At 36.9% G+C, this 71,379-nt stretch overlaps 5 protein-coding genes, 1 long non-coding RNA gene and 1 pseudogene across 8 annotated transcripts in view; 3 read left to right on the top strand and 4 right to left on the bottom strand.

The window, feature by feature from the left end:
- LOC147568224 (uncharacterized) overlaps positions 1-339 on the top strand; it is a 607-nt gene extending 268 nt beyond the window's left edge. Inside the window, exons 1-2 of the long non-coding RNA XR_015238153.1 lie at positions 1-151; positions 253-339. The exon at positions 1-151 is cut by the window's left edge and continues 268 nt beyond it. This is a non-coding gene — a long non-coding RNA (uncharacterized LOC147568224). The remainder of the gene's footprint in view (positions 152-252) is intronic.
- A 9,210-nt stretch (positions 340-9,549) lies between these two features.
- LOC147568225 (serine/threonine-protein kinase GRIK1-like) lies at positions 9,550-17,117 on the bottom strand. The gene is made up of 13 exons (XM_086654649.1): positions 16,787-17,117; positions 16,392-16,605; positions 15,732-16,107; positions 15,049-15,123; positions 14,919-14,963; positions 14,024-14,098; positions 12,058-12,145; positions 11,746-11,870; positions 11,529-11,624; positions 10,715-10,781; positions 10,457-10,572; positions 10,262-10,340; positions 9,550-10,160 (listed from the first exon to the last, which is right to left on the bottom strand). Exons 3-13 carry the CDS (start codon positions 16,050-16,052, stop codon positions 10,048-10,050), a joined length of 1,200 nt encoding a protein of 399 aa, XP_086510775.1. The 5' UTR covers positions 16,053-16,107; positions 16,392-16,605; positions 16,787-17,117; the 3' UTR covers positions 9,550-10,047.
- A 9,513-nt stretch (positions 17,118-26,630) lies between these two features.
- On the bottom strand, positions 26,631-27,818 carry LOC147568226 (chlorophyll a-b binding protein 6, chloroplastic-like). Its single transcript, XM_086654654.1, has 4 exons — positions 27,567-27,818; positions 27,358-27,460; positions 26,984-27,272; positions 26,631-26,886 (listed from the first exon to the last, which is right to left on the bottom strand). The coding sequence occupies exons 1-4, from the start codon at positions 27,758-27,760 to the stop codon at positions 26,750-26,752; spliced, it is 723 nt and encodes a 240-aa protein (XP_086510780.1). The 5' UTR covers positions 27,761-27,818; the 3' UTR covers positions 26,631-26,749.
- PDX2 (pyridoxine biosynthesis 2) lies at positions 27,571-31,522 on the top strand. Its single transcript, XM_086654655.1, has 7 exons — positions 27,571-29,016; positions 29,128-29,255; positions 29,543-29,630; positions 29,721-29,794; positions 29,946-30,137; positions 30,997-31,094; positions 31,200-31,522. Exons 1-7 carry the CDS (start codon positions 28,965-28,967, stop codon positions 31,324-31,326), a joined length of 759 nt encoding a protein of 252 aa, XP_086510781.1. The 5' UTR covers positions 27,571-28,964; the 3' UTR covers positions 31,327-31,522.
- Positions 31,523-32,312: 790 nt separating this feature from the next.
- LOC147568228 (fasciclin-like arabinogalactan protein 11 pseudogene) lies at positions 32,313-36,138 on the top strand (annotated as a pseudogene). 2 transcript variants are annotated; one of them, XR_015230988.1, is made up of 6 exons: positions 32,313-32,971; positions 33,039-33,933; positions 34,038-34,155; positions 34,314-34,471; positions 34,664-34,724; positions 34,822-36,138. The product of XR_015230988.1 is annotated as a fasciclin-like arabinogalactan protein 11 pseudogene, transcript variant X2 (transcript). The 2 variants fall into 2 exon arrangements; XR_015230987.1 differs by having other exon boundaries at positions 32,489-32,971; positions 33,039-34,155.
- A 1,707-nt stretch (positions 36,139-37,845) lies between these two features.
- Positions 37,846-41,258, bottom strand: LOC147568229 (zinc finger protein JACKDAW-like). Its single transcript, XM_086654653.1, has 3 exons — positions 40,120-41,258; positions 39,642-40,038; positions 37,846-39,344 (listed from the first exon to the last, which is right to left on the bottom strand). Exons 1-3 carry the CDS (start codon positions 40,289-40,291, stop codon positions 38,234-38,236), a joined length of 1,680 nt encoding a protein of 559 aa, XP_086510779.1. The 5' UTR covers positions 40,292-41,258; the 3' UTR covers positions 37,846-38,233.
- Positions 41,259-65,901: 24,643 nt separating this feature from the next.
- LOC147568230 (uncharacterized) lies at positions 65,902-66,853 on the bottom strand. Its single transcript, XM_086654656.1, has one exon. It carries the CDS (start codon positions 66,836-66,838, stop codon positions 65,990-65,992), a length of 849 nt encoding a protein of 282 aa, XP_086510782.1. The 5' UTR covers positions 66,839-66,853; the 3' UTR covers positions 65,902-65,989.
- Positions 66,854-71,379: the final 4,526 nt, after the last annotated feature.

Genomic DNA, 71,379 nt, shown 5'->3' on the forward strand with positions numbered 1-71,379 from the left:
GAACCAGACGATCATCTCTTCGCTCAACATCATCATCCATCTTTCATCTTCATCTTCTGAATTTCTTTTAGTGACAGAGAGAAATTAAGAGAGGTTGAAGAGAGATTAGACAGAAATCACGGGTTTAGCAGAGAAAAACAGAGAAGGAGAGGTTAGAGAGAGAAAACCGATCATCATCATCATCTTCTATCTTTCTTATTCTTCTTTTGATTGTAACTTTTTAGTGAGAGAAGAGATTACAGAGAAAGAGAGAAAGTTAGAGAGAGAGACCGAGGGATATTGTAGAGAGAGAGAGAAACAGATTCTCGGTTTTTAAGAAAGTAATTTGATTTTTCGTGATCTTTTGATTTCTCTTGTTAATTTATACTTCTTAGTGAGAGAGAGGAAGATTACAGAGAAAGAGAGAGAGAGATTACAGAAAGATTGAAAAAGAAACAGAAAGAAAGAAGACGAGAAAATAATTTTCTCTCAGAGAATTCATTTCCGGGAAGACGAGAAAATCGTTTTCCCGGAGGGTGCGTTTGGCAGAATCTCGGAAAATCAGAAGGAAATCACTTCCTTAGGCTCTGTTTGGCTGGAAAATTAGTAAGAAATTCAACTTTTCTACTTTTCTTTTCTTTTTCTATATAGTTAAGCTTCCATCCTTTATCATGAAGAACTAATTTTCTATCTAGGGTTTAGATGAAGTCGTAATAATCATTTTCTCGACAATTTATTAAAGTTTTTACCATTTTGACGATAAAATCTTCCGGGTTTTTAGACCGTTCATGGACTGAAAACCTGAGTTATATAAAGAACTATCTAATCAGACCAAAATAAATTGTCGTTAGAATTGTTAGGAGAACGGATTCAGAAAACCCTAGGCTCTCCCCCATTTGAGTTCCTTGTATCATTTGTAATTATTTTATTTCCATAATTTTATTTTAATATTTTATTCAAAACCAAAATCGAATCATTACAAAAACCGTCTTACTTCCAAGTCTTAGAATAGGTTTCACTTAGTCTCTGAGGAACGAACCGGACTTACCGGACTTACCGGAATTATCACTTGACGCCCGTATACTTGCGGGTGGTGACCTATTTAGGAAACTTTTTAGGCCCATCACTAGACCTACTTCAGACCTAAATAGGAATCAACCTGTCCATTAAGAGAGTGAAAAAGTCCGTCAAGAGAAAGAAAGAGTTGGCCGGGAAATGAGGATCGTTTATTTTGTGTAGGTCTGAGGTAGACTTTGACTTGTAGCCTTTTCTAGCATTGCTCATTAAATAATTAATTATTTATTTACAAAAATAACTATGTCACATAAGTAAATAAGACAAGTTTAGAGTTTTGAATTGGAGACACACACAAATTGAGGATCTCTATTTTCGCCACATATGAGTAGGGGTGGGAATCGATTCAGATCGGTCGGTACCAGTATCTAACTTCATCGGATCAGTCGGTTTCGGACATAAAATGTTAGTGACCACTTATTTAATCGGGCGGTCTCGGGCGGTCATTTTCAAGAATTATTTGTCCATTGACCGTCCAAGACCGTTTATTTTGTAGGACCAGTCGGACATCTGGTGGCCTCGGTCCGGACTTTCCCATTAAAAGTTTGCAGAAATTTATAAATCATTTTCGTTACCAAACAAAAATATATTAATAATTTGTGATGGATTGTTGTTTAAAATAAGTATATCTACATAGGTGACTATATGTTATAGTCGACTTTACACGAAATATTATTTGTCCAACTAGTTACATAAGCCGGCCAATGATAATAATCCTAAAGACTTGTTAACTTTTATTTATATTACTTGTCTACTGTAGATAATTCTGTATAGAATTATAGCATAAGTTTTCTTAAAATAATTCGGTCGGTCATTCGGTCATTTGAAACGGTCGGTCAGCAGACGGTCAGCCGACATAAAATTTTGATCGTGACCGGCCCACCTAGTTCTTCGGGTCGGTCGGGTAGTGACCGTCGGGAGCCCACGGGCCTTTTTTTCCTCGAAACGAACGGATCGGGTAGCGGTCTTCCGGGTCCTTTTCCCACCCCTACATATGAGTGAGATTCTCAATTAGACTTTGACACATAGGATAAATAAATAATTTTTTAGTTTTGCATTGGAGATGCTCTTACCTTCTTTATTTTCTTCCAACATTTCCAATGCAACATTCAATCTTAGAAACTACGAGTGTCACGTATGATTTTTAGAGTTTTTTCTTAAAAACTCTCTCCAATGCAACACTTTATTTGGATCTCTAAGATGACGTGTCGAGGGTGGAATAGAGAGATCTCAAGAGGACTACACTCTAGAAATAGTGTCATCATCCTTTTGAGATTCTCTAATTGTCCATCAATATTTGACTTTCAACTAATTGAAATCGAGTCTTTTATATTTTCTAATTAACTAATTATTTATTTACAAAAATAACTATGTCACATAAGTAAATAAGATAAGTTTAGAGTTTTGTATCGAAGACACAAAAAATTGAGGATCTCTATTTTCTCCACCTAAGAACATCTCCAATGCAAAACTCAAAAAAAACTCAAATAGTCCTATGTGTCAAGGCTCAATTGAGTTTCTTTTTCCTAGATGTCAATGTTGAGATCCTCAATTCAAAAGACATCTCCAATGCAACACTCTAAAAACCTAAAAATAACTTAGGTGTCATTTCCTAGATGGTTAGATTTGCTTTTAATGTTGAGTGACCAATTGAGATCTTCAAAAGAAATCTCAAATATTGAGTTTCTTCTTGAGATATCTCAATATTAAATGATGCCACATCATTTTGAGATCCAAATTGAGTGTTGCATTGGAGAGAGTTTTTTACAAAAAACTCAAAAAGTCCTAAGTGGCACTCTAAGTTTTTCCATTTGAGTGTTGCATTGGAGATGCTCTAAGAGTGAGAATCTCAATTAAAACTTGACACATAGAGTAAATAGAGATTTTTTTGAGTTTTGCATTGGAGATGCGGAAGTCTAGTTTCTCTAAAATCAGAAACAAAGTTAAAGAGATAAAAAAGGAAAAAACATTTAAAACCCTATAAATCACCAAACAAAATCTCTCGAAATTCTTAATACATCTTACATGGAACGTCCAAAGCAAGTTTCTTCATCCATTAATCATCCCCAAGAGAGGTAAACACATCCTAAACCCTAAAAATCAGTTAATTTTGAGCCCTAAAACATATTTTTCATCAATTCTAAACATATTAGGTTAATTCTCCATGTTTTTAGGATGTAGTAATTAGAAGAAAACAAAGCTTTGGAGAAGAAGATGAAGAAAAGAAGAAACACCTAGAAGGAAGTTAGTGTTTAGTTTTGTAGAAGGATTTTGGTTAAGTTTATAAAAGTTCTTTCTAAATTCTTTTATAAAATCTTCTAAAAGTTTATTTTCTTTTAACTCCCAAAATTAGAACTCTTATAGCACCAAGTAGAAATTAAAAAGTCAATCTCAGTTGACCAATTTTGTAGAAATTTTTTATTTTCTGGAGATTTTTCTTCGTTCCTCAAAGTTGCGACCAACTAAAATGACCGCATAAAGATCACCATCTCACCAAAATGACTGTATAAAGATGACCAACTCACCAAAATTTGTGTTGATTAGGAACTCAAATATTTATGTTTTGTTTGTTTAAAAATCAAACATTTTTTGCAATTCTCTTACCAATTGTTGTAGAACTTTTATAAGTTGTTGCAACTTCTTGCAAATTGAGACAAATTACAAACATGCCTAGAGAGTTGGAGTCTAAAAGGAGTGTTTTATTTTTTTCAGTACTTAGGTGCCATGACGTTTGTTTTCCATCACTCCTAAGTACTTTTTTTTTTTTTGTTGAGGTACAACCGAAAAAACTAAAAAAGCTTATACAATTCCTGCGGAAGATCTAATAAGAAAGCCACATCCATGTTCCTTTATTTCTTCTACTCCATTTTGCCAAATGATCCGCTTTATAGTTGCCCTCTCTGGGAATATGAGTATATAGCACCTTTGTGAAATTGGCCTCCAGCTGTTGCACTTTCTCTATAATCTTTTCCGACTGCCAAGATATGTCTATAGATTCCTTGTTGAGTTTTTGAACTATATTTAAGTTATCACTTTCAATATGTAGGTAAACAATCTTCTTTTTAAGAGCCCATTGAAAAGCTTTGAAGATCGCTCCGCATTCACACTCTTCAGCGTTTTGACCCCGAAAAGTGAAAGCTGCTGCTGCGAGGAAATTCGCCTGGTCATCGTGCATAATGCACCCTATCCCCGCCTCATCCTGTACTGCTATAAAGGAAGCGTCCACGTTAATTTTAACAAAAGGATTAACAGGTGGAGACCAACCAATAACCTTTTCAATTTGCTGATGAGTATTCTGAGTATTCTGAAGATTAGTACTACTTTTGATAGCATCTATGATCATCATCGAGACAGGATCTTTAAACTCAAAACATTTATCGCATCTCGCTTTCCATATATGCCACAGAATAATCGCAAAAAAACTACTAATGTGATCTTCTATATCTTTCCATGAGATGATCCAGTCTACAATGTTACCGATATTACTCGAAATAACGTTAAAGTGCAGCTAAATAACCTTAGCTAAATCGCAATGTAAAAATACATGAATCATAGTTTCTTGCTCTTGACAGAATTCACAGTGATAAATATGACCAATATATTTTCCAATTCTGTCTCTAACAGATAAACTGTTGGTACAACATTTCCAGAGGAATAGTTTGATTTTGGGCAAAATTGGCAAATGCCAAATAAATGCCCATTCTTTCATATCATAAGGATAGTGTTCTGTACGTAAATAGTAGTACATGGATTTTATTGTGAACTTACCCGATTTCGTTAGAGACCATCTCGCAATGTCATCCTGCTGATCCTGTATATTAATACTTAAAATAGCATTGCAATTATCACGATTAAAGCATTGGTATAAAGTATTCGTATCCCATTGATTATTCCTGATAAGTTGCGAAACAGTCGTAAGATTACTATTATTTCTATTGGTCAGAGGAGGAGGGTAATTAGGTATCCAGAAGTCCTGCCAAATATTAATATTCGTACCTTTATTAATATCCCAAAAGGTCAAATTGGACACTTTGTCAACATAATTGGAGATGGATTTCCAAAGCCAAGAGTGATGATTTTTAGCCGATTTAGGTTTATGATCTTTAGTGAAATACTTGGCTTTGAGAATAGAACCCCAAGGAGAATTAGGATTCTTATTGAGACGCCAGACAAGTTTACACAAAAAAGCTTGATTATCAAGAATTGGGTAACGAAAACCAAGACCTCCCAGTTTTTTTGGAAGACATATGGCGGACCAATTAATAGTATGGATGGATTTGGGTTTTCCCCACCAGAAAGCTCTTTGAAGAGCTTCAATGCGATTACTTATACCTTTAGGAATGGCAAAGCATTGCATTTGGTATCGGGGAACAACCGCAGCTATTGTGTTAATAACAATAGAACGACCAGCTTGGGAGAGAAGAGAAGTTTGCCACTTGGACAACTTATTCTGGATTTGGTTAACGAGGGAAGAAAAGACTCTCTGTTTATTAGCTCCTATGAATAGATGAGTGCCAAGATATTTATCAAGATTAGAGGATTGGTGCACTTTCAAATTCCGGATAATAATACGCTTGAATTTAGGATGAGTGTTTTTCGAGAAGAAGATAGTAGATTTGTCAAAATTAATCATTTGGCCCGAAGAAGAACAGAAAGTATCCAGAATGTGCTGAAGCGAAGAAATGTTCTCCAGAGAATTTTGCCCAAAGATGATGCAATCGTCGGCAAAGAGGAGATGCTTGAGATTAATGTTGGTACGCGGGATAGGGAAGCCTTTGAATGGAACAGGCAACCTATTAGTTTCTAGAAGACGACTAAGGCCTTCCATGACTAAGGCGAACACGAAGGGAGAAAGAGGATCACCTTGTCTAATCCCTCTGCTAACATTAAAAGTCGGACCAGGACGTCCATTAATCAGAACCGCCATGGTGGAAGTAGAGATACAGGTGTGAATGAGATTGATCCAGTGAGTAGAAAATCCCAGACGACTCATAATAGAATCAAGAAAATGCCACTCTATACGATCGAAGGCTTTAGACATATCAAGCTTAAGAGCGAAAAAACTTTTCGAACCCTTAGTTCGCTTGAAAGAGTGGGTAATCTCCTGACTGATAATAACATTATCGGTAATTTGCCTACCTGGAACATAGGCCGACTGAAAAGGAGAAATGATATCCGAAGAATCATTTTGAGACGATTAGCCAGAATTTTTGTAATGATTTTATAAGTAGTGTTCATAAGGCTAATAGGTCTATAGTCCGACGTTGTCTGGGGAGATTTGGTTTTGGGAAGGAGGCAAATATGGGTATGATTAACCTGCTCAGGAAGAGTATTATGAAGAAAAAATTCCGACACTAAAGCTATTATATCATCTTTGACCGTGTCCCAGTTTGTCTTATAGAAGTGAGGAGGGAAACCATCAGGACCCGGAGCCGAATCAGATTTAAGCGACGTGACAGAATTGTGGATCTCAATTTCAGACGGCTTGTTGCTAAGAATTGTATTCTGATCGTTAGTAATTTGACCAACAAAGAGATCAAGTAATTCTTCAGAGATCTCGGAACCATTAGAAGTGGAGATAGCTTGAAGATTAAGAGAGAAGAGATTAGCAATCTCAGAGGCTTCTTGCAACCATGAGCCATGGTTGTCTTTAATGGTCGTAATTCGATTTTTCCGATTACGATGAATGGCTTTAGCATGGAAAAATTTAGTATTTCTGTCACCTAATTGGATATTCTCATTACGGGATTTTTCTTTCCAAAGACTCTCCTGTTGATTATAAGCCTCCTCCAATTGATTATTAATATCATGATAACAGTCCGAATTATCCGTATTCTGGAGAGCCTCTGTAAGAACACGAATCCTGTGATCCAAGTGACCAAATACAGTTTTATTCCACCTGGCCAGATTAACCGCTAGTTGGTTGAGCTTCGGTTGGATAGGAATGGAGTTGCTGGGCCAATGATCACGAATGAAATTACCACAATCTGGGTGAGACATCCAAGTCCGAATAAATTTAAAAGGTCTCTTACCCAAATTTGAAGTGGTAGCAGTAGTCAGGATGATGGGAATGTGGTCAGATCCGACTCCAGGCAGGTGAGAAACGAGAGTGGAGGGGAAATCCATGAGCCAATTATGATTCCTGAGAGCTCTGTCCAATCTTTCCTTGATAAGGGTGCCCCTAAAATGCTTGTTGGTCCAAGTAAAAGTATTGCCGCGAAAGCCCGCATCTCTTAGACCTAACCGATTAATAATAATTTTAATTTTATTAACATAAGAATGCATCTCCTCTTTGCCCCCTTCCTTCTCCGAAGGGTGAAGGATGGTGTTCAAGTCACCTATGAGCACCCAAGGGTCCATAGACTCCGTAGTCTGACTAATAAGGTTATCCCAAGGAACCATTCTATTCTTGCTATATGGGCTTCCGTAGAAGCCCGTAAGAATAAAGCTGCTCCTAGCGCTATTGTGAGTGCATTTAGCATGAATAATATGGTCGTCCTCATATAAGATCTTAACAGTGTACTCATTAGTCCAATACAAAACGAGCCCACCAGCTTTATTTTTTGGCTCCATTAAGAAATGGTTGTATTCAGCATGCAAAGGAAGTAATTTGTTAAGTTGGGTTTTGGTACTTTTGGTTTCAGACAGGAAGAGGAATTCGGGCTTATGTGAAGAGATAAGCCTATAGAGGTGTTTACGATTTAAGAATTACCCACAACCTCTAATATTCCAGGCCAAGATGGACAAGTCTGGTCTCGGTTAGTCCATACTAAACTCTAAAGGCACCACAAAACAAAAACCCAGCACACAACCCACAACAGCTAATAGAAAAAACTAAGAACTACTAATAAGCAAGAAAACAGATAAACAACAATCTAAGAGAACAGAAGACCAGAGTTACAAAGCAAGAAGAAAAAAAATAAGAACTCAGACCAACTCAAACATAGATGAAAATAGGTAGATACTCATAATAAAATTAGTTAATATGCGTAATAAATTGAAAGGATAAAGGTACTCCCCTTTGCATGTGGGTGACTGCTTGCTGCTGGAAGCCTCTCCTTTGTGAGCTTGGATGATAATGGAGGACATGGAAGAAACCCTCAATCAGCAACTAGGTTAAAGAGACTTGAAGCCAAAACCTAGATCTAGGTGGTATGTAGTAGTTTGAAGTGGGTAGGTTACTATTATTTGGTATGTTTAAATAGCTGCTCCTGGTGATGATTCGTGGATGAGAATCTTTTACTAGGTGGGTGTTGAAATTGGTTGTGGAAGTTAGGGTTACTTGGCTGAATTCAAATACTAGATCTACATGGTTTGTTAGTGTTGGAAGAGGGGATTACTTGTAGTACTTAGGTATGGATAATAGATGATCTTAGAGTTGTGATTTGGGTGAGAGAGAAAGATTGATTCTGTGATTGGATTGTGATTTTGGGTGTTTAGGTTAAGGTTTGGGTGAAAAGAGGAGAGAGCAAAATCGCCAAGACGATGACGTCACGCGAGAGCTTCTCTCTCCTAAAAAAAACCCCTATATCACTTATCCTGCCTTCTAAAACCTTCTCCTAAGTACTTGATTTTTTGTTTTTATATTAATCCTAAATGTCATACAAATGAGAAATTATCTATTTTGAACTTAAAGTATCTATATATTAACCTTCCATACTAATACATTATGCTCGCGAGTTTGGGTACAAGAGAATTTCGATTTATAATACTTTGTGTTGATAATATTAACCTCAAATAATTAAAAATTATGAAGGAGAAAGAACTTACGTTCCCCTGATCAACGAAGGAAGATATGTGAAAAGAGTTTAGGAGAAAAACTTAAGGATGACTGAAGAAGGAAAATAGTCATCACTAAAATCATGAAAAAGATTTTTTACTTGTCAATTGTTTAAGATTTTCTTTTTAGTTATAATTATATTGGGAGAAAGAAAAACGTTGTATCTTTTTAGTACTTATAAAATAAGTGCAAGAAAATAAACTCGAGCTTACTTTTTTGCACTTACTTTTTCAGAAGTGATTTTCACTTATTAAGTGAGAAAACAAACAACCTAAAATTACCGGCCCACACTTAATAAGTGCAAAAATCCGACACCCTCTAAGTCCTCTATAAAAAATTTATTTTGGCAAGAAAAAATTACTCAATTCCCCGAGTCTTCAACTCCCTAGGTATTTTCGTAACTTGTAACAACTTGAAGGAGGTTTTGCAATCACTTGCAAAAAATTTGCGACAACTTGCAAGAAGTTTGGACCGATTAGTTTCTGCCGAGTCCGTCTAAGAACTCGACCTAATTGAATGGATGGTAAGCTACAACAATTGCCTCAGTTGCCAACAACTCTTTACAAGCCCTCTAAATTTGTTGATATTTGAGAGTCCATGATTTCGCATTTATAACCACCAATAACAACTGTAACAGGATCCTCAACTATTTGTTGCATTTTAAGAGAATCAAGAACAAAGAAACCCAAATGGCAGTAAAAAAGAAAAGATTAGTGTGACACAAACAAAAGTTGATTTAATCACAAAATCAAAACTTTCCGACCTCCTATCAGAGTTTGACTGGTACAACAGGCTGGAGAAGCTCATATAAACTATAGAGTATATGATACAAGATGCAATACCAACAAATACAACGACAGATACCACTATAATCGAAGAAAGAAAGACCAGCCTGATGTCTTTCTAGGAAACCTTCTACAATCTTTACATTATACATCTAAATGGCAAGAAAAAAAGAGAAAAGGGCAAATCGAGACACTCAAGCACAAACGGAAAGAGTTAGAAAAGATTGTGGCACACAGTTCCACAAAGCAATGATCTAGAGTGTTTTCTCTACAATCTTGAAGTTTGTCTGTCTTATGGTTCGGTATTTGTTTGTTCTAACCCTAAATCATAAACTTGATGTCCTATGTAAAAATCCATACCTCAACTCTACAGAAACCATCCAAGCCTCGAATTTGGTCAGCATATGTTAGATAAAAACATTTCTCTGTTCACCGGGAACTCTTACGCTTGCAAAGGCACAAATATTGAGGGATCGGCCCTTCTTCTCCAACAATCCATGGATGTTCCGCAACAGCATTTAAGGTCAATCTGTATTTTGGATCTGCAGCAAATAGTTCAGAGGAAGACTAAATGTCTTATAACAGGAGAAGAAGAAGCAACAAATGAGGAAGATCGTGAAAAAGTACTATAAATATTACTGACCCTTGCAAAGAATTCCTTCTAGCAAGTTCTTAAGCTGTGAATTAATTCCATCAGGGATCAATATAGGGTTGTTAACAATCTGGAGCAAATGGGAAACCTCATTAATAAACCGATAGTTAGGAGTTGACCGGCAAGGAAATCCTAAAAACCGAGAATACAAGGTAATGTGATTAACCAAAAGAGAAATAGGCGTACCCTGTCATATGTATCCTGTAATGTATCTCCCAGAAACGGGTATTCCCCAAGAACTACGCGGTATAAGGTAATACCTAGAGCCCATGTGTCTGCAGCTTTACCATGATAGGTAAGACCTGCCCATAAGAAGGAAGATCTCAGTGAAGGAGTAAAAAAGAAATTCACTGTTTTTGATAAAGATACTGAATCGTGATAAAATCAAGCTTAAGGTCTTTAGCTTATTGTTCTTTCCTAAAACTTAGTAGTTTGGTTCCTCACCTACACAACATTCTGGAGCGGTAAAAACAGGGGTCCCAGGAGATCGTCGAAGTTCATCGTTATCATCCTATACATAATCAGGTAAGGGGTCAAATAAATTAATTCATATGAATGTGCATTTTATATAAATAATAACGCAGAACTATCATAATGTCTCCTGCAGCGAAACATAGGAAGCAACAATAATGGACCTGTGATTTCAAATCCTCATGCTCGAATCCTGATTCTAACGGTTTAACGGAAGTTCCTGAATTATTCAAGTCTCACAGGTTGTGGTATTTCCTATATGATAGGACCACCCCCTTTCAGAATTCAGTTGTACACACTAATAAACAACAGTGTAACAGAGCTATAGTCTCAACAGGAATCCCCAAGTCAAAAAAAGTCCCCCGTAATCTAAGCCAAACAATTAAGCACGGATTGTTGGACTCATGAAGCCGAATAGTGTCATCATAACACCAAAGAGATTATTCATCCTTGACAAGATAATCCAAGCTTTAGCTAACACATCATTATCTTATCTGCATGGTTCACTTGAAACTATTGCCTTGCAGTGTCAATGAAGTTAATCAGCACTTCTCTGACAACCATGCATTCAAAATTCAAGGTTAACCTGTGCCGACCTGGTAAGAGGAATTCCTTTCAATAAATCTTTAACACTTGGTCTCTTAAAAGGGCACCTTTAACCAAAGTGCATCAATAATTTTTGTGGATGTGGTCATTCTTTGCTCTTTGACACTCGCAAGCAAATCGTTTTTTCTAAAGCATCTAAGTATCTGGAAGATAGAAATTTAACAAGAGAAAGAAATAATACCTCGAAGACCTGGCTGACACTAAAGTCCCCTATCTTCACAGTGCCGGAACTCGTAACCAAAAGGTTATCAGGTTTAATGTCCCCATGCACTATATTCTGTTAATGAGGCCAAACATTTGAAACCATTACAATTTAGATACACAATATTTTTCATTTACTTATTCACATAAGAATCGTACGTTATGAAACATCGAAGGAAGTAAAACATGTCACATACATGAGCATGGAGATACATCAACCCGGCAACAACGTCCCTCGTGTATTTTCTAATAGTATTTTCATCCAAGCGATCTGGTGGCCCAGAACCTTCTGAAGCCCATTTTCCTTCCACATACTCAAGAACTATAAAAAGACAAAGATTTTACAACTTAGACCACACATTATTTGGTCATTGCTTTCCTATGACAGGATCTGTTCTTTTATTAAAAAAACTCCTACAGTAGGATCTTAACATGAAGATAAAGGATACATAAAGCAAATAAGATTTAAGTGCATAAAAAGCCTAGAAAAACAAAGAGTCAATGAATACCCATGTAGAATTTATCAGTGTTGGGGTCATCAATCACCTCAACAAGATTGACTATGTTGGGATGGTCCAACATTTTCATGATCAAGACCTGCAATAGAAGAGAATCAAATGACCTATTAGTAACAATCAAAACCGCTGTAAGGCACAATAAAGAGAAAGCAAATGAAAAAGTTGTTTAAAAAAAACCAAAGATCTCTAATTGCCGAGGAGACTTTCAATTAGAGGTTTGGAGAACACTCTCTAAGTAAGAGTTACATACTAAGGTGTCATTATCTGAACCGTAGATTAAAACCATTGAGATTTGTTATGAAAAAATGAACATTGATATGTGGCTTAGAACAGTCACACATCACTAGGCAAAGAAATTATGTGTTCAAAAGAACTATTGGTGTGTTTGGATGACTGAATCATGAATCCGCGGATTCATGAGTCCTTGGAATTCATGATTCCACGGATTCATGAATCCAAGTAATAATTTTTGGTTTGTTTGACAACTAATAAGAATTCTATGATTTATTATTATTTGAGTATTTTTAAATGCTTCTTTAGAAAAAATATTGAATAAACCTTGTTCTCGAAACTCGTTTTTTCAAATATCGTTTCATTCGAGGAAATATCAGATTTTGGGAAAAACGGGTGTTAGAGAAAAACATTTTTTTGAAGAAAAAATGATTTTTTGTGAAAAAAATGATTTTCGGGGAAAAACTGATCTTTGGGAAAAATAATATTTTTAAAATAATTATTTTGTCGAAGGAAATATTTTTTTGTTGATTTTAAGTTTGAAATTTGGATAAATTAATCCAAAATCCTAGCAAATCCCAGGGGGTAGGGCGGGATTTTAGTCCAATACAAATTTTGGAATTAGGAATCCTTAGGATTCAAGAGTCCTAGGATTCTTGGTAGCCAAATAGACCAAGGATTCATGATTCCTACCAAATCCCACTTTTGATAGGAATCCTACTTAGAAATCCTGCAACCAAACACACCATATATGTCTTTGTCAACAATAAATTACTCTTATGCTTTCATTTCTAAGAGGTGCCATATTTCTACACCATAAAAAGCTCTGCCAAATAGAGATGCAACAATTACTCTTTTCTTTATTTCTATGAAGTGTCAATATACGTAATGGTTTTCCAAAGAGATCTCAATTATATTGTTAAAAGTGATATAATTTGCTTATTACCTGCACTAATTATACATATCAAATATTATGCTGCTAACAACTCTGGGAGCAAAAGTTGTATCAATGATGTGCAGACATTTGCATCATGTTCTTGTTAAAAAAAAGAACTTGCATGATGTTTGTCAGAAGGGGGTTTAAAGAGCAGAACCTAGATGTCGAAGTAAGCAAGGAACCATCGGAAAGAATGTTGGCACAAATGGCCCTCTCAGAAATCCTTGACATCTCAAATTAGTAGGTCATAAATGTTTAAGAGTTTAGGATAACTAATTCAAAGTCCCCTCAAGTATCATTGAAGAGAAAAGGAGATGAGGTATTTTTTTTCTTATCACTAAGCCACCTGAGACTTTCTTATAAGGGCTCAAGACTCCCAACTTCCAGGCCGCATCTCCTACTTGTTAAGAATCATAACCAGGAACTCTATTGACTTGATAACATCAAAGTGAACGTCCTAACTCCTAAGATTCTTATACTTGTGGGCGAAAAGGAAACATTGGACAACATTAGTATCTTATAGACATTTCATCTTGCACCGGGAGACTATTTTTATAACGACGCAATCATTTAGTCATATTGGGGCATGCGGGTAGAATAGAAGCTTGTAAATATATCTTACTCATTAATATATAAATTCTGTTTTTTCTTAAAAAAATAGCAATTCTGAGAAATGACACTAATGGATGACTAGATAACTGGAAATTTGAAAAGCCTCCATAGAAGTCATCCAGACAGAAAATACCAAGCAAAGTACCAGAAAGGGATAACAAAAAGTAGAGCCCAAACCTCCCGAAGAACATCAGTCATAGCAGTTTCTGAAGGTCCAACTCGCAGCTTTAAGAGATGAGACTTGTGAAAAGCCTGGAATGGAAGTAATCGATGTAAGAAATTACAAAGGGAAAATATTTAAATAACCGAGTAACCACTTCAAAATTGTTGAGTATAATTATCCGTCATACGATGCATCTATATACAAAAGAGGTCATCTATAAGAGTACAATTAAAATCACAATTTAACAGGAGCACAACAAGAGCAGCATTTGGGGTGTGTAGTTAATAAGCCATCAAATCAAACATATATAATAAATCTCAAGCACAAGGAAATCTTGGAATCATGTGACCTGGTTGTATGAAACTTGAACAATCACGTAGGTGACAACGAAAATATTCACATGAACAAAATAAAACACTGTTAGGTTTGTGAAGAGAACACCATGAGACTCTAGAAGATGAACCTTCCATAAGAAAACCAGGTTTTTCTCTCTTTTTTTTCTGTGAAAACTAGTTTTTTTGTATTTTCTTCAAACTTCATCTTGACTCCATGATTAGGGTTCGCTCATACCAGCGATCTGGTACGCGAACGCACCCTAAAAGGGTACGCGCGAACCAGATCGCGGTACGCCACTATAACCAGCGAATCTGGTAACCTTGGTTAAGAAAATTTGTTCGCCTTCTCAAGGAAAGATAGGAGACTGACAGCCGACTTACGTAATAATGGCCAAAGACAAGTCTCTAACCCAAAAGTATTGCATCGTCACCAGAGACCTATCTGATGAGAAATTTGTTTCTGAGGGTTCGCCGATGATGTTAACCACTTTAAAGCTGAGCAGAAGCATTAATAAAAACAGAGTAGCATGTTTACACAATCTACATGCTTCTCAAACAAAGGCTAAATTACTACCTTGATTGCGTATCGCTTTCCATCTTCAATGTTTCGATAGGAAACCTGTATTATAACCAATGAGGCAAGGAAATGATTTCACATGGGGAGGAAAAGAGTGACTAAAAGCAAGTCAACAAACTCAGCTTACCACTTTCCCGTAGCTCCCAAAGCCAATCTTAAACTCTCGGACATACTCGTTAACCATTTTATTTCCATGATCGTCCTGAAAAAATGTACGAAGGCGTAAAATAGTCAGAATACCCATGTTTTGCCACCAAAAAAAAATAAAGTATGAACGCTAACATAGTACCACATAGTTGGAGCCCGTCTAATTATTAGAGTAGCGAACACGTAACTATGAGGCTAAAAATAGCCAGAATAACCATGTTTTGCCACAAAAAAAAAAGATATGAACGATAATATAGTACAACATAATTGGAGCATGTCTAATTACTAAAGAAGCGAACACATAACTATTAGGATAGAAACCATATGAGTTTAGATTTCTCGATACTAATACATCAAATCACAAATTACAGGGGCAGACCACAATGCAATTAGCCAGTAACAGGAACCCACGCATCAAGTTATGGCTTTCCACCGAACTAGTTACAAAAGGCTAATCTGGGACCTAATCAATGACACCATTGAATAACTTACAAGTTCCAAAACCATGAACTCGTCACTCGCCATCGTCATGATCGTGTGACTGGATGTTAGAAGCTTAAACACAATAACAAATAGAACTGAAAGATTTGTTTTCCCCCTAAACAAGCTAATGAAGTATGATTACTTCTCGTCACAACTTAGTTTCGTAGATCTTATGTTTACCTCTGAACGAACAACCTCACAAGTCTCCTTCACAGGAACTTCCCTGCATATCATTCCACTTTGAATTTTGTGTAAGAGTATCTCTTCAGATCGTTTTGTGGGACTTTGCAACTCACTACCAATTCCATTCATATCAGTAGCTTCACCATCATAAAAACTAAAGTCTACATCTTCGACTTCATCATCCAGCAGAAGATCGTGCGATCGAGGACAGAAACTCGAAACAAACTTAATCGATCTTATGGGCTCGCATATGAAGCCAAAACAACTACAACAGCCCATTTTTTTCACTCTCGAGAAAGAATCACTCTTCGAAAACATAAAGACCTTCGACACCCTCACTATTAATTATAAACCCACAAGTCAATTTCCGTACCTGCGAAATGAGAATTAGAAAATTAGGATATAAAAGAGGAAAAAAGTCTTAATCCAATAAAAGATCAAATTATGAATTATGTTTTTTTTCTTTCTAAAATAGGGTTTCATATTGAATATTTTGTATTCAACAAATTCCCACAAGATTGAACAAACAATCATGTGGTGTATCTAATTGAATTTTCTTCCTGTATATTTTGTGCATTCCACAATTTACCCAAGATTGAATAATTAATCTTCTACAATTTGCTTAATATGTGAAGCAATAAAAATAACTATGAATACCTTGTTTGAGAGGGAATGAAGCCCAAACAAGACTTGCTATTCAAGAGGATGCCATTGACACAATGGAATGAAGCAGCTGATGAAATCGATATACGGCTTCGATTCAAGTTCAACATTAACATTTCAAGAACTACTCCACTTTTATACTAAATTGGGTTGCAGGCTATTGAAATTGTTTATTACTCCAACTGTACCTTGAGTCCTTGACCTTTTCCTAAAAAATAAAAAAAATAAATATCGTCGAATTTCAAAGCAACAGACAAAAAAACCCTAGACTTATCTTACGCCATCAATCATGAAAGAAATGAAAATGCATGTTTATCCAAAACAGTTACCAGAAGTTCGATAATCTATACAGAATCGTAAAATAAGAAACTGAAATTCTCTGTATTTACCTGGAAAATTGTACCGGTAGACAAAACTAAGCAATTTCAGTGACCTTTCTAGGGTTTCAAAGCTAATAATCTTCACGAAATGTAGCCAATTTGAAGCCCTAAAATCTATCAAGTAAATATTTGATGGAGTATTAGGGCTTAAACGCAGAGAATTTGTTAACCTAATAAGAACTGAGGTTGGAAATTACTATCTAATGAATCGCGGTGCCTTCTCTCTCTGGCTTATGTTAGTACATATATTCTAACATACGCTAAGATGCGCATATTAATATGTGAGGTTTAATTCTTGTTAAGCCCTTAATTTTGACCAGTTCTCCATATCGTACCCTCTATTACGTCCAACTTCAAGTGTGGCACAAAACTAACCAGGGAAATTTTAAATGCACTCACCATTTCTGATACATACACTCACATCTAAGGTAATTTTTGTTAAAGTCAAAGGAGATTTTAGTGTGGCAGGTAGGAAGGTAAGCGTATATCACAATTATCAAAAAACCATTCCGGTATGACTTTGAACATAATGTTTCTAAATAATTAATATTTTTATTCGGTTAGACCATACAAAACAATCCCTAACCAAAACTAGAACCTAAACAGCTGAAAACTTATTTAGTTGGGCTTTGAGCGATCAAAGAAATGATTGGCAAATGAGTAATGCTCACCCATACTTTTTAGTGATTTTTTCTTCTTTGTCTGTTGCAACAAAATCACTGGCAGGGATGTTTCTATGTGAGTGTCATGGCCCACCTGACCCTTCATAGTTTACATAAGTGCCCCTCTAACCAACCTAAACCCAATCTAAACCCTGCATAGCCATGCACCCAATGATCTAAACACCTAATGCCTAAATTATGTAAACTTGTTACCGTCCACGATTTAAGTTTCCAACCTATTTCTAAATCCTTAACAAAAAAAATCTACTTCTAAATCTTTCATCTAAATTCTTAACAAAAGAAAAACTACTTCTAAATCTTCCACCTCCCCAAATTCCAAATGAATTTATATAACTATATTATTTTAATGCTTCAACGACTAATTGATTGGGTCTCCCTATCTATCTCCTTCTCCTTCTCTATGTTTTTTTTCTTTCTCTCTCTTTTTCTCTCTCTCTCTTTTGTAAGTTTCAAATTATTGAATGAATGCATATTTTTCTGTAAGTAGACACTAAGCATTACGACTCGGACTCGGCTCGACCAGGTCCGAGTCAATTGAGTGACTCAATCGAGTCAATTTAAATCAGTCTAAGTCATTATTAAGTTGTTAGTAATGTATGTATATAATATAATAACATGATAATTCATAATTTAAACAAGTTTCAACTTCAAAACTTAAATAACTAGTAGACTTAGGAACAAGTAAAATTAAATAATCATTTCAGTAGACTCATACTCTAATATACTGTAATAGTAATAACTATTAACTAGATTAAAAAACTTGTAGACTTATTAGACTGGTACTCTAGGGCAAGAACTGAAGTCTGAAACTAAACAACTAGTAGACTATAATAACCTAACTATCCTAAACAACCATATCATCACCATCTTCTTCACCATTATCGCCATCATCATCCTCTTGAATTTCTTCTATGTGTACTCCACCTTGCGGCATCCCATATTCAGGATCCACATGATTATCCTTTTCATTCATTAGTTGATATGAACTCGAGTATGGGGTACGTGATTGACTCGTTTGAGTTCTTGTTCTTGGACCGCCAAACTCACTAGGTCCAATTGCATCACGAACTTGAGTCCAAGTTAAACTATCATCCTCCATTGGCTTGATTCATTCATCTTCTTCATCATGTTCTAACGAGAAAATGTGGGTGTTTGCCCCTTCAACATCATACCTAAGCTTGTTAGTCTACCTACGTTCTAATTTTTTGTTGTATTAGATGAACACCGTATCATTCACCTTATTTTGATGAAAATTATTTCTCTTCTTTGAGTGAATCTGAAGTAAATTGTCATATTCTAGTATTAAATTTCATCTAATTTGAACTTTAACTTATACTATTCTTAACGTAATAAACTGTATCTTACTTACATGGTCAAATGCACTCCAATTCCTCTCACATAGCGATGCACTACGTGTTAAGCCTAAGATTTTCATTGCAAACTTTCTGAGTACTGGAACATCATCACCATATGAAGTTCGTCAATCATCTCTCATCAAAGAATGAAACAATAACAATAAACTTTTAGTTTATATGAACTACATAGTTATTATAAAGTATAGACTACTAATTATGTTAAAAAAATATAGATATAAATATGACTTACGAGGTAAGACTTTGTTTTTTGTTCTTTGAGCGGGCTCTGGTCCTAATATATAAACTTTTATCTAAATATATTTTCTCAAGTCAGCATAAAATCTGATTTTGCTCCTCTGGACCAGTAACCATCTTTCTAATAACGTGATGAAATCATTGCTTAATCTCCAAATACCCAACGGATCAGTTTCGAGCTCATGAGGTGATCATTCCACCTCTTGTCAATCATTTCAATGATCTTAGTTGTTACTCGAATAGAATCTTTTCCAAAATTCCTTTGTTATCTTTTCTTTAGCGATATCCATCGCTTCGTAAATATAACTCATGCATGATTTTTGTTCTAGATCTACAAGTCAGACAACATCAACTAAGGGAGCCATTACTTGACATGAAAAGAACACATTGTTCCAAAATTCAGTTGTGGTAACAATTGTCATCATCATTTTCCCATCTCGTTCCTTTGAAAAATTTGATTTCATCCATTTTTTTGATGCAAACAATGTTTATTGTAATGGAGCTCTATGCGCATAAATGCTCTTAAGCGTATAAAAAGATATTGCAAATCTTGTTACACAAGACTTCTGCAACTTTTTTTCTTCCGTCAACTTTTTATTTAGAGCAATTGCAACCTTAATTTTTTTTTTCCACCTAAATCTTGAAGCAAGAGATTAATGCAATGAGCTGCACATGGAGTCCAATATAAGTTCAGGTATTTATTTTCCAAAAAACTACCTGCAACCTTGAAGTTTGATCCGTTGCCTGTAACAAGCTCTCAAACACAACATATGACAATTTTAATTTTTCCTCATTATTAATCACTAAATCCATGAAAGAGCAAAATAACTAAGTAAGAAAAAGTAGAAGTGATCATTTGGACTATATTTTTTGCTTCAACTTCAACAATTACTTGATCAACTTGATTGACAATGTAGGCAAAACTCTTGATATGTTCAGATGCATCAACTGACTTCAAAAAGATTATACCCTTTCGACAATTGACCAAAAATTTATGAATGATCGTCCTTTACCATCCGTCAAAAAATCAAACATGATCGAACATCCATTATCTTTTCGAATGCGCCTTGAACGGACCAACAAACTTTTTTGCTTTCTGAAGATGATAACTAATAAGTTTGTTTGACATTGACGATAAGATGATGTTGGCATGCCTATTTATGAAAATAATATTTCAACCTTAATATTTAAATAAAAGTAAGAATATATTATGGATTAACAACACAAATTTAATTACTAAATAATTATTACATATTCCATACTCTCCGATTTTAATTATCATCTCTTGGAAACTTGGATAACCTACGATATTGCACAAAATTCCAGCTTCTAAAATTCATCCTGTAATTGCTTGCCAAGCCTCTTCCTTTTTTGCTTCTTTTATTGGATGTTTTTTTTTCGAGTGTAGCTTGTTTTTTTTCTTCAAATCAGGCTTAAAATGTTTATCTAAAGCGCCTCTAACATTGCTTACCCTCTTCATCCTTTTCTTTTTACCAGGGCATGGCTCAACGTCTTCTTCTTCCTCCATTTCATCTCTTCTTATTTTCTCATCCTAAAAAAAAATCATCAATCTTTTGCTTCTTCTTTCATGTATCTATTATTTCCCCTTCATAGGCTTCTAGTTGCTTCATTATCTCAATCAAAACTTTTCGACAAGGTGCGGTGTTTCCCTTTTTATGCATAAGATGGTGTTTTCATTCTATATATCCCTCCATGCATTTCCTTCTTACATAGCTTATCACTATCTTTTTTATTTTTGGGATCTCTCAAAGTTGTCCATATCCAAGCAATACTACCTTTCTCCTTAGAAATTATAGTACCCGAAGTATTTGAAGCTTCTTTTATTAATTCATGGAAGTAGAAGCATAACAAAACAGATTAAAAACCAGCAAAGAAAGATGAAAACAGGATAACAAACAGAAAAACAAAGAAGAAAATGTACAAAAACAGGTTGTAAATAATACTTATGAAACAGAAAACGAAACAGGGAATAATGTACAAAAGAAGGTTGTAAACAATACTTATAAAACAGAAAAAGAAACAGGGAATAATGTATAAAAACAGGTTGTACAAATTTTTTATGGAATAATACATAGTAGTATATTACGTAATACATTAATGTTAACGCCAGAAATTTAAAAACAGACTAGAAGAACAGATTTTTTAAGATCAAAATCAGGAAAAACTAAAACACAAAGAAACAAATACATTCATACATTGCAAATAAAAAAATAAACTAAACTTTAGTGCTTACCTAGAAGAAGTAATCCACTTCAAGTCCTTTCCAAGCTTTCTCACTCTAAAATCTAGTTTTTCTTGCTTTTGGTGTGAATACTGTGATTCTTGAAGTTGTAGAGACTAGAGAATACTAGTCTCTAAGAAGTTATTAGTAATAGACTTTTATTTCTACAAAATCTTTTGGTATCCCAAAGATATTAAACATTTTACTAAATACAACCTTAATTGTAAGTTTCCATAAGTATTTAATATGCTTATCTTTTTAGTTATAATTTCTAATTAGATAGGAATTCGGAAATAGAATTTAAAAAACAACATTCATACTTCAAAAATAAAGAGAAAGACAATCAAACACGAGTAACCCGAGGCAACCCGAGTCACTCGGGCTAACTCTAGACTCAAGAACTCGGTGTACTGCCGAGTCCGAGCCAAGTCCCGAGTCACTCGGCTTACTCGACCGAGTCGTACTGACATCAATCTACTGTCAAAAAATTGTTTTAAGTAGGTATAATGATATAAATGGTTAGCGAGACCAATCGAATTAGTAATGACGATTCAAAAGTGACATCGAAAAAGGTTAGTCTTATTTTGTTAGTATACTAACGTTCTTACTTTTTACTATTATGTGCAACATTCGTATGATATTTTTGTTAATTTACAACCTAAAAAATCTCCTACAATCGATCAATTTTTTTAAACAAAAAAAATTAACGGAGAAGAAGGAGTTTCATCTTACTAAAAGCTCCAACTATAGATGTAACCCCTATGAAATCTCTAATAATTGAAATTAATGAGGTTGACATTGATTCTTTAGAGCGTGATCCAGGGTTACATCCCCAAATATCAGAATATAATGTTAACCAACAAGATGAAGTTAGGGGAACCTATATTAAAGCATGTCCATACCAACCTCTACTCTCAATATACCGAAAATTTGGGCTTGCCACTCATCAACGTAGCTTTCAAAATTCGTGGTTCAAATTTTTTTCCTTTATGGTTAAAATATTCTCCTTCAAAAGATGCAGCTTTTTGTCAACTATGTACAAAAAGCTTTCACTATTGATGGGTTAAAAAATCGGAAAAAGGTAAGAGACGGACAAAACTGTACATTTTTTAATCATGTCGGAACAGATTCACTTTCTTGTTATAAAGTTTCTATACGATGTTTGGAGGAGTTAATGAATCAATCTCAACACATACAACATGATTCATAATTATACTTCTCAACAAATTATAGAAAATCGGTTAATGCTCAAAACATCAATTGATGCAGTTTGATAGCTAGTGTTTAAGGCTTGTTTTTAGAGGCGACGACGACTGTCAAGGATTACTAAAACGTGGAAATTTTCTGCACATGGTAGAGCTATTAGCTTAATATAATGATAAAGTTTTAGAAGTTATGTAAGATAAAGCTCTGAAAAATGCTTCTTACATCTCACCATTGATCCGAAAAGAAATTTTACACGTTTTTGCAACTAAAGTTAAGCGAGCTATTCGAGATGAAATTGGAGAAGCAAAATTTTGTATTATGGTTGATGAGTCTCGTAATGAGTCAAAAAAAGAGCAACTTGCTATAGGTTTAAGATTTGTGAACAAAGACGGTTTTGTAGTTTAGCATTTTTTGAGGCTTATTCGGGTATCTAGTACCAAGCATTGACATTGAAAAAAGAAATATATTTGTTATTGTCACATCATAATCTTGATATCCAAAACATTCGAGACCAAAAATATGACGGTGCAAGTAATATGTAAGGTAAATGGAATGGGTTACAAGCTTTAATTTTGAAAGATTGTATGTTTGCTTATTATGTTCATTGTTTAGCACATCACTTGCAATTAACATTAGTTACAACTTTGAAAGAAGTTATACCAGTTGAACAATTTGTTACAAAATTATCTTTTATTGTCAATATTGTCGGTGCTTCTTGCAAACGTAGTGATGAAGTAAAAATGCTCAAGCTGATGAAATTGAACATTTGATCTCTATTAATGAGCTTGAGACTGAGAAAGGTTTAAAACAAAGTACTTTACAACAGAGTGGAGATATTAGGTGGAGTTCACATTTGAAGTCAGTTTCTAGCTTGATAAAAATGTTTAGTGCAACATGTGTGGTTCCATTGAGTATCATAGAGGATGGAATTACTTTTTCTGAAAGATCTAATGTGGAGATAGTGTATGAAAGTACGATGACGTTTGAATTTGTCTTTATATTGCATTTACTGAAAGAAATTGTGGAGATTACTGATTTACTTTGTCAATTTTGTAATGTTAATCTCAAAATATTGTTAATGCTATGGAATTTGTTGTTGAGTTTTGGTGTCACCTAGTGTTGTTAGCAGAATCTCAGACATCTAATATGTCTAACACTAGTTTCTAGGATAACATGCAAGAACTAAAGATGAACTAAAACGGGAAGAAAAATATCTTATTCGCTTTCCCTAGAACTTAGATTTCGACGTCTTTTTGGAAGATAAAGAGCTTCAAAGTGTAGCTCCTCTACTTGAAACGCCGAGTAGGTTGACTTGAACTCCCTTCTTAATGTCAGCTAGGACCTTATTGAAGGTTGAGAAGAAGAACTCATTTCTTCTTGACTAGATTGATAGATTGAGAGTTTTTTTCTCTAAAATCCTCTCTGCTTGATGTTGTAGAGATTGATTTTCTCTTTGAGAACATTCCACTACTTTTCTGTTTCGTAACTAGTCCTTATATAGAAACCCTATAGTCAGAATCATATTCAAACTAGGATGCAATATGGACTACATAAAAGATAAGTCAGAAACCCTTTCTGACTGGGATTCCAAGATGGAAGGGATTTCCATCTAGGGTTTCCCCTTAGTATGGCCGGCCAAATCAGCCCCCTTAGTGGGCTTGGCTTGGCCGACCCGTTGCTCCAGCCGTTCATCATATGGCCGACCCCTTTAGCTCTTTCCGGGCCTCCGTTTCGGGCTCGTTTCTTTCTATCTCTATCCGGACTCTTTCTAAATGCTTTGGGCCTATGAAATTGGATCTAATCCATCTATTTTCCAATCTCGCACTAGTCAATTCTCTCCGTTCAAGCCACCACTCTTTGGTGTAACCCATTGTAAGATCTGATCTATTTTTGCCGTGAATTACCGCAGTGCTTCGACGATCGTAGTTGACTTCTACCTAAGCACTACGATCCCTAATTCGACTGGACTAGATGATCTTCCATATTAAGTCATCGTAATCTTATTCGACAAATTACACGCGTTGCCATCTTGATCAAAGGACAATGCTTCAGAAGGACATTCCTTCAGACCGAAAGGACATATCCTTCACTTGTTTCTTCTACCATGTATTTATCCAAAATTTGAGAGATGTCGGATGAGATTTTCTACTTGCAAAAGTAAATTCTTTTTGTGATGCGCGAAATATAGATCTTCCAAATGTTGGATGGGATTTTCTACTTGCAAAGGTAAATCTGTAAGTTTTTAGAGAGATCAATCATCATCCATTTTTGGTAAATTGAAATCTGTAAGTTAATCCAGTTCATTCAATGTGAAGTTTTAGAGAGAGAAAATGAATGTGAAGTTTGGAAGAAGGAAGTTTTTTGGATTTTGATTATACCGTCATTAAGAATCCTACTGGACAGATTTGGATGATTTTGTTTTGATTTCACTTGATTTTAAATCCATTTACTTGTTTGTGAAATTTAGGTTTTGAACATATCTGGTTTATCTTAAACTTCAGATTCATTTATCTTATGTATATTCTCTGTTCGAGATTCATGGTGAATAATTTCTCTATGATTTTTTGTGTTATATTCCTCTGTGTTTGGGGCTTTTTGTTCTAAATCTACCACTGTTACAAGAACCAAACCTCACATTCATAAACTCTTGATTTAAATTCAAATCTCGTTTTATTAGTTCGTCTGAAGTGTCAGAAAGAAGAAGAAGAGAAAATGTTTCATTTTCATTAACTTGTCGCGAGAAAAGCTTCTCTTTGGTTGTGGGTAAAGGGAGTTAATGAGAGAGAAAGTTTTAGAGAGAGAAAGGGAGTTAATGAGAGACAGGGAGAGTTTTTAGAGAGAGAAATGGAGTTAATGGGAGGGAGAGTTTTAGAGATAGAAAAGGAGTTAATGAGAGAGAAAAACAAAGATAGTTGATGTCTGCAAAACTAAATGGGCTTTGGGTGAGGCGCCTTGAAAATGTGTGTGTAACAGAATGGAGGGGTAATTTTGAGAGAGAAAATATGAAGTTAATGGATCTTTGACAGTAACGGCAAAAAAGGAGTCATATGAATATTTTTGATAAAGCAGGGAGCTACGCAGGAAGCTGGTCATAAAATAGGGGGCCATCTGGGAAATAACCCTTAAAATATAGGGACCAAAATTGTTAATTAGTCATAAATTAAGTCCCAGATAGAAATGCATCATTACAAAATTTACGTGGGAGTTTGTAAGAGGACCATCACATTTACTTTTTTTTTGCTTTGGTAAAAAAATCACTTTTTTTTTGTTTTTTTGTTGAAAGTCAAAAAATCACTTGAAAGCTCAAACTTTTTCTTTTTCTTAATCAAAGTTATAATTAATTTGATGCCACGAACTGTGGAAATTACCCCCTATTAATAAAAGATTCCCACTGTCCCCCTAGTTCTAAAGTTATTCACAAATCATGAATTGTGTCATACGGGAGTCAAATCATTCCAAAATGGGCTTAATTGATGACCAATTCATTGAATTGACATTCATTGGTTTTACATTTTAATCAGTTTTTGAGTTGTTTAACTAGATTATGATAAAGAATAGACATATCCATATTTTGATGTCTCATGGGTTGCTCTATGTGTCAATCTTTGTTCAGGGGATTCATGAACATATTTGAGTCGTATTCCTGGTATTGCATTTCTCAAGTATTGGATGATCCACTTTATACGAAAATGGTTTGGAATTATCCAGATAGTCATTAACCGATTAAACGACGAGAACATTATAAGTGGGTTTTTCTCCGAGTTGTGTGCCCCTTCTGAATTTGAAGGTTTTGGTACATGTAATGGATGTGAAAATGAAAATACTTCTTATAACGCTAATAGTATGTCTCAACGGGTCATTTTGAATCTTTTCAATATCGTATCGAAGGATCTGGAGATTTACACGTGCATTTATTAAACCGAATACTTCACCATTCCGACCTGTTAATTTTGAGGCTTATCTGTATTGTTAAATGTTTTTATTATACTTTTAAATTATTAGTTTTATCCGTGTACAGATCTAATTCTTTTCTTATAATGTATGTGACAGTCTTCATTATCAGCATATGTTCGGCAGTAAATTGATTATCACACATTTTTATACTAGGACGGAGAATAGAAGTAGAAATATGGGTAAGCATACAAAACAAGATATGCAATTTAGACTCATAATAAATGATTACATGGAGTTTTACAGTGAGTTTGGGGTAAAATTTCAAGATTTAAAGTCCTCAAGGGATCACGATGTTCCCGATGTTGTTGTGCCATGGATCAGCCAAATGGGTAGCCAAATTCTCCAACGGGCCTGTTCCCGGGTAAGCCGATTGTTGAACACAGAAGCCCACGAAGGCTAACAAGGCGAGGCGACCTGAAAGAACAAATAACAGTAACTAGTTATCAGCACTATACTTGTATATGTATTTATAATATATACATAGAAGTGGTTGAATGTGTTAAAAGATAACCATTTTTTATTTCTTTGATCTTGTATTCCTTGAACTTGACTGGATCCTTCGAATAGCCCAATGGGTCGAAGGCTCCTCCTGGATACTTTTTCTTTTCAGGATCTTTCTCCATGCTTCGTTGGTGTTCGACGAAGGCAATTGAGAGGAATTCAATGACCAAGATAGTTGGAAGTGTGCCCCATGGGACTGGGTTGCCCAAGTAGGTTGCTTGCCCATCTGGTAGTGCAGCCCATTCTTGAGCCTTCACCCAATTGCCCAAACCTAATGCCTCTGGAACCAAGATCCCTGGCTGCAACAGGTAAAAGCTCATCCATTACGAATTATTACATGGTACATAAGCAAAATTAGGTCACAAGAGTGAGCTTAGTACTTACAACAGCAAGCATTGCCCATCTGCAGTGAATGAGTTCAGATTCCTTAAACCTTTCGAGGTTTTCAGGGACTTCTCCTAGTCTAAGAGGATCAAAACCAAAGTCACTGAATCACCAAAAAACAGAACACAAACCAAAAAGTTAGTAAAAGTGTTATAAACTCATATAAATTTCTTATAATCTTCAACTATAGTTCTGAAATTTTGAATTACCCAGGTGCTGAACCGTCGAGGTAAGGTGGACGAGGCTCGCCAGGCATCCACTCCGCTGACATGGTTAACCGAGACGAGCCATTGGAGTAGACACTAGGGAACGAGATGGAGGCGGCGAATTTCGATTTAGATGAAGAAAGAACAGATGGAAAAACTGTTGCTATTCCGCAACTCCTCAAAGTGTTCGATGCCATCTTTGAAAAGATGTCTGATTTGCTGAGGGAAGAAAGGGAGGTAATGGTGGTTGGTGGTGGTGGTGAATGAAGAAGAGGAGTGGTGGTGTTAGTAGTAGTAATAGAAGGGATATAGGGGAATCCTAATGAAGAATTTGATTGGCTAAGAAAATTGCCAGCTTCTTCGTCATCGATGACATGGCATATGTCAAAACCATAGGAGTGTCCACTTAGGCATATCTTATTAATATGTGGATGTTGTTTAGTGAAACATGAGATTGGATTTTTCATAGAGACCAAAAATATCTAAGTCAAGTTTTTCTCTACCAGACGTTTTATTCTGACTGAAATAGTCCTAGCCATTCATGATTTTCATGCTCCATCACTGGATTTCAAGCTAGGAAGGAAATCAAATAGTTGATATAATCACATTAGCCGATTTTATGAATCTAGGGTTAGGATCTATGATCTTGTACAAAGTGTCTGACTCAATTCCAACAACGAGGAGTACTATGACCACTTAGAGTTTGATTCAGAATCTCACTCAACGTATTGACGACACAATTTATATCTAGAATCTTAGAGCAATAGATTCTAAATAACATTATTGATGAAAATATTTTGGAAAACAATACATTAGCTTCCTAGTACGAAGTTTGACTAAAAGTCGGAAATAACTCGATCCTGATTTTAGAATCTTTGTGTTTGACTTGTGATGTTTATGTCATCTTGGCGATTGACTAAGGGTCCATTTAATCAGAAAAATCAGATTAAAAAAATGAGAACAAAATTTACAAATACAATCGAAGAAGTCGATAAGGGTGAGAAGCATTTCTTTTAAAGTTCTAACTATATGGTTGAGTTCTTTGAAGCTGGGTTAGTGTCAATAAATCTCCCTTTGCATGTGGGCTTGAGGTTTGGGCTGATGAAGATGGGCTTAAACTTTTGATGGGCTTCTTAACCTAATATTAGCCCACAATTCGTTTATTAACCACCTCATGTCATGACGTCATGGCACTAACCTAGCTTTCACGTGTTAAAAGTAAGGTTAGAATCCCTAAACAGAAAAAGAAGAATATTATGATGACCAAAGATCCAACGGTTAGTATTTTCTAATACCGACTGTCCCCCCATTTTTCTTCTTCTTCTTCTTCTTCATTTTGGTGGTGGGTAGAGCCGTGGAGTGAAATTTTGCAATAAAGTATTAAAATTTCCACCACCCACCATGGCTATCGGTGTTCTTGCTTTACAAGGATCTTACAATGAACATATCGCAGGTAAATCTACTTTCTCTCTCTCTACTTTCTCTCTCTCTACTTTCTCTATCTTTACTTTCTCTCTCTGTTTTTTACAAGTTCAAAGCTCTGTTTTTGTGGTTATGGTTTTAGTACTGAGAAGACTTGGAGTAAAAGGGGTAGAAATAAAGAAGCCTGAACAGCTTGATAATATCAATGGTCTTATTATTCCTGGAGGTGAAAGTACCACTATGGCTAAACTCGCTGAGTATCATAACCTGGTTAGCTTTTCTATCTAAATTTCACTTTCTTCTTCATATATGTGTCTATCTGTTCATGGGTAATTGATGAAATGATTTGTATTGTCTTGATGTCAATTTGAACTTTGCTTTGGATGATTGTTTGATTGAGTGAAAACCCATTGAGTAGGAAAAGAATTAGGTTTCAATTTGAACAATATGGATGTAATCTAAAACCTAGGGGAAGTTGGAGAAGGAGAAATTTGATAAGATGGGTTTGTGTTTTTTTATTTCAATTTCGAAAAATTTATTTATCATTTGATTTGCAGTTTCCTGCTTTAAGGGATTTTGTTAAAATGGGAAAACCAGTGTGGGGAACTTGTGCAGGACTTATCTTCTTAGCAAATAATGCAGTTGGTGAGTATGTTATTTCAGTTCGAGTTCTTTGTTCTTTATGGATAACCCACCATTATTTTGGAGTTTTAGAATCCAAGTTTGCTTTTTTAGGGCAGAAATCTGGAGGGCAGGAGCTTGTGGGTGGACTAGATTGTACTGTTCATCGAAACTTCTTTGGTAGTCAAGTAAGATTTTGAAACTGCATTCTTTGTTTCACTTTATACTTTCGAGTCGATAAACAAGAAAACTTTCTTCATCACTGTTTTCTTGACCGAATTGTTTTTCTCATCTACCGCCTCTAGGTCTATGTCTTTACGTCTAATAACGGATTTGCAGATCCAAAGTTTCGAGGCAGACCTTTCGGTACCCGAGCTTGCAGCTAAGGAAGGGGGTCCTTCGTGTTTTCGTGGTGTATTTATACGTGCTCCTGCTATCATGGAAGCTGGTCCGGGAGTTGAAGTTCTAGCGGAATGTCCTGTAAATTCCCAAAAGTCTCTATCGGCAAAATCTGATTCTGAAAGTCAGGAGGTTTGTCCTTTCACTCTGGTTTTACTTTCTTCTTGGATGGTTAATTAAGGGGTGTTAATATTGGGTTTTATTTTTCTTTGACGTCGGAAGTAGAATAAGATAACCAATATCATTAGCGGGATGGGGAACATCTCATCACTGAGCATAATCCGCCTTTAGTATCCTCAACAAGAAACATAATTTATTGTAGAAACGAATTTTTCTTCAACTTTTTCTTTCTCGGACATTTCCAAGTTGGCTCTACCGAAAGAAATGATCTTGATCTGTGTGAATTGGTTCCAATTGTCTACTCCAGTGTCACTCGCAACTTAACCCGACAACTGTATATATAATGAACTTCAAAATCGAATTATTCTTGCATAAATCTACTCTAAGAGACACCTATGTATTTATCAAACTGGCTAAATGGATGTTTAGGCTTGAAAATTCCTGCCTACGATTCACTTTAAACTTCTACTCTTTGTGGAATCTTATAACTGGAAATTGTACGGGAGAATCAGAGCTTCTACATTGCGTAGGTGCCGAAATTTAGTAACTAATCACCCACTGAATTTGATTACCATTATTGTTTTTCATCGAGTCATTCATATTTAGAGAGAGAATGGGTCTTTGGTTTGAAACCTTATTCTATATGAGAAGGCACACTGCTATATGCTGTCGTTTTATATTCTTGGATGGCAACCATATTCTTCAGATGCATCTTACCATTGAATTTATGGTCATCCAACTCAAAACCAATTGGCAATGAGTGGAGAAGACCTAGACATTATATTCTTGGTTAGTAGATCACCCTTCTCCCGTGTGGGACTATTCCCACACTTACTACTCATCTGAACATAAAAATCGAATAAATTTGCAGGAGAAAACCGAGTCTGAAGAAAAAGTGATTGTAGCAGTAAAGCAAGGAAGTTTGCTCGGAACTGCTTTTCACCCCGAGTTAACTGCGGATACTCGATGGTAAGCTGTTAGCTAACCAACTTACCGGGCAAGTAATGTTAATAGTCTGGTTTTTCGCGTAATTTTCTTTGAAAGCTCAGAATTCGAAAATTTTATATTTCGCAGGCATAGTTATTTCTTGAAGATGGTAGGTGAAGGAGAAATAACCCCGTACAGTGTCTCTACACCCGAAGGAGTAGATCTCATTACGATCAAACAACCACCCAAGACTGATCTTCCAATATTTCAATAGCTACTAGGCGATGATTACTGATGCAATATTTATTTTTTCGCTTTTCTTTTTAATTATATAATCACATTTGTTTTCTTCAATAAACGTGTTGTGGCAACATTGCTAAATCGCAGAAAAACGTATACGTTTATTAGCTATAGCTTGCTTGACTAAATATGCAGGCTTACTTATTGTATATAACCAAGTTCAATTTGCAGAATTTGATATCAAGGAATCATTAGAGTGCTTCAGCGGATCCTGTCGGTTTATTCAGAGGAAATTTCAAAAGCCACATTTACAAACATATGAATTCAAAATGAAGTAATAAAGAAAAAGAGTTGGAACAGGGAAGAGACAAGAACTAAAAGTTGTAGCTATTAACACAGATCCACCAACATATGTCCACCACCCCTGAATTGACACTCCCTCAACCACCACCACCACTCATCTGACACACGTCCACCTCAACCACCACCAACATACGATGGCCACCATCACCTACAAACCGCAACAACTGCCGCACGACCACTACCACCACCGCAACAGGCTAAGGGCATAACCAACGTGGGTGGGGGCCGGGCTCCCAATTCAAATTTGAAATTATCTGTCTCGAATAATATCACATTTTAATTTATAGTCGAAATCTAATAATTCATAGTCGAAATCTGAAATAAAAATTTCGCACACGTACTTCGCACACGTACATTATTTGGATCTGGGAGCCCGAAGTTGGAATCGAGAAAAGCCCGGGGCTCCCAAAATTCAGGGGCTCCCAAAATTGGGAGTCCGAGCCCCACATTTGTTTTGCCCTAACAGTTGCTTCACTACCACCGCCTCAGTCACCACATAGTAACATCCGCTACCCACAAAATTTCAATTCGAGGGACCAAGTAGGAAATTGGTAATAAAGTAGGGGCTTTACAAGAATTAACCCAAATAATGAAAGAATAAACGGTTTCCGTCAGGCGTCACGGCTTTTAATCTTCGCCACTGATCTCGTCGGCGCCACCATTTCGTAAGTCACTCTGTCTGTCTGTCTCTCTCTCTCTCTAATTTAGGGGAGAGTGCATAAGAATAGTTAGGGTTTCAAATTTAGTTAATTTTAGCAGTTGCAGATCCCCAAATTGTTAGGAAGAAAAGAACAGAAACGATATATAAGAATCGTGTTAACAGAATACCCATTGTTAGGTTCTCCCATTTGACATACTTAATTGGTTAAATTTTAATTCCAGGTGCTTTCATTATAATCACTCTGTTTCCATTCATTCAGTATTTCAAGTTTATTTATGTAGCAATCTAGTTGATATTGTTAAATTTTAGGGTTTAACCAAGTATCCCACTGTAAGCCTTTATGATTCTCATTGCATTATTGCTTGTGGGTTTCTCATAAGAACTAATTTAACGCGAAAAATTAATTTTAGTCTTCCAAATGATGTGATAGTAGAAACTAGAGTTTTTTTGGATTGTTAGAACCAAGTTCTTGATCAGATGTTTATTTTTCACGATTCACAATATATACGGGAGCGTGGAAGGAGCATATGATTTAACTTTTTAGGGTCGAATGAATATGACATTTACGAGACTAGGTTTGTTATAGAAGAATTTTGAGCTTATAATTTCTTGATTTTTGGATTTGAGATCCAAATTATGTTTATTTATGCTTCTAGTATTACTCGCACATGATCTGAAACAGGTTTTTTATTTTAATGCAGACGAACGATGTGTTCCGCAAGTGGAATGAGATCAATTCTTGTTATGTTTAAGTGGACCAATGTATGTACATCAATTGCTTCTAATCCTCGGCTTGATCTCTGGAAGATGTAATCCTTCAACGAAATCTCGTTTGATTTGGATTAATCTCCATTGTGTTTTTCCCCATTCTACTAGAATTTGGTCTGGGTGTATTGAGTTTCAAAGTTCAAACTCGTCCATTCTTCGACTGAGTTGGTAGAAAGTCGTCTAAAACTTGATTGAAGAAATTAAAGAAGCAATAGAGTAGATTACACAAACTACTAGTTTGAAAGGCTGTTGTAATTTGTTCGAGGATTAATTGTACAGAAGAATAGGTATAAGTTTGGTAATGATTGGAGCGACAAACTCTTATTCGGCAAGAATCTAATTTACAGGTAGTCCGAACAGTGAAAATGGGTTTAATGACCTAGTTGTGGAGGACCAGAGAAATAGAATGATTTGTTGTTATCTAGTTGGCGTGATTGTAATTTTCTACTTTTTGTTTACTCTTTCTTGTTGATAATCGGGATTCGGTGATCCTTCTTCCAGAGGAAATTATCTCACTTGCCTTTTAGTCCCTAAGATCATATTATTATCCACAGTCCCCACCATGTAATGTTATTACTAGTTTTATCTTGATTTTAAGGTAAGCTAGCCTTTGTCGATAAAGTGATTTACTGCCAATCTTTCATATAAATTAAACGTAGATACTATTGCTCAATGCTATTGTCACTATACATTCTTAATTTGTTCTTTATGTATCGGAGTTTCTTTTTTTTTTTTAGACCGAGTTTCTTCTATAAACTGCCACGACGAACCGTGATTCGATACATGGAGCGTCATAGTTGGTACCAGAGTTCTTTTTCTATTTGCGACATTTCATCCTTTGGTTGAGAGGTACTTGAGCCTGAGATGGGCTTTATAAGTAAAGCGACTGGGTCATTAGTTGTGAAGTGGATATGTCTTTGGTACTCGAGTACATGTTTTATTTCGTTGTGCAGGAAACTGAGCGGGTACTCAAAGACGTTAATTAGTTGAAGGAATGCTTCGATAAACATTATCTAGGCAACCAGAAATGGATAATGGAAGCTTCAAAGAACAAAATTTCTTTAAAGAGCTGTACTTATTCTATCTTTAGTCTTTTTTTTGTTATTGGTTCGTAAACTTTCTCGTTCTTTCTAGTTGAGTTTACTCTCATAATAGACTCATAGAGAAACTATTTGACCCAAGTGTTTACTTTCGCTCTTTATTAATTAGAATCTCGTATGAATGTATAGAAACAAAAGAACAAGATAACGGAATTTTGTTCTGAGTTCTGATGAATTTGCTCTCTCGTCGGCGTCTGTTATCATATTATGACAACATTTGATGGAGAAGCACAAGAAATGAAACTGACCCATATTTCGTACTTGATGCTTTAGGTAACTTATTTCAGGCTAATAAGCTTTATCATTTTTTCATTTATCAGCTTTTGTTTCTGATTTGTAGAGCTCGAAATATAAAATGCCCTGAATCACACTTGAGCATTGCCCTGGACCACATTCACCAAACTCAACAAACTTAAGAATCAAGTTATATTGTTCTACTACTTATTTCGTTTTTCTTTTCGTTCTTTTTTATAATACAGGCCCACAGGACAATCGGAAGTGGTTGACGTGTTTAACACGGGCGGATTTCTCTTTCTTTAGGTGAAGATTTCGATTCAGATTAGTATTATGTATAAGAAAAACTGAATCAATCAGGTAAGGATTGCAGATTGCCTACCCCTTGTCTTTTTTTCTTTAGAAGGATAGAAGTTAAAGAAAGGCAATAAGCAAAAGAAAAAGATTATGATATATCATCTGTCATAACCACCCTCATTTCATATCTCATCCCCTCTGACATTTTACCTTACTCATATACCCTTCCTTTCAAAGCAACCTAGTAGCTGTTACCACAATCTCTCTCTACCCCACCAAAAGCAACCTAGTGGCTCTTACCAGTTACCACAATATCACTCTCTCTCTCCACCCTACCAAAAGACTTATGACCAAATGTGTCCATTTGCATCTCACTGGACTATACTATCTCACCTAACAGTAGCCCCTTCTTTCCCAACTCATAACCCCAATAAAACCCCTTCTCTCACCAAAAACAGAACATCAAAACATCTCTCTATCTCTCTCAAAAAGTTTATTCAATTCTTCATCCCTTTCTCTCTGCTTTCAACCCAAAAATGAAGAAAAACCTTCTCTTCATTTCAACATTCTTGCTCATCTCCTTCTTTCAATTCAATTCAATATCAGCTCAAACTCCAGCCCAAGCTCCATCACCACCAGGTCCATTAAACATCACCAAAATCCTAGAAAAAGGAGGTCAATTTACTACATTTATCCGTCTTTTAAAGATCACCCAAGTTGGTGATCAAATCAATACACAATTAAACAATTCAAATCAAGGTCTTACAATATTTGTTCCATCAGATAATGCATTCTCTAGTCTTAAATCAGGCACCCTTAATTCTCTAAGTGATCAAGAAAAAGTTGAACTGATTCAATTTCATGTGGTTCCAACTTTCCTCTCTGTTTCAAATTTTCAAACAGTTAGTAATCCTTTACGTACCCAAGCTGGAGGAGATGGTGGATTTCCATTAAATGTTACAACAGGAGGAAATCAAGTTAATATTACTACTGGTGTTGTTGATACTACTGTTGCTAATACTGTATATACTGATGATCAGTTAGCTATGTATCAAGTTGATAAGGTTCTTCTTCCTTTAAGTTTGTTTGGTCCTCCATCACCAACTTCTGCACCTGCACCAGAGAAAGGATCTCCTCCCACGTCTGCCGATAAACCGGCCGATAAATCTAGTGACGATAATGCTTCTTCTGATGCAATGGGTTTAGCCGGAGATGTTATATTCTCGTTTACTTCTATGGCAGTTATGATTGGTGCTGCAATTTTGTAACCTATGACTGATGTGATAGGTTCTGTTGTACTAGTGCTGGTATGATTGTATTGTATTCTGGGTCTGGTTATCGGTTCTCGTCTTATTTGTTTTCCTATTGATTGATTCGATGTATTAATTTTGTTATGTAAGATGAGGAAATTGTTGGTTTTGAATATTCGTTATATTTGTTGTGATTTTTCTTATGAAATGATATCTCTATAACAAATAGGGAGTATTAGAATACTTGGAAGCCTTTGTTCTTTTTCCGATTGCGATGAATGGTAAGAAGTTCGATATGAAAGGTTGGATCTTCACCTGCGGCGAGCTCCAAGTCCCAGTCATACAAAGCATTTGGGGACCTTCATTGACGGAGGTCCTCAATAGAGGAGGAAAAAGAAAGAGAAGATAGGAGTTGGAGAAAATGAAGGGCAAGTCTAGAAATAAATTAAGATCAACTTTTCACTAACTAAAGTGTTAGTTAGGGGGGGCAAACGTTCTATAAGACAAATAACAGGGCTGAAGAACAATTAGCCGAAAAATGTTAACCAACCAAACTGAACTACTTTTTTTTTTTTTTTTGGAAGAGGACTACGATCTACGTACATCGTGATATTTGGCATTTGATACATCATAGATGTGAAAGCTCGATAACGCCCACTCAAGCACTAACAAGACCGGGCCTATAGCCCAACAAGACAATGGCCTGAAGCCCAACAACATTATTTATACCCTCATTATCCTAATTCAAATAACCAAAGATTCAACCTTCTCTAGGATTCGAACCTGAGACCTCTAGGGCTTTCTGGAGTTTATGTCAACACCTTAGAACCATTTGGGCTACCAACTATAAACAAGACTGAACTACTTATACACCGTCTGAGAAATTCATGTTATATTCAACCCATTTGTTAGTTTGGGAAATCTGTACTTGAATAAATTTATATAAAAAGGTTCATTGCTTCATCTTACAAAATGGAGCAATTCAACCTCGATAAAATAATATACACATGTAAAATCAACATTCCCCCGTTCGGCACGGTATTGAGGTAGTAATAGTAGATTAGTAGAACTAGTAATTCAAAGGCTAGCGGTCATCTTGGAAAGGTCAAAAACTCGAATATATATATATATAATATAGTACATGTAGACATCTTAGGCCAAATCAGAGGTAGATTTCAATTTTTCATGTTCTTTATTATAAATTATTCAATATTATAAACAATATAAAAAGAATATGGTTTATAACAAGAGGTAAAGAGACATTCGATCAACTTTCTTAGTGTTCCAAGATAGTGTTGAATATTAAATTTATTTGTGCATGGATCTAATATTATACTTAAACGTTTAATTTGAAATAAATCATGGTTTCTTGATCTATTTATTTCAATTTCTTTCTTAGAGGAAAATTGTACAACTTTAGGTAAAATATGGGTTGAAAATGGAAAATTGTAATCAATTTTGAGAGCAGGAAAATTTTATCAAACCTCTTTAAAATTATTTGCTTTGGCGAAAAAACGATCACATTTGTATTTTGTCAAACCAATGCATATATTTTTTTGCAGTTATTTTACAACTAGATGCATAACTTAGTGAGTTAGGATTCATATACAAGGGTATCAATATAATGTTTGAAATTTCTTTTCGATCGAATTATGTTTCCTCATCGTTCTCTCTCGGCCATAAGGGTGTTGAATAGAATCTTTCTCCTAAATTTATTTTGGGATATAATAGCAATATAAGTTCTTATAAGCTTAACTTGGAAATACCAATGGAGATAATATCCAACCAAGACAACAAAAGGTTTAGTGATTAAAAATACATATTAGTATAATAAGGATCAATGATCTAACATATTTTTATGTTACAAAAGTAATGATCCGTTTGTTTATGGGTGAGATTTCAAAAGTTTAATTGTTTGTTTAGAAATGAAGACAACTAAAAGTTCAACACTTTTTAAAAGGGAAAGTGCGTAGTCAAAACGTAAAGTAGAAAACTGGGAAACACAAATTACTACAAAAAGTAGAATAAAAAGTTACAATTTAGAAAGACTCGCCCACATTTACCAACCAAACATAGCCTTGTCTACGTTGACCACTTAATTGGACGTGATTTCTGCCGTGTTATCTGAAACCCACCTTACTAGGGTCAACCAAACAAACCCTAGCTCTCTTGGATTCCACCATCATTACAAACTTTTTAGGTTTGGTTTTTTTTTTTTTTTTTGTAGAGAGAGAAACATACATAAACATGCATGATGATTCCAACACTTCAACCATTGGTAGGGTAATGGCTGAAATCTAAAGGAGAACCCATTGAAGCAAATTTAGCTAATTCATGTTGGAAAAATGGACGGCTAGGATCATCATAATTGCCAACACCAAGAAAATCTCTTGTTAAACTATGTTCATCAACTTCTTTTCCACTTAGATCATGTAATTTCAATGGTTGTACTGATTGTGATTGCCCTAGTTTTCCATTTGTAGGTATCATTAGACGATCGAGATTATTCGAATCTGTATTCGTAAACGAACTTAAGTTCAAACTACCCATTACTCCATCATTACCTGAAATCGTTGACGATATCGAGTTCATCGTCAAATTGTTATATGACTGGTTTTGTTGATTATTATGAGATTGCTGTTGTTGTTGTTGGTTAAACAACTGATGGAATTCATTTGATCTGTTTTGTGAATTATCAGAAGAAGTTGAAGAACTCATAACTCCAGCTCCAAACCCTAAAACAAAATTAGGGTTACTTCTTGTTGCTCCCATTGAAGCTGCTTTTTGTAAAAGAGCAGTTGCTGACATATTACCAACTGATGATGATGAGTTTTGTTGTTGATTTTGATTATATAATGAAGCTAAACTACTTTCCACCATTTGATCTTTCAATCCACTTGGTGATGAAGTAGTTAAAGATGATTTCTCAACCCATTGCCCTCCATAATCCACCATTGTCGTCGAACCAAACATATTTTTCGATGCCATTTGGACTAGTTCCGGTAATCCTGTCGCGGAATTCGAACCTATGAATGGGTTAGAACTACTTGATACATCAACTGCATTAAGTTGTTGGGTATTGTTTGCTTGATCAAGCCAGATGGGTAATCTAGGTTTTTGCCCATTGTCTAAATCAACATCTCCACTTGAAAAATCAGTTGATCTATTATAAAACTGGCCAAATTGAGAAGGATTCATTCTAGATGCATCTTGGTTATTGAATCCAATTAAGGGTAAATTCGATCGTTGAGGATGACCTATAGCGTCATTGATCGAATCCATTCTGAAGTTTAAGTTACTCGTCGGCAGCGAAGTAAGTCTTGCACTTTCTTCTGCTAAAGCATCACAAAAGGCTCTGTGGGTAATGAAACTATCTTTCCTGTTTCATTACATCAAACAAAATCCGGATCAAAATCAAAATTTCAATTTAAAAGATTGACACTCACAAAATTCTAAAACAAGTCAAATTAATAATGAACTTGAACTTATTGACTTGGGTAGCATTTATTCCAATCCCTAAAACCATTAAAGCTACTTCTCTTATAAGAGCATTAAATGATTTATTCCTTCTACTAGGAATCAAATCTAAAGGAATGAATATATATAGTATTATATAGCAAGGAAGAAAAAAAATTGAAGATCAAAGATGAGAACTAGAGAGATTGATATATCATACCTAGAAAAAAGTGTTCCACAATCACACTTATACTCTCTAGTACCACAAGTTTTGGAATGAGCTTTCCAATCAGATTGAACTGCATATTTCTTTGAACATTTCTCACACTTCCATTTTTTCTCACCATGTTTCCTACTAAAGTGTTTCTTTATTCCAGTTAGGTCACCAAGAGCCCTAGATGGGTCATGATGCACACAACTTTTCTCAGGACAAATATAAACTTTTTTTCTAATTTCTTTGCTTGTTCTTTGTTTTAATTTCCATGGAAGATTATGACCTCTTCTATGAAGTTGTAAATTTTGATCTCTTTGAAAACCCTTGTTACAAATTTCACAAATGAATCTATTTGTTGCCATAAGACTCTTTGGTGATAAATCTATCACTTCTGCATCTGGATCTGTTCAAAACACCAAAATTATTAATACAACAAGCTAGAGATAAAGAGAGGGAAAGAGAGCTAATTTTAGATGCTTATTACCTGGGGTTCCTGGAAGATTTCTTTTCCTCTTCATGGTGGCTTGATGAGCAGTGGTAGTAGTAGTGGTGGAGGTAGAATTAGGGTTTAAATTATTGGGAATTTCTTGAGAAAACCCTAGATTGTTGATAGAGGGATTAATTGAGAAAGTATCAATTCCAGACATCATTTGCATATTTGAAGAACAACCCTTTTTTTCTCTTGATATATATAAAGTGGGTTTTGCTTAATTTTTCTTGATTCCAAGTGATGAGAAAATGATTTTACCAACTCTACTAAGATTATTATTATTATATATATGACATATGAAAGACAAAGAGATAAATCTTGTTTGTGTTGCTATATGTTGAAAAAAATAAGATCAAACTCAACTTATCACAAGTTATGAATCAAACAAATAACCCCTAAGTATAAGTCATCCTGAACACTGACTCTAGAACTAGGATTCTTCTTAGAGAGAGAGATAGAGAAAGATAGATTGAAACAAATCTAGCTTGTTTGAATCTATGAAGAAAAAACCAAAACACCTTGAAAGCTAAAAAGAACATTTCATCTTCATCCTCTTCACTTTCTTCTCTCTCTACCCTCCTCTACTTTCTTATCCTCTCTCTCTCTCTCTCTCTAACTCTCACTCAAGAAGTCGGTCAGCCAATAGTACTAGTACCCACTTTCTCTCTCTAAAAGACTAAAACTTTGAAGTAATTTGGAAGTAGTAGTAGTAGTAGTAGTAGTAGTGAAATGGGTAATGTTATATAAGAAGTAAAAATGGATTGAAATACTCCTCCTATGTTTCACTTTTAGGGTACTACTTTTTGTTACTCATAAGGTTAAGATTTGATTCAAAGACTAAAAAGTCTGATTTTGAATCTCTTCAACTTTTGATGCTGAAGATGAGGTTGATTTGAAAGTCTATATTAACTTTCTAAAACCCTCATGCTTGAATGATTAACACATAATTACTACCATTCAATATATTAATAAGACATTTTAGGAGGAGGACATGCATGTACTACTTTTTATTAATATCTAGAGAGAGAAAGAGGAGACTAGACTGAGGACTGGTCTCGTCACGGTTAACCAAGTAGGGTTTTACGGTAGTCCGTGATACTTGTCTGACTGAGTGGGGAAATATTTGGACCCACAGTACTGTCTCACTCTACCTTCACTCCCACTAAAAAGAAACTAAAATCTGTTAGAGCATCCCAATGGTTAGCACCAAAAAGGAATCTTCACCAAATTTTTTAGTGTTTTCAAATTAGAGAACCCAAAGGCAAAACACTAAAAGTCTCACCAAATTACTATTTATCACACCAAAATTTTATTTTTACCATTTTTTAACATTAATTTTTTTATAAAATAAATTAACTAGTTGAAATTACAAGACTTAAACTACAAATTAAACTAATACGACATTTTAATAAAACTACAAACCGAAACTAATATGACATTTTACTACGAGACGCTCTTATTGATCATCTATGGGGAAAAAAAGGCAATGATGAACATTATTGATTCTTCAATAAGTTGTTCACTTATTAGGACTAATAGTATTGTAATGTTCCGAAAACCCGGAGTACACAAACTCGATAATGGTGGAGATGATAATACTAATACTTCGATTTTGTGTTATTAAGGGTATAAATAAAAATAGTTAAGGTAGTCTCTTTTCTAATATTTTAGTGAAATATTTAATTTATGTTTTATAATAATTTAATTAAGTAATTCAAATTTCTGTGAGGTTAAACCCCAAAAAAAATAACACTAAGGGTTAAAATAAAGAAACAAAACAAAAAAAAGGACTAATATGAAATAGAAGAATAAAAAAAGAACCAAAATCAAATAAGAAATGACCCTGGCCCACCACATCCCCATTTGATGAAGATGAACAGTAGCTGGCCAGATATGGCCGGCTACTGTTCATGGCACGGGAGATCTTTGGTGATCTCCCGTGCCATTGGGTACAAGATGCCTTGGGTACCCAGGGCCGTTGGGGATGCTCTTAGGGTTTGCCTTGTGGCTGCAAAAACAACATATTTACATACCTCATCTTATATCTTATAATTAAAATAGCTCACTCAGTTAATGGAGAGATAAGTCTAACGGTGAACAGACACATTTCATATTACAGATGAGTTTTAGAATATAAGTTTGATTTAGAGTTTGCATGTTAATTTTGTCTGCCAACTAGAACAGAAACGAAGTTAAAATGCCTAGAGTTGTTGTTTCAAAATTTCCCCTTTCCTGCTTTAAAGTTTACAGCAAAGCGTAAGAACATCTATTACCTTCTCTCAGAAATTTAGCATCTTCCAGTTTCCTTATTAAAATGCATCTCTTTGAATTTTAGTAGTTTAGTGCTTGTGAGTCGAATCAATTGATTATTTGGGAGTTGCTAATTAGATCATGCAATTACTGCAAAGGATACTGCTACTCAGACTCCCAAAGTACAGATAAAGTCAAGAAAGTAGGCACTATTTCGTTAAAGATTTGTAAATCACTCTTATTTTGGTAAAGGTGAATAAAACCCACACCCTCAAAATGCTTACATTCTTGACTTTGTCTGTACTTTGGGAGTCTGAGTAGCATTATCCTTATGCAAAACCATGGACCAGCCATGTATGCAGGGTCGGCCCTGACTTTTCGGTGGCCCGAAGCGAGGTCTGAAAATGTGGCCTTTTCTATTAAATTGTAAAACGTATAAATGTATTACATGAAAAACGTAAGTACCGCAAAATATTTTCATCGTATTTATATAATAAAATAATTTTTTGATATTACAATCACTGAAATTTTGTTCTTCTTAAATTTTTCGATGCAAATTAAGTCACTAATAATCGTAGAATAATCAAGACTGTCAGCCATATCCTAAAAGTTGGTGGGCCCGAAGCGACGCTTTGTTCGCTTTGGCCTAGAGCCACCCCTGCATGTATGTAACTATCTCCATTTTCATTCTAGCAAATTAATTTACATTAAAGTAATTAAGCTAATTCACAAATAATTAGTCATAAAACCGAAGACTAAACAAACAGAAAAGAACAGTAAACTGATGAAAAAACTGAATATTTTGGTGAATTTAGTTCCTTGTCTGGGTTAATAGAGCTAACTATAGCCGTCTGCATCTGAGCTGACTTTGCCCTTAATCGTCGGTCGATTAATTAATATAATCCATTCTAGCAACTTATATATAAAAATTAATATATGTACAATGGGAAAAGGAGAAGAAATATAAATTTAATTACCTGCTTTTGGATTTATGTATATGGATTGTTCTCTTGAAAGAAGAATGCTTTTTTTTTTTTCTTCATCTTGGAGTTCCAAACTCTTAAACACGAAGATCAAAATATTTGCTTAAAAAAAACCCTAGCTAATTCCAATAGTTCTTTTTGAAGGAAATCTCCGACCAGATACGACATCCCCCACACACATCCACCGCATAGATTCTCATGATCCATCTACTTTTTTATTCTCAATTTTAAACACATTTTTGTGGATTTTTTATAGAGAAAATTGTATAAAATAAAGATAGTATTTAGTAGTAGTTGTGTAGTATTGGATCTGTTATGAGTTTATCATTGATGTATAGTAATTAATATGTTGTCCATTTTCAAGTAATAAGTGAAAAGCAAATAAGTTAAAAAATTGAATCGAAAATGGTTAAGATTTTAAAACTAAAGTGAAAAACAAAAGACCATGGGTTGTTAAAATAGGCATTAGGCTAATTACGAGTGCTTGTAAAAAAGGTCTGAAATATAGAAGAAGCTCCGAAATAAGGTGTTTCATAAACATTACGAAGGTCCACCACCCTTTAGTGTAACGGTTGGACACCCCCTCTTAAGCCCACGAGGTCGTGGGACCGAATCTCGATGGAAGCAGTTTGCCATCAAGATTTATCCCATGTAATTTAGGCTATAAATAAAGTAAATAATGTCATAAATTTGTCGGACTTTAGGCTTCTTTCATGTTGTTGGGATTTAGGCCTCTTTCATTCATGGTTTAAATTAGGCGGCTATCGTGTTCATCACATCTTCATGATGTGTCAATGTCTTGTAACGACTAACATAGAACGTAGTCGATTTCTCAAAGAAAAAGACATTACGAAGAATCATAATGCAATTATGGAAACTCACGGAATCTCTCAATAGGATATTTTGTTCAGGAAAAACAATTTTGGACCTCTCCTCAATTATTGTTTCCCCAATAATTTTAATTAAAACTAATTGCGCTCTCTATTGCCGAGTCAAGTCTATCGTGACATAATTTTAGGACGTTTTTTTGTTGTTAAATCTATTTTTCTCCATATCTTTAATCTAATTTTCTATGGTATACTTAAGAATCTATGGATGGTAGTAGGTGCAAATACGGGCTAGAATGTTATTATTATCAAACAACTTGACTCCTTTTTATTTTGTGAGGAGCTTTCTTATTGAACCCACGACCCTCTGCATTTAAGTTTATAGGAAAAGTATGGAAGCCAACCATTTATGTTTTGTCTATAGGGTATAAAGTTATTATATTTATATTTCACGAAATCAGAGTTACTAAGAAGGCTACATATTACTATAGCAAACGCAACACCAGGGTTGGCCCGGGAAAAAACAAAAGTGGTAGTAGCTTCATATTTTCAGGGTTGGCCCGCGAAAAAACAAAAGTGGTAGTAGCTTCATATTTTGGATTTTTATTTTTTAATTATGTTCGAAACATATTTTTACCATCTATTATATTAAAACAACTCAGTCGGTTATTCGGGGGATAAGTCTGACCGTCCATTTTTATTGTGATTTTCATAAAGATCGCATCTGACGGTTGTTATAAAATCTCTTTCGTGTAAATCTATTATATTAAAACAACTCAGTCGGTTATCTGGGAGATAAGTCTGACCGTCCATTTTTATTGTGATTTTCATAAAGATCACATCTGACGGTTGTTATAAAATCTCTTTCGTGTAAATCCAGTCAAAATAGAAGGGTAGTAGTATAAAACGACCAAAATTGGTTAGGATATCCCTACATAACTACCCACGTATTTCTCTCCGATTTATAGTCATCGATTTATTAGTTAGTACCTCTTCCCTATTTATTCTCCTCTTTCCAAGAAATTTAAATTTATTTTTTCCTTAGGCGTTAGCCAAGAGGGATCTTCCCCGTCCGAAGGACCGGGAGGAAACCTAGTCTATTATATTAAAACAGATCAGTCGGTTATACGGGGGATAAGTCTGGCAGTCCATTTTATTTTACAGATTTAGTTAGGAACACATCCGACGGATGATAAAAAATCTTTTTATGTAAATACACTAAAAAAAGAAGGGTATCTATGTAAATCAGTCAAAATTGGTTAGAATAACTACCCACATATTTCCCTCCCTATTTTATTCTCCTACAGATTACATCTATTATATTAAAACAGATCAGTCAGTTATCCAGAGGATAAGTCTGGCCGTCCATTTTATTTTAGAGATATGGTTGGGAACACATCCGACGGATGATATAAAAAGACTAAAAAAAGAAGGGAATCTAGTAAATCAGTCAAATCTATTATATTAAAACAACTCAGTCGGTTATCCAGGAGATAAGTCTGACCATCCATTTTATTTTAGAGATATGGTCGGGAACACATCCGACGGATGATATAAAATCTTTTTATGTTAATAGACTAAAAAAAAGAAGGATATCTATGTAAATCAGTCAAAATTGGTTAACCACCTATCCATGTGTCACTCAATTAGATAAAAAGTTACAAACTACCCTCATTTTCTATTCCTCAAATCTCTCCCTCAACCAATTATCTACCCACGTTTGTCCTCTCAGAAAATAACCACTTAAAAACGACTTGTATTTCAATTGCCTTCTCTTGTTCTCTATCTCTCTCCTCTGTATCAAGCATTTTATTAATGTGTATGTATCTTAAAAATTTGTAAATAATGTAAACTTTTATTATGTAAATTTAAATTGGATTCATTGATATTTTATTATGTAAATAATATAAACTTTACTTCTTAATTAGATAATAGTAAATCTGGTTAACTTTACAATTTGTTTAAGAGAAAATTTTTCGGCCGGCGACCTGGTCGAGAAGACAGAGAGGCGAGGTGTGGAGAGAGAGAGGTGAGGTAGAGAGAGAAAAGGGTGAGGTGGAGAGAGAGAGGTGAGGTGGAGGGAGGTGAGGTGGAGGTTTTTTTATTTTTTGTTTTTATTTTGAAACATATAATTTGTAGGAAGGGTAATTAAGAAATTTATCTTAAAAAACAAGAGGCCAAATTTGAATTTACAAGAAATAAAGGGTCAAGAAGGAAGCTGGTCACAAAATAGGGGGCCAAATAGAAATTAACTCTAACAAGTTTTACCTCCAAATTTTTACTAGAGCTCTCAAATGATTGGGCCGATCCTGCTTAACACACATGGCACAGCCTTAGTCGTGAAGAGAGTTGAGACAATAGTCATTAACTAGAAAACGTTTTGGGCCTTGGCTTTAGAGATTTTTATTTTGGAATGTTAGTGGAAATGTGATTTTGGTTAATTAAGGAACTAATTGAGTTTATGTTTATTTATTTAATCCAATTTAGCATGGGTTTAAGTAATTAATTAAGCACATATTGTTACAACAATTGGTCATTGAAGAGAGAGAGGTTCGACCATATTATAATCCATCATAGATGGTCAGGAGAAGTCATGTGTACGGAGTGATCACGAGATTGGTAAGCATCTTTTCTTTTGCATCATATATGAGATAGTAGTATAAGATACTCTTTTCATGATAGATTGATGTGTACTACTTATAAGTCTAAGCTCGTGGGAATCAATCTTATAACTACATGGAGTATTTAAAATATCTTCAAAAGAAAAGTCAAACTGAAAAGACATACTAGATTCAGACAGTGAAACAAAGAAACATCACATAAATACATAATGAATGCCACATCAGTTATTACTTCAGAAATCTTTGCAATGCTTTGGAACACCTTACAAAAAAAATATTGGATTGTTAATCGGATGACTGGATGCGTAATTGTAATCTCGGAATTTTCTTTTTAGGTAACTACATTAAAGAAAAACTTTTATCTTTTCACGAATTATAGCTGATGGAATGGGAATAGAATTTGAATATTCATTGTTTTTTTATGAGATACTAATTAAATGAATATTATTTCTTGTCTAAATTTCTTCTGTGAAGAAAAAGACTAAATTTAACTTGATTCAAATGTGTAGGTATCAAGGTTTGTATTTTTCAAAGAGCTTCATTTTCTAGTAAGGAACCCTTAATTGGGTAATTTGGATTGTACCTTAATTTCAATAAAATGGATCCTACCAACTAGTTTTGTCAATTTGAAGAGTACTTGTCTAGTTATATATATAGATACAAGAATACCTAGGGTGAGATGTTTAAAGTGACTGATAAGAGAGAGAGAGAGACTGGTGATGCATGTATACCTAGAATATTTTATATTTGAGTGTACCATCAATATTTTTGTGTAAAACTTTAAGGCTTGGTGATTGTTTAACGGCCATATATAAATCTTTAAAGGTCATTTTAAAGAGGTCTAAAAATTATTTAATTTATCTTTATTTTATTTATGTCTAAATTTAATAATGATATTTTTTTCGTAGGAAAAATCTGGTACTTTTAAAGCGTGGAGTGGACGTCTAACCACTACACCAAAAAACGATGGACACACACATTCAACTTTTAGTATTTATTATTGATTTTCAAGATTTGGGATAATGTCAACCTTTGGTTTGTTTTCAAATTTGGATCTTAAATCCTTTATGGAGTACAATATATGTCAATCAAATATTAAAACCTTTGGTTTGTTTTAGCTAATTTAGGTTCTTTTGAAAGTTGGACAGGTAGTAACTCTAAATTAAGGGTGTTAATAGTCAAAAACTACCTAAAATGTTTATTTTATCCCTGATAAAAACAAATAAAACTACAAAACAAACACCACCTAATTCAATTACCATGTCAAAATGTACGACTCCACTTACCCTATCTACCCATTATCATTATTATTATATGTATATATAAACTTGCGAATGAAAACAAGTAAAAAGAAGTTCAACAAAAAAAAAAAAAGTAAAAAAGAATCCAAGGAGAAAACAAATACTATATTGAATGTACAAACCAAATCCCGGTTGTTAAGTTGGGACTCTTTGTGTTTGTCTCATTCTTTTGTATCTATTACTAGTTTCACATATTTGCATGTTCTTCATCTTTCTTCTATATTAATTCATGAATACGACTTTTCGGTTATGGGGGCGGACCAACCTATGTCACTCTATATGTCACTACTAGCTGTACAAAATTATTTAACCTGACATCTCTTCAATTTCCGCAGTGAGAAAGATATAATAAAGCTTGACAACCATAATTTATAGTTGTGATAGTTCTTTCACCCAAAAAAAAAAAAAATAGTTGTGATGGTTAGCATTACTCGGAGAGGATTCGGAATCTACGATATACATGTACGCTCAATTTTGTTAAGGGGTGGGTCTCTTTGGATGGGCTCGTGGAGTCTTTGTCAAACACAAAATCCATTACCGGTTAGATTTCGATCATGCATGGTGTCTAAAGTGGAGACAATATCTAAGACAATTGGAGCATTCCGAATAGTATCAGAGCCGGAACACGGTCCGTGGTCGAAGGTGGGGGATTGTAATAGTCTCAGATTGTAATGTAATCTTCTCTTGTTTTATTGTTACAAGGAATGGTTAGCTTCCCTAGCTACGACCATTGTTTTTCTTTAGTCAATGAAACTATTTTTGCTTTCTCTAAGAAAATAATAGTCTCGCATTATTCGTGAAAAGATTTAAATCTAGGTTGGTAAGTGGCGAGACTTTTTGAGTAGGCACCCGGAGCTTTCGGTCACCAAGAATAAAACCCGTACCTGTTAACTCTAAATGTGGGGGTTTAAAGCGGGAACGATACTGATAACGACTAAGACTCAGAATTACATAATAATTCTTTTTAGTACTTTGAAACTTGGCAAGGAACACGTGTATTCATAACCCCACAAGAAAAAGTTTATAAATTGTGATTATAAACAAGAAGTTCGTAAACAAGAAATAGATTGGATAAAAGGGGCGAAATATTTAATCTTTAAACGTCCTTCCAAAGGATATTCTCGAATAATGATCGGTTTGACAAGAAAACACAATCCCACTAAGAGAAATTTTGGTGGGTGATTTGGGGAAATAAAAAAATTCTCCTGAGTACAAAGTTTTTTGTGGAAACAATTTTTTTTGAAACATTTTATTTCCTGCAAACACTTCGACCTTTCAACTTCTTCTTCTTCAACCAAAATTCCGGCGACTCCCACTATATTCCGACGACATCCACCATTAAAGCCGACCACCACCAAGTTCGTCTCTTCTCCATCTATCTCTTTTTCTCTCTATCTTTCTCTCTTTTCTTCCCTCTTCATTTTCTCTCTCTCCCTCTCTCTTTCTTTTCTGTTGGTGGTTTATAAGTTTCGGCGAAGGGGTTCTCCCCTTCGTCGGAAATTTGTCTGGTTTTCCAGACAACCTTCGTCTGGTTTTCGGACAAAGGATTCCGTCGAAGGGGCTCTCCCTTTCACCGGAACTTAGAGAAAGAAAGATAGATAAGCATGGAGAGAGAAAAAGGAAGGAGAAAGAGGAGAGAGGAAGAATTAGGAGAGAGAGCCGGTCGTCGCCGATCAAGAGCCGGCAACAAGGGAGGGTGTGTTTGGCTAATTTTTTTTATTTTTCAGCTTTTAAAATTTTGCACCCCGGATGGTTTTCTTATTTCCCCAAATCACCCACCGAATATTGATATACACTCACTGTTCCACCTGTGACACACACATTTCACTTGCATGGGTCAATTTAATTTGACCTAGTCAAGTTTCATTTACACTCACCACTTAATTAATAAGATTCGATCTAATTACAAGAACTAAAATTCTTCGCCACTCTCAAAACCTAGGGATTTCTCTCTGTTAACTACCACAATGTACAACACTGCTTTAATCTTTTTTGTCCGTAAGAATAACCGTTACATTTCTCCAACATCATCTTTCGTGTAATAGTTTTGCAGTAGTGTTTTGGTGAAAGCCATAGAAACTAGAGAAAGGTTAAATTCTTATTTTGATCCAAACAAAATGATAAAGACAAATGAATCGCCGACTAAAAAGGTACATAAGCATTCCATAAACTTCATTGAAAGTGTTTTTTTCATTGAAAGTGGTGCATTAGTTGTAAAATAAAAAAAATCAAGAAGGTGACCTATCAGATGCACCAGTCCGAGGTGTCCATGTGTAAGTGATGGAGACCATCATCAGCCGCATGAGCCTCTCGACCATGGCAAAGTCGGGCCTCACGACCAAGTCACCTAGGTTTAGGAATTAGGTATTTAAATTGTTTAGGAGTTTCCAAGTTTAGGTGTTTTATTTGTTTTTAAATTAGAATTAATAGCAATCAAGAAAACTAGAGTTTAGTAATTATTTCCTTTCTAGTTTATGTCTATCTAAAAGTGTCTAAAACCTTATTAAAGAGAGTTAAGTCTGTCTTTGTTATTTAGATCTAAGAATATTATCAATTGAATTTATTATTTATCAGGTTTATCGTTTTTTATTCGTTATTTTATTAGTTTATTTAGTTATTTTATCATTATTTTAAGGATTTTTGAGGGAGAGGACCAAAATAAGGGGGGTAAATTAGCTTCCGCCCCAGGCCATTTCCAAATTGAGGGAGAGGTCCAAAATGTCAGAATTGCCTGACAATTCCTGTTTCAAAGGGTTATTCCTTCCCTTTTTGCCCCTGCCTGCTTCTCCCTTACCTGCCTTAATGGCTGATTGACACGGAAATTAATGAGCCGGATTTGTCTAATCCTTAGCATTAAATGAGGAGAAAATATCTCCAATTTTATTTCCTTCCCTCTCCAATCTGATTTCCTTCCCTTATCTCCCCGCCCAAATCTCTCCTTGATTTTCTTATTTCTCTCTCTATCCTCTGTTCTCTCTCCTTTAATGGCGCCATTTTCACCCAAATTTTCATCCAAAAATTTGGGTTGAAATTTTCGGTCCCGCTCAAAATGTATTCAACTGTTTCTAGCTCTATTTATAGACAGAAGCTCATCATCTTTTGAAAGACCAACTGTTACTGTTCTTCAACATCAGGTTAGTGATTTTAATGTTCATCATCTTCCTGGCTTGAAGGGAACACTAGTGTTTTGCCTCACTCATCTTCTGCCATGAATACTCCTTAAACAAAAACAAAAACAAAAACAAAAACAAAAACAAAAACAAAAACAAAAACAAAAACAAAAGCATTTAAACTCATCTTCTAGCCTTGAATGGTATCATTTAATGTTATCATTTTAATGTTCTTAAATCTCATCTTTTAGCCTTGAATGTTATCATTTAATGTTTCTTTTGCTGGACTGCTCCTTAAAGACAAACAGTTAGACTCTACAACTCATTCATATTTGTTTTGCTTGACTGTCCCTTTCATGTTTCTGCCATGAATACTCCTTAAACAAAAACAAAAACATTTAAACTCATCTACTTGCATTGAATGAAATAATTTTAAGATGATGGATATACTTCCAACAGAAGTCACCAAAATGATGAATATTAGGATCCTTTGAACAACTCCTTCGAAACTAATGATTTACTGTAACACTAGTTCATTCCCCACCCATCAAGTACTTCAAGACACCACCCTTAATGAATCTGTATATTTACTAGTCAGTATACAGTTTCCTTTTTGTTTTATAGTTGGTTGTACATTTTGTAGTTCCTACTTAGTTATATAGTGTTTGTTTTTGGTCAGTTTTCTGTACATGTTTCCCTACAGTGGCTGTATGGGCAAATATCCGCCCACGAGGTGCCTATAGAATAAAGGAAACAACCGCTTCGTAAGGGTAAAATCCGCGAGGCTAAATAAGAAGGCCCGATAATGGCCCAAGTCGCTACTCGGGTCACCGAATCCATACCCGTTTGGCACTAAGCGAATCTGACACGTGTCACGCGATAGCCACCTGCCAGTACTAGGCAATCTTACGGCCAGAGGATTATTGCACAATCCATAACCGCACTAGTGGTAAATATTCCGTATCTGCCACTTAAAGACGGGTGTTACTGGCCAGTAGCTTACCGCACACGCGGTAACATCTTAGCCGTCCCTCGAGAAATTCGAATATTCATCTGACGGTCAGATCCTCTAGCCCTTAACGTATCTCTCAGGAGTAATGACGCGGAATAAATACGTCGGTTACTAGCTGGTTGTCATCAAGGCAATCCCTTTCCACCACTATAAATACGAGAAGCAAAACTCAGACAAAGGCATCCAATATTGGACAACAGTACTCGAGTAACCTAATCCATTATCTCTACTCACTTGCTCTCTCATAAGCATCTCAAAGATCTTCTGATCCTCTCAAAGTCTCTGACTCATTGTCTTAGAAATTGGGAGATAGGGGTCTGATAGTCACAATATAAACGACAATTAGCTAACCGTATCAACACCCTACGGCCACCACCTTGTTGCATAAGAGCCCTCTGGTCTGAAATATCTCCCATCTAACGGTAAGGAGCTGACGGTAACACCCACCCAGCAGTAACTAGCTGGCTGTATCACCATCCTAATACCACCACCTCCTTATCGCATCATTCATCTAGCGATAAGACGCTGGGCGTATCATCTTCATTCATCCTCACCGTCCGATCCACTTACGACCAGCACTCTATTGCGGATCCCTTTACGACCAGCACCTTATTGCAAGTCTCCTTTACGACCAGCGAGTTAACGACGATACTTCATTACCATCACCCTCTTAATTACCGTAAGTAAATCACTACCGTGGAGATCTGTTCCGACAACTTCACGAGCCGCGACACCTAAGCACTCCGACGATGGTTACCCTTCTATTGCCCACTTTGACTTTCTTATTTATATTTGATCGAGTATCTGACTTGACCGTCGGAGCAACCTTAGGCCGGCACCATCCCGGTGTCCCAGAGGCTTCACGATCTCTTCTCTCTTTTTGTGTGCAGGTTCTTTTCGACACGTAGCCGGTCCCCGAAGCATCCGACCCGACCCGACAAGACTTTGACCGTTGACCCGTTGACTGTCAGACTTTCCGATCCGTAGACATTTTACCGTCTACAATTTGGCGCTAGAAGGAGGGGGGCCAGCCACTAACTACCGAAAAGACAAGTACCATGGAAGGAGACATGTCCAATGCTTCTGTGGATTTCTCATCACAACTTGCTGCACTCACTGCCCAGATGCAAGAAAACGCCGAAAGATTGAGAGCTTTGGAGGAGGAGAACACTACTGTCCGAGCAGAGAACATGCTACTGCAAGAAAGAATTACCGAGTTGGTGGTTCCAAGAAGACAAAGTTTAGGGGACAATCGACCACCTCCCAACGGTTCTGAAGTAGGAGGACCATCTAATCGCCCAACACCCCCTCACAACACTACTGCAAGCTTCACCTCCAGCCAAATAGGGACAGGATCCGCAAGTGCTCCATTCATAGCTCCAACACATACCTTTCAACAAACTCTCACTCCACAGCAGACCATGGCTGCTCCTCTTTACTCATCTTCTACTATTGCTATGCCTACTATCTTCCCTATGCCTACTCAACCCACCATGGCTTCTAATCCCTTATTGTTTTCACATACAGGTACCCCTTTAGAGCAAGCTTTAGCAAAGAGGCTAGCTGAAATGGAGGCCCTGATCACTAGAATTCCAGGAGTCCCAACCCCCTTCAAGAAGAGTCTTCCTCAAAGCTATGCCGATTCTCCGTTCGTCGATGCAATTGCTCTGGTAGAGATGCCCAGAAAGTTCACTTTTCCCAACATGAAGATGTATGATGGCACCTCTGATCCGGACGATCACATAGCCTCTTACAAACAGAGGATGTTTACTGCTGCGATTCCAAGGGACTTGCGGGAAGCGTGTATGTGCAAGAGTTTTGGGTCTAGTCTGATTGGCCCAGCTCTGCAATGGTACACCAACCTCCCCCATAACTCAATCGCTTCATTTGCCCAGCTGACAGACACCTTTGTCGAGCAATTTGCAAGCAGTAAGAAGCTGGAGAAACTCTCTGGTGATCTCTACCGAATCCAACAACGAAGAGGTGAACCACTCAGAGAGTATGTGGGAAGATTTAATCGGGAGAAGGTGTCAATTCCTTACTGCAATTAGGAGACAGCAGTTGATGCATTCAGGAAAGGTTTACTGGCAGATGGGGAGTTGTACAAAGAACTCACCAAGTTCAATTGCACAACAATGGAGGATGTCCTTTCCAGAGCCTGGGTTGAAATTAGGTGGGAAGAAGACGAAGCCCACATGAACATATACTATTCACAAGAAGATAGGTCAAGAGACCGTCACTCCAGAAGATACGAACGACGGTCAGAAGCCAGGAGCAATGATCCGTACCCAACCAGACGACCGATTCCAAGGGAGAACAGGAGGCCATTCAACCCTCCACCTAATCGTCAAAACGATAAACCGCAAGGACCCATCCGTACCAAAATTTCAGAATACAACCTCAACATTGAACCAAGTGAGGTGATTGCCGTAATGAAGGGGGTGGGTAACACGGTAAGGTGGCCAGGGAAGACAAAGACGCCAAGCGACAAGAGGGATACTTCCAAGTGGTGTGAATTCCACTCGAACCATGGGCACACTACTGCAGATTGCATTGCCCTCAGGCTTGAAGTTGCTGAACTCCTAAAGAGGGGTCACCTCACCGACTTACTGACAGATAAAGGCAAGAAAACCATGTCCCAAGGAGATGCCCGACCCAAAGAGCCAGAGGAGCCGATTCCAACATTGACTTGCAACATGATCACAGGTGGCTCGGAAGTGAGTGGAGTAAGCCACTCAGCAGCCAAAAGAAGTGCACGAATCGTAGCAAATCCAACTGCCCACTCGACAGAGGCGTCAACCCTAACTTTCACTAACCAAACCATCAGCTTCGTTGACAACGAAGTCTCAGGGCTCGTCAACCCTCATCATGACGCTCTCGTCCTCTCTCTCACTATTGCGAATGTGTTAGTTAAACGTATACTTATTGATAACGGATCCTCCACTAATGTCTTGTTTCTTCATGCCTTGCTAGGAATGGGACTAGAAGAATCGAGCATCTGCCGACGTTCTACTGTCCTTATAGGATTTAGTGGAGAACAGAAGTATACCTTGGGAGAAATCGTATTGCCGGTATATGCAGGAGGAATTAACCTTAGCACCACTTTTGTGGTACTGGACTGCCCATCAGCTTATAACATGATCCTTGGAAGACCTTGGATCCATGAGATGAGGGCAGTACCATCGACATACCACCAAGTTTTGAGATTTCCAACACCTTGGGGAGTACGGGAAATCAAAGGAGATCAAGGAGCTTCCAGGAACTGCTACAAGAACACGATGAAGGCTCCCAAGAAGCCCTTGTAGCAATTACAGAACAAAGTGCCCCTTAACTCGAACCTTAACCAACCGAACATGGAGGAGTTAGATGAAGTCCAAATTAACCCCAACATGCCAGAGCACAAAGTCCAAATTGGAGCACAGCTAGCTCCTACTCTCAGAGAAAAACTCATTGAATTCCTAACCGATAACTCTGATTGTTTTGCTTGGTCTCATGCAGATATGACAGGGATAGATCCCTCTATAATAGTTCATGAATTACAGGTAGACCCTTCCCATACCCCGGTCAGACAGAAAAGAAGGAAATTCGCACCTGAACGCAACAAGGTGATCAACGAGGAGATCCAGAAGCTACTTGACATCGGATCTGTAAGGGAAGTGCACTATCCAGATTGGCTCGCTAATGTGGTGGTCATTAAAAAGAAGAATGGTAAGTGGCGGGTATGTATTGACTTTACAGACTTGAACAAAGCATGCCCGAAGGATTCCTTCCCACCACCTCACATCGACATGCTAGTAGACGCCACAGTCGGACATGAACTCTTGAGCTTCATGGATGCATTCTCGGGCTACAATCAGATCCTTATGCATCCAAACGACCAGGAGAAAACCGCCTTCGTCACAGAGAGAGGTACATTCTGTTACAAAGTCATGCCTTTTGGACTAAAAAATGCAGGTGCCACCTACCAGAGGCTCGTAAACAAAATGTTCGCCAACATGCTAGGCGACACTATGGAGGTCTACATCGATGATATGTTGGTCAAGTCCTTAGTAGCAGAACAACACTTGGAACACCTAAAACAAGCATTTGAGGTACTCAGGAGGTATAATATGAAACTAACCCTGCTAAGTGTTCTTTTGGTGTGTCCTCTGGAAAATTTTTAGGGTATATGGTGACTCAAAGGGGAATCGAAGCTAACCCAGATCAGATCAATTCGGTGATGGGTATTCCTTCCCCTAAATGCATCAAGGACGTCCAGAAGCTTGCAGGTAGAGTGGCGGCACTTAGCCAATTCATTTCTAAATCTTCCGAGAGATGCTATCTGTTCTTCACCACTCTGCGAAAGGGGAAAAATTTCGAGTGGTCACCCGCCTGTGAAGAAGCTCTACAACAGCTGAAGAGATACCTCACTTCTCCACCTTTGCTCTCCAAACCAAAAGATGGAGAGAAATTGTTCATATACCTTGCTGTTTCAGAGACAGCGGTAAGTGCAGTACTCGTTCGTGAGGAAGACGGTAAGCAGCTGCCTGTCTACTACACAAGCAAGTCATTGCTCGACGCTGAAACTCGATACAACCAACTAGAGAAGCTAGCCCTTGCCCTTGTTACTGCAGCCAGAAAGCTGAGACCTTACTTTCAATGCCACCCAATTGTGGTGGTTACAACTTTCCCAATGAAGAATATTCTTCACAAACCAGAGCTGTCTGGGAGATTGACCAAATGGGCAGTGGAGTTAAGCGAACATGACATTAGCTACCAGCCAAGGACAGCGATCAAATCTCAGGTACTGGCTGATTTTATTGCTGATTTTACACCTAACACCTTAGTGCAGGCACAAGGAGAATTGCTCCATCTACAGGAACATAGCCAACTCAAATGGATCTTATCAGTAGATGGTTCCAGCAACATGAATGGAGTAGGACTTGGTGTTGTTCTCACTTCCCCAGAAGGTGACCTAATCCAACAAGCAATAAGGTGTGGGTTCAAAGCCACCAACAATGAAACAGAGTACGAGGCCCTAATCGCAGGAATGAACCTGGCAAAGGAGATGGGAGTCCAGAAACTTGTGATAAAATCAGACTCCCAACTCGTAGTTAACCAGCTGCAAGGAACCTACCAGGCCAAAGACGTGAAGATGGCAGCCTATGTGTCGCATGTAAAAGAACTACAAAGTCAGTTCACCGAGGTTAGTTTTGAACAGGTACCCAGACTCGAGAATGGGCACGCTGATGCCTTGGCCAATTTAGGGCCATCAATTCCAACCAAGGATGCACAGACAATCCCCCTAACGCTACTTCAGTACCCGGCAGTATGGAAAACAAAGCCTTCAGAGGTAGCGGTTACAGATGCAGAAGAGACCTGGATGACACCAATAATCAGGTACTTAACTAACGATGAGTTGCCACAGGACCGAAATGAAGCTAGAAGACTCAAAGTCAAAGCTGCAAGGTTTTGCATCATGGACGGCCAGCTCCTGAAGAGATCATACTCTGGGCCTTACTTGAAATGCATCACCCAAGAGGAATCCAAGTATGTCCTCAAGGAATTACATGAGGGGGAATGCGGTAACCACTCTGGCGGTCGCAGCCTGGCCAACAGAGCACTGACTGCAGGTTACTACTGGCCGACTATGAGAGCAGACTCTACTGACTATGCTAAACGTTGCGACAGCTGCCAGAGGTTCGCCCAAACTTCCCACCTCCCTCCAGAGAAGCTAAGTTCAATTCTATCCCCATGGCCTTTCATGAAATGGGGGATGGATATAGTAGGCAAACTACCAACGGCCCCAGGCCAGAGAGTCTACATGCTTGCCGTCACAGACTACTTCACCAAGTGGGTGGAAGCCGAAGCCTACCACCAAATCAGAGACCGCGAGGTAAAAAGTTTTGTTTGGAAATATGTCATTTGTAGGTTTGGAGTTCCCGAGGAGATTGTCACAGACAATGATTCACAATTTATCAGCTTTGATTTCCAAGACTTCTGCAAGGAGTGGGGAATCAAACTAAGTTTTTTGACTCCTAGATACCCTCAATCCAATGGGCAAGCAGAATCGTCAAACAAAACGATAATGAACTCAATGAAAAAACGACTCAAGAAAGCTAAAGGGGCATGGGCAGATGAACTACCAGGAGTGTTGTGGTCATACAGAACCACTTCAAAGACCCCAACTGGGGAAACCCCATTTTCCCTTGCATACGGTTGTGAGGCGGTAATACCAGCTGAAACTGGAGTTCCCTCTGCCCGATACCAGTGGACCACAGAAGAGAGCAATTGGGAGCTACTTAACCATAACCTGGATACGGTAGACGAGGTAAGGGACATGGCGGCAATCAGGAATGCCTCATACCAACAAAAAGCAGCCAAACATTACAACAAGAACGTCAGGGTTCGTACATTCAAAGTTGGCGACTGGGTTCTGAGGAAAGTGTTTCAAAATACAAAGGAAACAGGAGCTGACAAGTTAGCCCCCACGTGGGAGGGCCCATACCTCATTACCAAGGTAGTGGGACAAGGAGCTTACAAACTTCAATCAAAAGATGGCCTAAACATAGGCAATAGCTGGAATGCCATTCACTTACGAAGGTACTACTTCTAACCTTGAAACTTCTCCTAATTTGCTTTTTTTTCCAAAAGATCACCTACTGACTTGGGCGTCGGAGGGTTGTTGGCTACGCCAACAACCACCCCTCACTATCTACGTGTAATGACATTATAAAACTGTCAGTACGTATGTTAATGTCTGTGTGTACATTATTGTATTTTGTAAGTTTATTGGAACAGAAACATTGACAGTAGATCCATCACCATTGTTAGAAGGCGGGAGTTAGAGAAAATCACTTGGCGACCTAGAATATATACAAAGTTTAGAAGTAGGAACGAATCAATTTACGCTACATTAAGTTGTGAACAAGACATTTTACAACTCCCATTCCAAAAATAGTATAATGCTACCAAATGTGTTATTTGCTACTTTCTAACCATTGAGTACCTTTCACATCTTGTGTCCTTTGGTCGAAATTGTACATAATGATTTAGTCTAAGTTGTACAAGTTTTTACCCTTCAAAAAGTTTTGTTGTCCACCACCAAACGGTCAGTACATTATAGAACGGACAGTACATTAGATAACTGGCACTAGATTATGTAATGCCTTGTACCTGTAATGTATGTTGTATGTGTATTTGATAGTTTCTAACCATTGAGTACCTTTCACATCTTGTGTCCTTTGGTCGAAATTGTACATAATGATTTAGTCTAAGTTGTACAAGTTTTTACCCTTAAAAAAGTTTTGTTGTCCACCACCAAACGGACAGTACATTATAGAACGGACAGTACATTAGATAACTGACACTAGATTATGTAATGCCTTGTACCTGTAATGTATGTTGTATGTGTATTTGATAGTTTCTAACCATTGAGTACCTTTCACATCTTGTGTCCTTTGGTCGAAATTGTACATAATGATTTAGTCTAAGTTGTACAAGTTTTTACCCTTCAAAAAGTTTATTTGTCCACCACCAAACGGACAGTACATTATAGAACGGACAGTACATTAGATAACTGGCAGTAGATTATGTAATGCCTTGTACCTGTAATGTATGTTGTATGTGTATTTGATAGTTTCTAACCATTGAGTACCTTTCACATCTTGTGTCCTTTGGTCGAAATTGTACATAATGATTTAGTCTAAGTTGTACAAGTTTTTACCCTTCAAAAAGTTTTGTTGTCCACCACCAAACGGACAGTACATTATAGAACGGACAGTACATTAGATAACTGGCAGTAGATTATGTAATGCCTTGTACCTGTAATGTATATTGTATGTGTATTTGAACAGAAACATTGATAGTAAAGTATAAAACTGACAGTACATTATCTAACTAAAATACCTTTGGTCGAAGTTGTTGAATTTTAAAACCTTAACTTAGTTTTCCGCTCTGGCATAATACAAAACAGAAGTATTTTTCAGTACAACAGAAGTTAATAACATTTCCACAACATTTTTTACAATTATCAGCCCTCCTTTTACATCATCTTACTCCAAGCCTTTTGTGACTCCCTTAAAATTTTGTACGTCACCTCCGTTCTCATTCTTCTAGCTCTGTCGCTAAATTGTTCGGGCTGCGTGCAACTGTTTGGCATGCTAAAGTCTTGACTGTCTATGAATATTCTTTCCAGATACAGCATTACGTAAAGACCGCAGTCCGGTCTGCAGGATAAAAACAAATTTTCATTATACGAAGTTGTAGCCATTAGAAGAAGTAAACAAGAGAACAACTCAATGTCTAGTGCACAGTAAGTTATAAAACTGCCAGTGCATTATGTAATGTCTAGTGTACAGTAAGTTATGCTTTGTGTGTTTTGGAACAAATCAATTTATAGTAAACTATAAAACTGACAGTGCATTCTGTAATGTCTAGTGTACAGTAAGGTATGCTTTGTGTGTTTTGGAACAAATCATATTATAGTAAAGTATAAAACTGACAGTAAACTATCTATTTACAGTAAACTATAAAACGGACATTATAAAACTGACAGTGAATGGGACTTACTCTTTCCCTTGCTGTGGACATTCTTCTTCCCTTAAAAATGGGATCTTTTTCTTCAGTCGTTTTCGTCCGTAGTTCGATTCATTTAACACACCTGCAAGGAGTATTGCAAACTCCCTTGCATTCTTGTTGCACGTTTGAGCCAGCTGTCGATCATTGATTAGTGAATTATAGTGTATCCAATCATTTTCATGGAACCTATACACCAGAAGCGTCCAGTGGTAACCATAGTATGCATCATCGGTGTATGGTGTGTTAATTGGAACACACAACGCTGAGGTATGGCCTCTGATAAACTGCTCCTTAATTCTGGTCTGTAAATTTGCAGTTATTGTATCGGGGTGCCGTTTCTGGTTGATCAACGTCTACAAATTACCAATCATACATTTTAACAAATATTTGATAGTAACACAATACAAAAAGTGCGAAGCAATCTTACGTAGAGGATGGCTGACAAGAATATGATCTCTTTGCTTTTGTTATCTGGACTGCTGTGAAGGTGGTCTGCAAACCAATCGATGATTTGAGAGTCGCACTCTCTATACATCATTAGATCATCTAACTCTTTTCCAGTTAGACGGTGTTCATTATCTTTCTTCCACACCTCCAGTCTGTACCGTACATTTCATAATTTACGAGACATTCAATAATGTACGTGACACATTCAAATGTGTAATAAATTAAAATATTTACAGGAAACTTACTTTTATAGCCTCTCTTGCAGAACTCTAGCAGTAGAGGTCTTTCTTTCTGAAGCACATAAGGCCAAAGCCCTCCTATTTTCCAGTCACCTAAGCTCTGTTTGTCTTCTTTGTTCAAATTCATGGATTCCACAACCACAATTTCCTTTCCCGTATCTGCCTTGAATGTCGCTTTCCGCACACGTGGGTTTTGCTTCACCTTTCTTATAAGAGAATTCTGAAGAGCCTTTGACCCTGATTCTTCTTTGCTTGCCACTCTCTTTGGAGGGGAAACATTTTTCTTTAGCACTTCTTCGACTGACTCTTTGCCCATTTTGATTATATCTGCAAAATCAGAATTAGGTGGTGTCTGCAAAATATCTGAATTCTACTAGCTTTTCTCTGAGCGTAGGATTCAGTCTTGAACCGATCTGTATTTTATGATCCGTTAGCTCTGGGTGAATCTGTACTTCATCCAACTCCTCCATAGTTGGCTTGTCTGGGTCACTATGGAGTAGTTGTTCTGTCTGTAATTGTTATAAGGGAGCTTTGGGCGTCTTTAAGGTGTTTTTGTAGCAGTTTCGAGATGTGCTCTGTTCGCCTTTGACTTCACGTCCCCCCCACGGAGTAGGGAACCTTATAACTTGGTGGAAGGTTGATGGGACCGCCCTCATGTTGTGGATCCAAGGACGTCCAAGTATGATGTTGTAGGCTGAGGGACTGTCGAGTACTACGAAGGCCGTACTCATGTTAATTCCACCTGCAAAAACAGGTAAAGAAATTTCGCCGAGCGTGTACTTTTGCTCGCCACTGAAACCGATGAGAATGGTGGGTCGGCGACATATACTCGTTTCTTCCAGTCCCATTCCTTGCAATGCATGTAAAAACAACACGTTAGTAGATGAACCATTATCAACAAGTATTCTTTTAACAAGAACATTAGAAATAGTAAGTGAGATAACGAGAGCGTCATGATGAGGGTTGACGAGCCCTGATGCTTCACTGTCTGGGAAGCTGAGAACTTGGTCGGTGAAGACAGGTGAAGATGTTTTAGATGAGTGAGCGTCTGGGTTGGCCGCTACACGTGCACTTCTTTTGGCGGCTGAATGACTGACTCCGCTTACTTCTGATCCTCCTGTGATAACCAAACATGTTTTTGTTGGAGTTGGTTCCTCTGGTTCGTTTGGATGAACATCTCTTTGGGCTATAGTATTTTTCCCTTTATCTGTCAATAGGTCAGTGAGGTGACCTCTCTTCAAGAGTTCAGCTACTTCTAGTCGAAGGGCTATGCAATCAGCGGTCATGTGCCCGTGGTCAGCGTGGAACTCACACCACTTGGTATTATCTCTCTTATCACTAGGAGTTTTTGTCTTGGCGGGCCATCTTACTACATTGCCCATTCCTTTCATTACAGCGACTTCTTCGACAGGTTCAATGTTGAGATTGTATTCTGGAATTTTGGAGCGAACAGGCGCTTGATTTTTATCACTTGGACGCTCAGAGGGGGTGCTGAATGGTTTCCTGTTCTCCCTGGACAAGGGTCCTCTGGATGTTGGATATGGTTCTGCATGTCGACGATCGCTCCTTCTGTCGGATTGTCTAGAGCGTCGATCACTGTTTCTTCCTTCATACGAGTATGACCTGTTTCGGTGGGCCTCGTCTTCTTCCCAACGAATTTCTACCCACGCCCTTGCTAATACGTCTTCCATTATAGTGCAGTTGAACTTTGTGAGTTCTTTGTAAAGTTCTCCATCTGGTAGAAGACCTTTTCTGAAGGCGTCTACAGCAGTTTCCTGGTTACAATAAGGGATAGATACTTTCTCCCTGTTAAATCTTCCCACGTAGTCACGTAGTGGTTCTCCTCTTCTTTGGTGGACTCGGTACAAGTCACCAGAAAGTTTTTCCAACTTTTTGCTGCTGGCGAATTGTTCGACAAAGGTGTCCGTCAACTGGGCAAATGATGCAATCGAGTTATTTGGGATGTTTGTGTACCACTGCAATGCTGGTCCGATGAGACTAGACCCAAAACTTTTGCACATGCAGGCTTCACGCAGGTCTCTTGGAATAGCTGCTGTGAACATCCTCTGTTTGTAAGAGGCAATGTGGTCATCTGGGTCAGACGTACCATCATACATCTTCATGTTCGGGAAAGAAAACTTCTTTGGCATCTCCACCAACGCGATAGCATCGACAAAGGGCGAGTCAGCGTAACTGTGAGGAAGACTCTTTTTGAAAAGGAGTGGGCATTCCTGGAATACGTGTAATCAATGCTTCCATCTCTGCCAATTTCTTTGCCATTGCCTGTTCTAGAGGAGTACCTGTTAACGCAAACGGAAGCGAATCAGAAGATACATTAACTTGAGTTGATCCGTTTGTCATAGGATACATAGTAGGTAAAGTATATGGGAGAGAAGAGTAAAAGGGGGTAGTAGTTGGAAGAGTTTGATGCGTGTGCTGGGAGACACGTAATGGTGTGACAGGAGTAGCGGTAGGGACTGGAGTCGATCCTTCAGCTGTTACAGGAACTTCTTGACTCAAGGGGCCTGCTCCTTCTGTACTTGTAGGAACTGGTCTGGCATTTCTCGAGGTATGAATTCTGGAACCTCCTGGAGTCATCATAGAAAGTTCAGTAATTTTTTTCTAGAGTAATTGGTTCTCTGCTCTAACCAACAGGTTCTCTTCTTCCAACGCTTTGAAGCGTTCAGAGTTCTCTCGTACTTGAGCGGTAAGTGCAGCAAGTTGAGCAGAAATGTCAAGAGGAGCAGATGTCATGTTCTCTTCCATTTGGCTGATTGTCTTCGTTGTTAGTTGCTGAGGCCCCCACGGTGGGCGCCAAACTGTAGACGGTGAAAAGTCTACGGGTCGGAAGTCAGAAGGTCGGTAGCGGAAACGTCTTCTGGAATTCCAAACGTCGAGTTCTTGATTGATGGGCACCAGCAACGTGTGAAAGAAACCTGCAAAAGAAGGTGAACAGACACAAACAAACCCGTGAAGGCTTGGGGGGACACCGGGATGGTGCCGTTGATGTGTAATCGGAGAGTGGCTAGGCTCGTAGAATGACCGGAGTTCGAATCTACGGGAGTGAAATGATCAGAAGTATGAGAGTAGATGTTACCAGTAGCGTCGAGCAAGAAGAAGGTTGTGATCTCCTCGAAGACGTCTGGAAGCGTCGAGCAGGAAGCGTCGAGCCGGAAGCGTCGAGCAGGAAGCGTCGAGCCGGAAGCGTCGAGCAGGAAGCGTCGAGCAAAGATAAGCTTTAACACCCTTGAGGCGTCTAGTAGTGTCCACGACCAGAACCAGGTGAACTTGTATGCAAACGTCTCAAGAATAATCGAAGAACAGAGGGCGAGTGGAGGAGAAGAAGTAGTATGGGTTGCTTTTCTCTGTATTCGATGTCTGAGAAATGAAAGTGCTCCTCTTTATATAGGCTTGAGGAGTGATCCGTTGGGAGGAGTAAATGCTGACCGTTACGGAGTAAATGCATGGTAAGATACCTGGGATACGGTGACGTGTATACTGGCTGTACATGCACAACGGTTGTGCATGTTCTCTGGCAACTACTCTGATTGTGCATGTGCATGGTCTCACATTTATGTGAGACGTTACCATGTTATGCATGTCATTAATGGGGGAATATTCGTTGCTGGGGTTACGTTGACCAAGTCTGATATCTTTGTCATTATGGATATATTTGACATGTAGAGTATCTCTGCATTAAATAATCTCTTACACGTGGTACGTGGAGATATAGACGTGTCGAGCGCCAGACGTGTGGAGATTCGGGCGTGTGGAGCTTTGTGCACGTGGAAACTCTTTGCACGTGATTGGGCCTTGACACGAGTTTTAGGGTCTAGTTGACGAGTGCCCATTAAGAGACTTCTGGGCTGGGCCCAAACAAGGACAAGCGAGCCGGGTTGGGCTTGACGTCTCGATGGACATTTTATCGTCGAGGGCCCAGGTGTAGTTTTTGGTCAACACAATAACATAAACTTCATCTATTTGAATCAAAAATATGCGAATCTTACCTTCTAACAATTGAACTTTTTGTTGTAGTTTTAGTGTTTCCTCTCTGTTATGAATCCTCTGAAGCCAAGAGTCATCGTCGCTCGATAAATTAACGTCCTTGCCCCAAAGCTCATCTCTCTCATCCTTTCCGTCCTTCTCTTTGTATTTATCTGTTTTTATGTAATCGGGAATTAATATATGTCATTGAATTTTTCAAATTTACGGGTAAGAAAACAATTGAGGATGCATGGTAAAGTTCCCGATCAGTAAACTCAATCCCAGTACCCGTTTAGTAACATGTAGTTAAACGATATGCAGAATAACATGAATTAAAGTTCTGTTAAAGTAAACATAAGTTCATAAAAACCTTGACTAAAAGGAAACCACCTAATATGTCATAAAGTACCTTTGTTCAAGTCATTTTAATACGACAACCACTAACACTAAACATGTCATAAAACCTCCTATCCTTAACTACTCTTTAGTACTATTTAACTTTGATTGAAATGAGTTTGACTGTAATCGAGATTAGAGATTGCCTTTTCCTTTGCCGGCATGCTTTTGTTTCTTTGCATCATCCTCTGACTCGGACGATTCATCATGATCATCTGTTTCACTGTCACTTTCCTCTGCTTGACCGTCTTTCACAGTTTCTTCTTCACTTTCAGTTTTGTCTTCATCACTTTCACTACTTTCTTCTCCATTTTTTTCTTTTATTTCAGTTTCCTTCTTACCCTCATTTATCTGCATCTGTTCTTCTTCACTACTCTCACTGTCGGTCTCACTCTCACTTATCTGACTTTTTCCTGCCTTATTAATCTCATTTTTCTCCACTACTCTCACTGTCTCTTCTTCTTCACTACTCTCACTGTCACTTTCCTTCTTACCCTCATTTATCTCCATCTGTTCTTCTTCACTACTCTCACTGTTGGTCTCACTCTCACTTATCTGACTTTTTCCTGCCTTATTCACCTCATTTTTCTCCACTACTCTCACTGTCTCTTCTTCTTCACTACTTTCACTTTCACTATCACTCTTACCTTCCTGGTTCCCCTCATTTTTCTCTATCTCCTCTTCTTCTTCTTCTCCACTCTCACTTTCAGTTTCACTTCCTTTTTTATTCCTCTCCTCATCCTTTTCTGTCTCACTTTTATCCTTACCCTCTTCTTCTTTATCAGTTTCACCACTATCAGTTGCACTTCTTTCTTGTTCCTTCTCCTCTTCTATATTTTCCTGTCCTTTATCCTGCTCTTCCCTCCCATCACTCTCACTTACATTTTCTTCTTGTTCTTCCTCCCTTGCTGCTTGCGTAGTTTCTTCCCCCTCAGGTTCTAGCTGTTCTTGACTTGGACCCCCTTCATATGTTGCTGTTTCCATTCTATCTTTTGATTGCAGCACATCCGAATAAGCTTTTACAGCTGAGTCTTTTTCCGCGCATGCTTTGGCCAGCTCCTATCTCAAAAGGGAGATTTCTCTTTCTTGGTTCTCTATTCTTTTCAACAAATTGGTTAAGCTCTTTGGATTTTCTCCTTCTGACAAAATTTTACTTTCAATATCATTTTCTGGCCAGATTCTTCTTTCATATACCTGCAAGATTTTAAAAAATATATCAGAAAGTAACATAACTTACTGAAAATTAGACAACTGACAAGACATTAGAAAATTGACGGTTAATTACCACACTGACAGCACATTATAAACCTGTTGATACATTAAAACACAGACTGTAAATTTGTTACTACAGTTTATATGTTTCAATTATTAGATGCAGAATTTTACCTGGTCCTCTATAAGATTCTGAAGTTTGTCGTCGAATGTCTTATCGATTTCTTGCAAAGACCATCTCACCAATCGAGGCACTTCATCCTTAACCTTGCTTATTCTATCATAGCATAGAGTATGCTCGCAGAACCAGATCTATTCAGAGATAAAATCAATTATATAACTAATAAAATGTCACTGAATATACCAACTGTGGTGAAAAAAATAATACTTATTGGAAGGACAATTAGGCATCCAGAAGCTTTGATTGGATTGTGTGGGTGCCAACTGATCCTGTCCATCATGTACGCGTGCACTGCTCTTGCCCACGATACTTTTTTTATGGTTTCCATCGATTCCAAGCAGTTCAGGAAGATTAGGGGAATGGAGTAACCAGTACTCGAAGCAAAGAGTAGATTAGCAGATAGTGATAAGATTACCAGCTTGACAATATCCATATCATCCACATCTTCATCGTCTACGGCTTTGGTTAGAGCATCGGATACCTTGTGACATGTCACATAACCAGGTACTTCTCCGAAATATTTGACACAAAAGTCAATCTGCGGTTGCCTTAATACCTTGGTCTTGGGTATCACATCTTCCATTTCCCCCTCCATTGGCAAGCCCAGGATGAGGGCCACATCCTCTGGTGTCACTTGAAGCTCTTTTCCTGCCAGTGTGAATCTTTCAGTCTTGGTATTGTAAAGGCTGAGTAATTCGAAGATAGCTTTGTTTGGACGAACGGGATTTGCCATCTCCAGCTTGTTCTCATTGAAGGCTCTCAATAGGTATTTGAAAGGAGTCTCATCCAACAACTCCTTCTGTCTGTCACTCAACTTAAAATAAGTTGTCTTCATTTGGTCCCAAATTTTACGAAGGGACCACTTATATGCCTTTGACAGTTTGCTATTAAGTTTGTCGGGTCTGTTTTTCAACTCTTTTCCGCTCTGTTCACTTGCCTCTCCTTGAGCTTTTGATGGAGCCTTTTTTTTCGTTGAGGACCCTCTGGTTGTTGGGTGGCTTTCCTCTTGCCTTTGGTATTCTTCACTATTTTTGGTTCCGCTTCCTGCGGGAATAAATAAGTTTACAGTAAATTAAAAAACTGACAGTATGTTATATATTTCATTCTGTACTGTATGGTATGTTGTGTGTGTTTGAACTAATTTTTTTACCCTCAATTATATCACTTACAGTGCATTATGTAATGTACAGTGTACAGGATGGTAAGCCATATGTGTATTGGAACAAATTAATTGACAGTAAACTATAAAACTGACAGTGCATTATGTAATGTATAGTGTACAGTATGCTATGATTGTCTGTTTTGGAACATATCAATTTACAGTAAACTATAAAACTGACAGTGCATTATGTAATGTATAGTGTACAGTATGATATGCTTTGTGAATGTTGGAACATATCAATTAACAGTAAACTATAAAACTGACAGTGCTTTATGTAATGTATTGTTTACCATATGGTATGCTTTGTGTTTTTTGGAAGAAATCAATTTACAGTAAACTATAAAACTGCCAGTGCATTATGTAATGTATAGTGTACAGTATGCTATGCTTTGTTTGTTTTGAAACATATCAATTTACAGTAAACTATAAAACTGACAGTGCATTATGTAATGTCTAGTGTACAGTAAGGTATGCTTTGTCTGTTTTGGAACAAATAAACTTATAGTAAACTATAAAACTGACAGTAAACTATCTATTTACAGTAAACTATAAAACGGACATTATAAAACTGACAGTGATCTTGACCAAAGCTTTGTCAAACAGTAAAACGAAATACTTTGTGCATGGGAACTAAAAATTTTCTAGACCTCTGGATCATGTACATGAAACTAAAAAGAGTTAGGATGGTAACAGTAAAATACTTCAAAGCTTTGTCAAAAAGTAAAACGAAATACTTTGTGCATGGGAACTAAAAAGTTTCTAGAATACTGGATCATGTACATGAAATTAAAATGAGTTAGGTTCGTAACTGTAAAACACTTCAAACCTTTTGTCAAATAGTAAAACGTAAGGATTTGTGCATGGGAACTAAAAAGTTTGTAGAGCACTGGACCATGTACATGGAAAAAAAAGAGTGTGGACTTTTGTACCTTCATCTTCCCCCTTGGGCTACTCCTTGTTGGTTGCTTTTCTTTCATCTTCTTTTCTTTCACTGATTTCGACCTCGTCGTTGCTGGTTCAGTAGGGATTTTCTTTGGTGAGGTTTTTTTTTGTGCTTTTCTTCACCATTTGCAAACAGGAAGTTAAATTTGTAACAGATTTCGAAGGAAGATTTAGGGTTTTTCGTCAGATTTAGGGTTTTTCTTCAGATTTAGGGTTTTTCTTTTTGTAAAAGGAAACCTAATTTTTTTTTGAGAAAACTTACCTTTTATGAAGAACAACTTGAGAGTTTTTCTTTCACTGATCTTGCACTAACGAAATAAAGAACAACTTGAGAGTTTTGAACTGGTTTTTAGAGAGAGAGAGTGAGCGGTTTTCTTTTCGTTAATGGGGGATGAAGAATCAGGAGTAATGGAGTAATGGAGAGAGAGAGAGAGTGAGCGGTTTCCAAAACTGAAAGGCGTGGGCTCGAGGTAATGGCGAAGTGACGTTGGCGTGGAGCAGTCATTCCAAACCTGACTGGACGTCAGATTTTGGCCAAAAAGTGGGTCAATTTCGCGCTTTTTTTTAAATGGCAAATCCGTAATATCTGCGAAATCGAAGGTTTTTGAGTTTTCCAGTTTCAAGGGGCTGACACTTTGGACCTGATCCTTAATTCCGGACTGCCTTGGGCCCGGTCCTCATTCTTCCCCTGATTTTGGGCCGTTTGCCCAAGGCCTCTTATTTTAATGGTAGATTCTATTACTTTAATGCTTCCGCAACAAATCTACATCAGCTGGTGTTCAAGTTTTGAAGAATCTGGGAATAGATGAATTTTATTTTATGATATGTTTCTTCATGAGAAAAAATTTCCACGTTTATGTTGAGATCCTATTCGAGATGCACATCAATTTATGTTGAATCTAGAAGATGAAGGAAAAATTAATAGAGTTTCTAAAGTACCACTCTTCGACAATCAATGCCACATAGATCTCTAGATTCAACACATAGATGATTTTTTCATAAATCAAGATGTTTATGCCAAAAATAAAGTTTTTCTCGTTGAACAACACTTGTCTATGAAAAATTTAACGAGATGTAATGGAGACTCGTCGATCAACGAAAGAACTCATGGATGATTGGGCTCAATTGAAAAGTATTTTTAGGTATGTTTTTCTTCCTACAGATGAATATTTATCTTATTTCGAAGCAAAAATTGAATCAAGAAGACTATTACCTAATTTTCTATCGACCTCGTAATCGATACTGTCAAAAGTGAAGTTCTTGAAAATAACAAAATTGTTCGATGAAGAAGAAAGTGACATAAACCCTAGCCATGATTGGGAATCTATTGATGTGTCTATTGATACAGATGAAGAATCTCAACAAAAACTTGAAGATGATTTTGATTCCTTTACAAATATAAAAGCTACTGATCTATTAGTTGAAGCTCAAATTCCTTTTGAGGTTCATATTGTTAAAGATCATGATTTGAAAGAAAGAATATGTTTAAAGGTTGAGAGATTAGGGTTCAACACTATGATTATGGGTACTGAAAAAGCTTTTGAGTGGGATCCAGGTGGTGGTCCAAGTCTGATTGTTAATGAATTTGATGATACAAAGAAGGGATTAAGAAGGATTTTCCAGCCAATTTTTGGGTCTCAAATTTCCGGAACTATCAGACTTTTATTTGGAAACTGGTGACTCGTCTTTCTTATTCTACCATCTTTTAATGGAGTTCATTCTTCACTTTTTTTTGTTGAGCAAGTTCATTCTTCACTTACTAGTCGACACCTCGAGAAGATATTTATATGGGTTAATTCCATTTTGGCCCCCTAAAGATGACCAACTCACCAAAATGGCCCCCTAAAGATGTCCAGCTTCCATTTTGGCCCCCTTTTTCATATGTCCGTCAATCAACTGTAACAGCTGACTTGTCTTTTCAATTTTTATCCCTCTCTACAAACTCTTTTCCTTCCTATCTTTTGTGTTATTATTTCTCGTCGGTCGTCGGTGGCCGACCGGTCACCGGCCGACAACTATCATAAAGAA

This window comes from Eschscholzia californica, unplaced genomic scaffold (assembly GCF_041429995.1).
Source record: "Eschscholzia californica isolate CP2 unplaced genomic scaffold, dmEscCali1.0.p SCAF_1, whole genome shotgun sequence".
In the NCBI taxonomy this organism is placed as follows: Eukaryota; Viridiplantae; Streptophyta; class Magnoliopsida; order Ranunculales; family Papaveraceae; genus Eschscholzia; species Eschscholzia californica.

Bases quoted from the DNA above. Each gene is read 5' to 3' on its own strand.
- LOC147568225 (XM_086654649.1), bottom strand. From the start codon at position 16,052: ATGTTTTCGAAGAGTGATTCTTTCTCGAGAGTGAAAAAAATGGGCTGT. The intron at 15,124-15,731 runs GTAAACATAAGA...ACATTTTTTCAG, and splicing joins GTGAGGTTGTTCGTTCAGAG to GACGATCATGGAAATAAAAT. The intron at 10,782-11,528 runs GTATTATTTCTT...GATTATGTATAG, and splicing joins GTGTCAGCCAGGTCTTCGAG to GATGATAACGATGAACTTCG.
- LOC147568226 (XM_086654654.1), bottom strand. From the start codon at position 27,760: ATGGCATCGAACACTTTGAGGAGTTGCGGAATAGCAACAGTTTTTCCA. The intron at 27,461-27,566 runs GTAATTCAAAAT...TTGGTGATTCAG, and splicing joins CTCGACGGTTCAGCACCTGG to TGACTTTGGTTTTGATCCTC. The intron at 27,273-27,357 runs GTAAGTACTAAG...TACCTGTTGCAG, and splicing joins GATGGGCAATGCTTGCTGTT to CCAGGGATCTTGGTTCCAGA.
- PDX2 (XM_086654655.1), top strand. From the start codon at position 28,965: ATGGCTATCGGTGTTCTTGCTTTACAAGGATCTTACAATGAACATATC. The intron at 30,138-30,996 runs GTTTGTCCTTTC...ATAAATTTGCAG, and splicing joins CTGATTCTGAAAGTCAGGAG to GAGAAAACCGAGTCTGAAGA. The intron at 31,095-31,199 runs GTAAGCTGTTAG...TATATTTCGCAG, and splicing joins TTAACTGCGGATACTCGATG to GCATAGTTATTTCTTGAAGA.
- LOC147568229 (XM_086654653.1), bottom strand. From the start codon at position 40,291: ATGCAAATGATGTCTGGAATTGATACTTTCTCAATTAATCCCTCTATC. The intron at 40,039-40,119 runs GTAATAAGCATC...TGTTTTGAACAG, and splicing joins AAATCTTCCAGGAACCCCAG to ATCCAGATGCAGAAGTGATA. The intron at 39,345-39,641 runs GTATGATATATC...GTAATGAAACAG, and splicing joins TGTGGAACACTTTTTTCTAG to GAAAGATAGTTTCATTACCC.
- LOC147568230 (XM_086654656.1), bottom strand. From the start codon at position 66,838: ATGGAAACAGCAACATATGAAGGGGGTCCAAGTCAAGAACAGCTAGAA.